Source organism: Ascaphus truei, unplaced genomic scaffold (genome assembly GCF_040206685.1).
Source record: "Ascaphus truei isolate aAscTru1 unplaced genomic scaffold, aAscTru1.hap1 HAP1_SCAFFOLD_456, whole genome shotgun sequence".
Lineage (NCBI taxonomy): Eukaryota > Metazoa > Chordata > Amphibia > Anura > Ascaphidae > Ascaphus > Ascaphus truei.
The window spans coordinates 69,280-141,368 of record NW_027456787.1 but is presented as its reverse complement, the minus strand read 5'-3'; the positions used below and the strand labels follow the sequence as shown (position 1 = coordinate 141,368).

General features: G+C 53.8%; 1 protein-coding gene across 1 annotated transcript; it reads left to right on the top strand.

The window, feature by feature from the left end:
* Nucleotides 1-32,341: 32,341 nt before the first annotated feature.
* LOC142484889 (profilin-2-like) lies at nt 32,342-49,317 on the top strand. The gene is made up of 4 exons (XM_075584132.1): nt 32,342-32,621; nt 32,652-32,780; nt 46,653-46,842; nt 48,925-49,317. The coding sequence occupies exons 2-4, from the start codon at nt 32,652-32,654 to the stop codon at nt 49,020-49,022; spliced, it is 417 nt and encodes a 138-aa protein (XP_075440247.1). The 5' UTR covers nt 32,342-32,621; the 3' UTR covers nt 49,023-49,317.
* Nucleotides 49,318-72,089: the final 22,772 nt, after the last annotated feature.

Here is a 72,089-nt window from a genome sequence, read left to right as displayed (position 1 = left end):
ATAACATGTTACAGGCAGTAATACAGTGAGAGTTACCTCTCGTTCTCACGCGTGTCCTGGGCACAGAGTTATAACATGTGTTACAGGCAGTAATACAGTGAGAGTTACCTCTCGTTCTCACGCATGTCCTGGGCACAGAGTTATAACATGTGTTACAGGCAGTAATACAGTGAGAGTTACCTCTCGTTCTCACGCATGTCCTGGGCACAGAGATATAACGTGTGTTACAGGCAGTAATACAGTGAGAGTTACCTCTCGTTCTCACGCATGTCCTGGGCACAGAGTTATAACGTGTGTTACAGGAAGTAATACAGTGGGAGTTACCTCTCGTTCTCACGCATGTCCTGGGCACAGAGTTATAACGTGTGTTACAGGCAGTAATACAGTGAGAGTTACCGCTCGTTCTCACGCATGTCCTGGGCACAGAGTTATAACGTGTTACAGGCAGTAATACAGTGAGAGTTACCGCTCGTTCTCACACATGTCCTGGGCACAGAGTTATAACGTGTTACAGGCAGTAATACAGTAAGAGTTACCTCTCGTTCTCACGCATGTCCTGGGCACAGAGTTATAACGTGTGTTACAGGCAGTAATACAGTGAGAGTTACCTCTCGTTCTCACGCATGTCCTGGGCACAGAGTTATAACGTGTTACAGGCAGTAATACAGTGAGAGTTACCGCTCGTTCTCACACATGTCCTGGGCACAGAGTTATAACGTGTGTTACAGGCAGTAATACAGTAAGAGTTACCTCTCGTTCTCACGCATGTCCTGGGCACAGAGTTATAACGTGTGTTACAGGCAGTAATACAGTAAGAGTTACCTCTCGTTCTCACGCATGTCCTGGGCACAGAGTTATAACGCGTGTTACAGGCAGTAATACAGTGAGAGTTACCTCTCGCTCTCACGCATGTCCTGGGCACAGAGTTATAACGTGTGTTACAGGAAGTAATACAGTGAGAGTTACCTCTCGTTCTCACGCATGTCCTGGGCACAGAGTTATAACGTGTGTTACAGGCAGTAATACAGTGAGAGTTACCTCTCGTTCTCTCACATGTCCTGGGCACAGAGTTATAACGTGTGTTACAGGCAGTAATACAGTGAGAGTTACCTCTCTTTCTCTCGCATGTCCTGGGCACAGAGTTATAACATGTGTTACAGGCAGTAATACAGTGAGAGTTACCGCTCGTTCTCACGCATGTCCTGGGCACAGAGTTATAACGTGTTACAGGCATTAATACAGTGAGAGTTACCTCTCGTTCTCACGCACGTCCTGGGCACAGAGTTATAACATGTGTTACAGGCAGTAATACAGTGAGAGTTACCTCTCGTTCTCACGCATGTCCTGGGCACAGAGTTATAACGTGTTACAGGCAGTAATACCGTGAGAGTTACCTCTCGTTCTCACGCACGTCCTGGGAACAGAGTTATAACGTGTTACAGGCAGTAATACAGTGAGAGTTACCTCTCGTTCCCACGCATGTCCTGGGCACAGAGTTATAACGTGTGTTACAGGAAGTAATACAGTGAGAGTTACCTCTCGTTCTCACGCATGTCCTGGGCACAGAGTTATAACGTGTTACAGGCAGTAATACAGTGAGAGTTACCTCTCGTTCTCACGCATGTCCTGGGCACAGAGTTATAACGTGTTACAGGCAGTAATACAGTGAGAGTTACCTCTCGTTCTCACGCATGTCCTGGGCACAGAGTTATAACGTGTTACAGGCAGTAATACAGTGAGAGTTACCTCTCGTTCTCACGCATGTCCTGGGCACAGAGTTATAACATGTGTTACAGGCAGTAATACAGTTAGAGTTACCTCTCGTTCTCACGCATGTCCTGGGCACAGAGTTATAACATGTGTTACAGGCAGTAATACAGTGAGAGTTACCTCTCGTTCTCACGCATGTCCTGGGCACAGAGTTATAACGTGTTACAGGCAGTAATACAGTGAGAGTTACCTCTCGTTCTCACGCATGTCCTGGGCACAGAGTTATAACATGTGTTACAGGCAGTAATACAGTGAGAGTTACCTCTCGTTCTCACGCATGTCCTGGGCACAGAGTTATAACGTGTTACAGGCAGTAATACAGTGAGAGTTACCTCTCGTTCTCACGCATGTCCTGGGCACAGAGTTATAACATGTTACAGGCAGTAATACAGTGAGAGTTACCTCTCGTTCTCACGCATGTCCTGGGCACAGAGTTATAACGTGTTACAGGCAGTAATACAGTGAGAGTTACCTCTCGTTCTCACGCATGTCCTGGGCACAGAGTTATAACGTGTTACAGGCAGTAATACAGTGAGAGTTACCTCTCGTTCTCACGCATGTCCTGGGCACAGAGTTATAACGTGTTACAGGCAGTAATACAGTGAGTGTTACCTCTCGTTCTCACGCGTGTCCTGGGCACAGAGTTATAACATGTGTTACAGGCAGTAATACAGTGAGAGTTACCTCTCGTTCTCACGCATGTCCTGGGCACAGAGTTATAACGTGTTACAGGCAGTAATACAGTGAGAGTTACCTCTCGTTCTCACGCATGTCCTGGGCACAGAGTTATAACGTGTTACAGGCAGTAATACAGTGAGAGTTACCTCTCGTTCTCACGCATGTCCTGGGCACAGAGTTATAACGTGTTACAGGCAGTAATACAGTGAGAGTTACCTCTCGTTCTCACGCATGTCCTGGGCACAGAGTTACAACGTGTGTTACAGGCAGTAATACAGTGAGAGTTACCTCTCGTTCTCACACATGTCCTGGGCACAGAGTTATAACGTGTTATAGACAGTAATACAGTGAGAGTTACCTCTCGTTCTCACGCATGTCCTGGGCACAGAGTTATAACGTGTTACAGGCAGTAATACAGTGGGAGTTACCTCTCGTTCTCACGCATGTCCTGGGCACAGAGTTATAACATGTTACAGGCAGTAATACAGTGAGAGTTACCTCTCGTTCTCACGCGTGTCCTGGGCACAGAGTTATAACACGTGTTACAGGAAGTAATACAGTGAGAGTTACCTCTCGTTCTCACGCATGTCCTGGGCACAGAGATATAACGTGTGTTACAGGCAGTAATACAGTGAGAGTTACCTCTTGCTCTCACACATGTCCTGGGCACAGAGTTATAACGTGTTACAGGAAGTAATACAGTGAGAGTTACCTCTCGTTCTCACGCATGTCCTGGGCACAGAGTTATAACATGTTACAGGAAGTAATACAGTGAGAGTTACCTCTCGTTCTCACACATGTCCTGGGCACAGAGTTATAACGTGTTACAGGCAGTAATACCGTGAGAGTTACCTCTCGTTCTCACGCACGTCCTGGGAACAGAGTTATAACGTGTTACAGGCAGTAATACAGTGAGAGTTACCTCTCGTTCCCACGCATGTCCTGGGCACAGAGTTATAACGTGTGTTACAGGAAGTAATACAGTGAGAGTTACCTCTCGTTCTCACGCATGTCCTGGGCACAGAGTTATAACGTGTTACAGGCAGTAATACAGTGAGAGTTACCTCTCGTTCTCACGCATGTCCTGGGCACAGAGTTATAACATGTGTTACAGGCAGTAATACAGTTAGAGTTACCTCTCGTTCTCACGCATGTCCTGGGCACAGAGTTATAACATGTATTACAGGCAGTAATACAGTGAGAGTTACCTCTCGTTCTCACGCATGTCCTGGGCACAGAGTTATAACGTGTTACAGGCAGTAATACAGTGAGAGTTACCTCTTGTTCTCACGCATGTCCTGGGCACAGAGTTATAACATGTGTTACAGGCAGTAATACAGTGAGAGTTACCTCTCGTTCTCACGCATGTCCTGGGCACAGAGTTATAACGTGTTACAGGCAGTAATACAGTGAGAGTTACCTCTCGTTCTCACGCATGTCCTGGGCACAGAGTTATAATATGTTACAGGCAGTAATACAGTGAGAGTTACCTCTCGTTCTCACGCATGTCCTGGGCACAGAGTTATAACGTGTTACAGGCAGTAATACAGTGAGAGTTACCTCTCGTTCTCACGCATGTCCTGGGCACAGAGTTATAACGTGTTACAGGCAGTAATACAGTGAGAGTTACCTCTCGTTCTCACGCATGTCCTGGGCACAGAGTTATAACGTGTTACAGGCAGTAATACAGTGAGTGTTACCTCTCGTTCTCACGCGTGTCCTGGGCACAGAGTTATAACATGTGTTACAGGCAGTAATACAGTGAGAGTTACCTCTCGTTCTCACGCATGTCCTGGGCACAGAGTTATAACGTGTTACAGGCAGTAATACAGTGAGAGTTACCTCTCGTTCTCACGCATGTCCTGGGCACAGAGTTATAACGTGTTACAGGCAGTAATACAGTGAGAGTTACCTCTCGTTCTCACGCATGTCCTGGGCACAGAGTTATAACATGTTACAGGCAGTAATACAGTGAGAGTTACCTCTCGTTCTCACGCATGTCCTGGGCACAGAGTTATAACGTGTGTTACAGGCAGTAATACAGTGAGAGTTACCTCTCGTTCTCATGCATGTCCTCGGCACAGAGTTATAACGTGTTACAGGCAGTAATACAGTGAGAGTTACCTCTCGTTCTCACGCATGTCCTGGGCACAGAGTTATAACGTGTTACAGGCAGTAATACAGTGAGAGTTACCTCTCGTTCTCACGCATGTCCTGGGCACAGAGTTACAACGTGTGTTACAGGCAGTAATACAGTGAGAGTTACCTCTCGTTCTCACACATGTCCTGGGCACAGAGTTATAACGTGTTATAGACAGTAATACAGTGAGAGTTACCTCTCGTTCTCACGCATGTCCTGGGCACAGAGTTATAACGTGTTACAGGCAGTAATACAGTGGGAGTTACCTCTCGTTCTCACGCATGTCCTGGGCACAGAGTTATAACATGTTACAGGCAGTAATACAGTGAGAGTTACCTCTCGTTCTCACGCGTGTCCTGGGCACAGAGTTATAACACGTGTTACAGGAAGTAATACAGTGAGAGTTACCTCTCGTTCTCACGCATGTCCTGGGCACAGAGATATAACGTGTGTTACAGGCAGTAATACAGTGAGAGTTACCTCTCGCTCTCACACATGTCCTGGGCACAGAGTTATAACGTGTTACAGGAAGTAATACAGTGAGAGTTACCTCTCGTTCTCACGCATGTCCTGGGCACAGAGTTATAACATGTTACAGGAAGTAATACAGTGAGAGTTACCTCTCGTTCTCACACATGTCCTGGGCACAGAGTTATAACATGTGTTACAGGCAGTAATACAGTGAGAGTTACCTCTCGTTCTCACGCATGTCCTGGGCACAGAGTTATAACGTGTTACAGGCAGTAATACAGTGAGAGTTACCTCTCGCTCTCACACATGTCCTGGGCACAGAGTTATAACGTGTTACAGGAAGTAATACAGTGAGAGTTACCTCTCGTTCTCACGCATGTCCTGGGCACAGAGTTATAACATGTTACAGGAAGTAATACAGTGAGAGTTACCCTTCGTTCTCACGCATGTCCTGGGCACAGAGTTATAACATGTGTTACAGGCAGTAATACAGTGAGAGTTACCTCTCGTTCTCACGCATGTCCTGGGCACAGAGTTATAACGTGTTACAGGCAGTAATACAGTGAGAGTTCCCTCTCGTTCTCACGCATGTCCTGGGCACAGAGTTATAACATGTTACAGGCAGTAATACAGTGAGAGTTACCTCTCGTTCTCACGCGTGTCCTGGGCACAGAGTTATAACATGTGTTACAGGCAGTAATACAGTGAGAGTTACCTCTCGTTCTCACGCATGTCCTGGGCACAGAGATATAACGTGTGTTACAGGCAGTAATACAGTGAGAGTTACCTCTCGTTCTCACGCATGTCCTGGGCACAGAGTTATAACGTGTGTTACAGGCAGTAATACAGTGAGAGTTACCTCTCGTTCTCACGCATGTCCTGGGCACAGAGTTATAACATGTTACAGGCAGTAATACAGTGAGAGTTACCTCTCGTTCTCACGCATGTCCTGGGCACAGAGTTATAACGTGTTACAGGAAGTAATACAGTGAGAGTTACCTCTCGTTCTCATGCATGTCCTGGGCACAGCGTTATAACGTGTTACAGGCAGTAATACAGTGAGAGTTACCTCTCGTTCTCACGCATGTCCTGGGCACAGAGTTATAACATGTGTTACAGGCAGTAATACAGTGAGAGTTACCTCTCGTTCTCACGCATGTCCTGGGCACAGAGTTATAACGTGTTACAGGCAGTAATACAGTGAGAGTTACCTCTCGTTCTCACGCATGTCCTGGGCACAGAGTTATAACGTGTGTTACAGGCAGTAATACAGTGAGAGTTACCTCTCGTTCTCACGCATGTCCTGGGCACAGAGTTATAACATGTGTTACAGGCAGTAATACAGTGAGAGTTACCTCTCGTTCTCACGCATGTCCTGGGCACAGAGTTATAACATGTTACAGGCAGTAATACAGTGAGAGTTACCGCTCGTTCTCACGCATGTCCTGGGCACAGAGTTATAACATGTTACAGGCAGTAATACAGTGAGAGTTACCTCTCGTTCTCACACATGTCCTGGGCACAGAGTTATAACGTGTTACAGGAAGTAATACAGTGAGAGTTACCTCTCGTTCTCACGCATGTCCTGGGCACAGAGTAATAACGTGTGTTACAGGCAGTAATACAGTGAGAGTTACCTCTCGTTCTCACGCATGTCCTGGGCACAGAGTTATAACATGTGTTACAGGCAGTAATACAGTGAGAGTTACCTCTCGTTCTCACGCATGTCCTGGGCACAGAATTATAATGTGTGTTACAGGCAGTAATACAGTGAGAGTTACCTCTCGCTCTCACGCATGTCCTGGGCACAGCGTTATAACGTGTTACAGGCAGTAATACAGTGAGAGTTACCTCTCGTTCTCACGCATGTCCTGGGCACAGAGTTATAACGTGTGTTACAGGCAGTAATACAGTGAGAGTTACCTCTCGTTCTCACGCATGTCCTGGGCACAGAGATATAACGTGTTACAGGCAGTAATACAGTGAGAGTTACCTCTCGTTCTCACGCATGTCCTGGGCACAGAGATATAACATGTGTTACAGGCAGTAATACAGTGAGAGTTACCTCTCGTTCTCACGTATGTCCTGGGCACAGAGTAATAACGTGTTACAGGCAGTAATACAGTGAGAGTTACCTCTCGTTCTCACGCATGTCCTGGGCACAGAGATATAACATGTGTTACAGGCAGTAATACAGTGAGAGTTACCTCTCGTTCTCACGTATGTCCTGGGCACAGAGTAATAACGTGTTACAGGCAGTAATACAGTGAGAGTTAGGTTGTTCTGGTAGGTTGTTCCAGTTTTGGGGAGCACGGTAAGAGAAAGAGGAGCGGCCGGATACTTTGCTGAAACGTGGGACCATGAACAGTCTTTTGGTGTCAGATCTCAGGTGATAAGTGCTGTATGTGGTAGGGTGGGTATCCCCTCAATACCCAAATAATTCTTTCCAAATGACCCCCTTCCCACACCCAAAGTGCAATACGCCCTTTTTTTAATATTTAGAATTCAATAGTCCCCCCCCCCACACAAATCAATTCACAGACAGAAGGGAGCTATGAGTCTGTCCCTCCCCCCGCAAGGTGACACAGTGACACAGACAGAAGGGAGCTATGAGTCTGTCCCTCCCCTGCAGGGTGACACAGACAGAAGGGAGCTATGAGTCTGTCCCTCCCCCCGCAGGGTCACACTGTGACACAGACAGAAGGGAGCTATGAGTCTGTCCCTCCCCCCGCAAGGTGACACAGTAACACAGACAGAAGGGAGCTATGAGACTGTCCCTCCCCCCGCAGGGTGACACAGTGAAACAGACAGAAGGGAGCTATGAGTCTGTCCCTCCCCCCGCAGGGTGACACAGTGAAACAGACAGAAGGGAGCTATGAGTCTGTCCCTCCCCCGCAGGGTGACACAGTGACACAAACAGAAGGGAGCTATGAGTCTGTCCCTCCCCCCGCAGGGTGACACTGTGACACAGACAGAAGGGAGCTATGAGTCTGTCCCTCCCCCCGCAGGGTGACACAGTGACACAGACAGAAGGGAGATATGAGCCTGTCCCTCCCCCGCAGGGTGACACAGTCAGAAGGAAGCTATGAGCCTGTCCCTCCCCCCGCAGGGTGACACAGTGACACAGACAGAAGGGAGCTATGAGCCTGTCCCTCCCCCCGCAGGGTGACACAGTGAAACAGACAGAAGGGAGCTATGAGTCTGTCCCTCCCCCGCAGGGTGACACAGTGACACAAACAGAAGGGAGCTATGAGTCTGTCCCTCCCCCCGCAGGGTGACACTGTGACACAGACAGAAGGGAGCTATGAGTCTGTCCCTCCCCCCGCAGGGTGACACAGTGACACAGACAGAAGGGAGCTATGAGCCTGTCCCTCCCCCGCAGGGTGACACAGACAGAAGGGAGCTATGAACCTGTCCCTCCCCCCGCAGGGTGACACAGTGACACAGACAGAAGGGAGCTATGAGCCTGTCCCTCCCCCCGCAGGGTGACACAGTGACACAGACTGAAGGGAGCTATGAGACTATCCCTCCTCCGCAGGGTCACACAGTGACACAGACAGAAGGGAGCTATGAGTCTGTCCCTCCCCCCACAGGGTGACACAGTAACACAGACAGAAGGGAGCTATGAGCCTGTCCCTCCCCCCGCAGGGTGACACAGTGACACAGACAGAAGGGAGCTATGAGTCTGTCTCTCCCCCCGCAGGGTGACACAGTGACACAGACAGAAGGGAGCTATGAGTCTGTCCCTCCCCCGCAGGGTGACACAGTGACACAGGCAGAAGGGAGCTATGAGCCTGTCCCTCCCCCCGCAGGGTGACACAGTGACAGACAGAAGGGAGCTATGAGCCTGTCCCTCCTCCCGCAGGGTGACACAGACAGAAGGGAGCTATGAGCCTGTCCCTCCCTCCGCAGGGTGACACAGACAGAAGGGATCTATGAGACTGTCCCTCCCCCGCAGGGTGACACAGTGACACAGACAGAAGGGAGCTATGAGTCTGTCCCTCCCCCCGCAGGGTGACACAGTGACACAGACAGAAGGGAGCTATGAGTCTGTCCCTCCCCCCGCAGGGTGACACAGACAGAAGGGAGCTATGAGTCTGTCCCTCCCCCCGCAGGGTGACACAGTGACACAGACAGAAGGGAGCTATGAGTCTGTCCCTCCCCCCGCAGGGTGACACAGTGACACAGACAGAAGGGAGCTATGAGCCTGTCCCTCCCCCCCGCAGGGTGACACAGTGACACAGACAGAAGGGAGCTATGAGTCTGTCTCTCCCCCCGCAGGGTGACACAGTGACACAGACAGAAGGGAGCTATGAGTCTGTCCCTCCCCCCGCAGGTTGACACAGTGACACAGACAGAAGGGAGCTATGAGCCTGTCCCTCCCCCCGCAGGGTGACACAGACAGAAGGGAGCTATGAGCCTGTCCCTCCCCCCGCAGGGTGACACAGTGACACAGACAGAAGGGAGCTATGAGTCTGTCCCTCCCCCCGCAGGTTGACACAGTGACACAGACAGAAGGGAGCTATGAGCCTGTCCCTCCCCCCGCAGGGTGACACAGACAGAAGGGAGCTATGAGCCTGTCCCTCCCCCCGCAGGGTGACACAGTGACACAGACAGAAGGGAGCTATGAGCCTGTCCCTCCCCCGCAGGGTGACACAGTGACACAGACAGAAGGGAGCTATGAGACTGTCCCTCCCCCCGCAGGGTGACACTGTGACACAGACAGAAGGGAGCTATGAGACTGTTCCTCCCCCCGCAGGGTGACACAGTGACACAGACAGAAGGGAGCTATGAGTCTGTCCCTCCCCCCGCAGGGTGACACAGTAACACAGACAGAAGGGAGCTATGAGTCTGTCCCTCCCCCGCAGGGTGACACAGTGACACAGGCAGAAGGGAGCTATGAGCCTGTCCCTCCCCCCCGCAGGGTGACACAGTGACACAGACAGAAGGGAGCTATGAATCTGTCCCTCCCCCCGCAGGGTGACACAGTGACACAGACAGAAGGGAGCTATGAGACTGTTCCTCCCCCCGCAGGGTGACACAGTGACACAGACAGAAGGGAGCTATGAGTCTGTCCCTCCCCCCGCAGGGTGACACAGTAACACAGACAGAAGGGAGCTATGAGTCTGTCCCTCCCCCGCAGGGTGACACAGTGACACAGGCAGAAGGGAGCTATGAGCCTGTCCCTCCCCCCCGCAGGGTGACACAGTGACACAGACAGAAGGGAGCTATGAGTCTGTCCCTCCCCCCGCAGGGTGACACAGTGACACAGACAAAAGGGAGCTATGAGTCTGTCCGTCCCCCCGCAGGGTGACACAGTGACACAGACAGAAGGGAGCTATGAGACTGTCCCTCCCCCCGCAGAGTGACACAGACAGAAGGGAGCTATGAGTCTGTCCCTCCCCCCGCAGAGTGACACAGTGACACAGACAGAAGGGAGCTCTGAGACTGTCTCTCCCCCGCAGGGTGACACAGTGACACAGACAGAAGGGAGCTATGAGACTGTCCCTCCCCCCGCAGGGTGACACAGTGACACAGACAAAAGGGAGCTATGAGTCTGTCCGTCCCCCCGCAGGGTGACACAGTGACACAGACAGAAGGGAGCTATGAGACTGTCTCTCCCCCGCAGGGTGACACAGTGACACAGGCAGAAGGGAGCTATGAGACTGTCCCTCCCCCCGCAGGGTGACACAGTGACACAGACAGAAGGGAGCTATGAGTCTGTCCCTCCCCCCGCAGGGTGACACAGTGACACAGACAGAAGGGAGCTATGAGCCTGTCCCTCCCCCCGCAGGGTGACACAGTGACACAGACAGAAGGGAGCTATGAGTCTGTCCCTCCCCCCGCAGGGTGACACAGTGACACAGACAGAAGGGAGCTATGAGTGTGTCCCTCCCCCCGCAGGGTGACACATACAGAAGGGAGCTATGAGCCTGTCCCTCCCCCCGCAGGGTGACACAGTGACACAGACAGAAGGGAGCTATGAGCCTGTCCCTCCCCCCGCAGGGTGACACAGTGACACAGACAGAAGGGAGCTATGAGTCTGTCCCTCCCCCCGCAGGGTGACACAGTGACACAGACAGAAGGGAGCTATGAGTGTGTCCCTCCCCCCGCAGGGTGACACATACAGAAGGGAGCTATGAGCCTGTCCCTCCCCCCGCAGGGTGACACAGTGACACAGACAGAAGGGAGCTATGAGTCTGTCCCTCCCCCCGCAGGGTGACACAGACAGAAGGGAGCTATGAGTCTGTCCCTCCCCCCGCAGGGTGACACAGTGACACAGACAGAAGGGAGCTATGAGTCTGTCCCTCCCCCCGCAGGGTGACACAGTGACACAGACAGAAGGGAGCTATGAGCCTGTCCCTCCCCCCCGCAGGGTGACACAGTGACACAGACAGAAGGGAGCTATGAGTCTGTCTCTCCCCCCGCAGGGTGACACAGTGACACAGACAGAAGGGAGCTATGAGACTGTCCCTCCCCCCGCAGGGTGACACAGTGACACAGACAGAAGGGAGCTATGAGTCTGTCCCTCCCCCCGCAGGTTGACACAGTGACACAGACAGAAGGGAGCTATGAGCCTGTCCCTCCCCCCGCAGGGTGACACAGACAGAAGGGAGCTATGAGCCTGTCCCTCCCCCCGCAGGGTGACACAGTGACACAGACAGAAGGGAGCTATGAGCCTGTCCCTCCCCCGCAGGGTGACACAGTGACACAGACAGAAGGGAGCTATGAGACTGTCCCTCCCCCCGCAGGGTGACACTGTGACACAGACAGAAGGGAGCTATGAGACTGTTCCTCCCCCCGCAGGGTGACACAGTGACACAGACAGAAGGGAGCTATGAGTCTGTCCCTCCCCCCGCAGGGTGACACAGTAACACAGACAGAAGGGAGCTATGAGTCTGTCCCTCCCCCGCAGGGTGACACAGTGACACAGGCAGAAGGGAGCTATGAGCCTGTCCCTCCCCCCCGCAGGGTGACACAGTGACACAGACAGAAGGGAGCTATGAATCTGTCCCTCCCCCCGCAGGGTGACACAGTGACACAGACAGAAGGGAGCTATGAGACTGTTCCTCCCCCCGCAGGGTGACATAGTGACACAGACAGAAGGGAGCTATGAGTCTGTCCCTCCCCCCGCAGGGTGACACAGTAACACAGACAGAAGGGAGCTATGAGTCTGTCCCTCCCCCGCAGGGTGACACAGTGACACAGGCAGAAGGGAGCTATGAGCCTGTCCCTCCCCCCCGCAGGGTGACACAGTGACACAGACAGAAGGGAGCTATGAGTCTGTCCCTCCCCCCGCAGGGTGACACAGTGACACAGACAAAAGGGAGCTATGAGTCTGTCCCTCCCCCGCAGGGTGACACAGTGACACAGGCAGAAGGGAGCTATGAGCCTGTCCCTCCCCCCCGCAGGGTGACACAGTGACACAGACAGAAGGGAGCTATGAGTCTGTCCCTCCCCCCGCAGGGTGACACAGTGACACAGACAAAAGGGAGCTATGAGTCTGTCCGTCCCCCCGCAGGGTGACACAGTGACACAGACAGAAGGGAGCTATGAGACTGTCCCTCCCCCCGCAGAGTGACACAGACAGAAGGGAGCTATGAGTCTGTCCCTCCCCCCGCAGAGTGACACAGTGACACAGACAGAAGGGAGCTCTGAGACTGTCTCTCCCCCGCAGGGTGACACAGTGACACAGACAGAAGGGAGCTATGAGACTGTCCCTCCCCCCGCAGGGTGACACAGTGACACAGACAAAAGGGAGCTATGAGTCTGTCCGTCCCCCCGCAGGGTGACACAGTGACACAGACAGAAGGGAGCTATGAGTCTGTCCCTCCCCCCGCAGGGTGACACAGTGACACAGACAGAAGGGAGCTATGAGCCTGTCCCTCCCCCCGCAGGGTGACACAGTGACACAGACAGAAGGGAGCTATGAGTCTGTCCCTCCCCCCGCAGGGTGACACAGTGACACAGACAGAAGGGAGCTATGAGTGTGTCCCTCCCCCCGCAGGGTGACACATACAGAAGGGAGCTATGAGCCTGTCCCTCCCCCCGCAGGGTGACACAGTGACACAGACAGAAGGGAGCTATGTGCCTGTCCCTCCCCCCGCAGGGTGACACAGTGACACAGACAGAAGGGAGCTATGAGTCTGTCCCTCCCCCCGCAGGGTGACACAGTGACACAGACAGAAGGGAGCTATGAGCCTGTCCCTCCCCCCGCAGGGTGACACAGTGACACAGACAGAAGGGAGCTATGAGTCTGTCCCTCCCCCCGCAGGGTGACACAGTGACACAGACAGAAGGGAGCTATGAGTGTGTCCCTCCCCCCGCAGGGTGACACAGACAGAAGGGAGCTATGAGTCTGTCCCTCCCCCCGCAGGGTGACACAGTGACACAGACAGAAGGGAGCTATGAGTCTGTCCCTCCCCCCGCAGGGTGACACAGTGACACAGACAGAAGGGAGCTATGAGCCTGTCCCTCCCCCCCGCAGGGTGACACAGTGACACAGACAGAAGGGAGCTATGAGTCTGTCTCTCCCCCCGCAGGGTGACACAGTGACACAGACAGAAGGGAGCTATGAGACTGTCCCTCCCCCCGCAGGGTGACACAGTGACACAGACAGAAGGGAGCTATGAGTCTGTCCCTCCCCCCGCAGGTTGACACAGTGACACAGACAGAAGGGAGCTATGAGCCTGTCCCTCCCCCCGCAGGGTGACACAGACAGAAGGGAGCTATGAGCCTGTCCCTCCCCCCGCAGGGTGACACAGTGACACAGACAGAAGGGAGCTATGAGCCTGTCCCTCCCCCGCAGGGTGACACAGTGACACAGACAGAAGGGAGCTATGAGACTGTCCCTCCCCCCGCAGGGTGACACTGTGACACAGACAGAAGGGAGCTATGAGACTGTTCCTCCCCCCGCAGGGTGACACAGTGACACAGACAGAAGGGAGCTATGAGTCTGTCCCTCCCCCCGCAGGGTGACACAGTAACACAGACAGAAGGGAGCTATGAGTCTGTCCCTCCCCCGCAGGGTGACACAGTGACACAGGCAGAAGGGAGCTATGAGCCTGTCCCTCCCCCCCGCAGGGTGACACAGTGACACAGACAGAAGGGAGCTATGAATCTGTCCCTCCCCCCGCAGGGTGACACAGTGACACAGACAGAAGGGAGCTATGAGACTGTTCCTCCCCCCGCAGGGTGACATAGTGACACAGACAGAAGGGAGCTATGAGTCTGTCCCTCCCCCCGCAGGGTGACACAGTAACACAGACAGAAGGGAGCTATGAGTCTGTCCCTCCCCCGCAGGGTGACACAGTGACACAGGCAGAAGGGAGCTATGAGCCTGTCCCTCCCCCCCGCAGGGTGACACAGTGACACAGACAGAAGGGAGCTATGAGTCTGTCCCTCCCCCCGCAGGGTGACACAGTGACACAGACAAAAGGGAGCTATGAGTCTGTCCCTCCCCCGCAGGGTGACACAGTGACACAGGCAGAAGGGAGCTATGAGCCTGTCCCTCCCCCCCGCAGGGTGACACAGTGACACAGACAGAAGGGAGCTATGAGTCTGTCCCTCCCCCCGCAGGGTGACACAGTGACACAGACAAAAGGGAGCTATGAGTCTGTCCGTCCCCCCGCAGGGTGACACAGTGACACAGACAGAAGTGAGCTATGAGACTGTCCCTCCCCCCGCAGAGTGACACAGACAGAAGGGAGCTATGAGTCTGTCCCTCCCCCCGCAGAGTGACACAGTGACACAGACAGAAGGGAGCTCTGAGACTGTCTCTCCCCCGCAGGGTGACACAGTGACACAGACAGAAGGGAGCTATGAGACTGTCCCTCCCCCCGCAGGGTGACACAGTGACACAGACAAAAGGGAGCTATGAGTCTGTCCGTCCCCCCGCAGGGTGACACAGTGACACAGACAGAAGGGAGCTATGAGTCTGTCCCTCCCCCCGCAGGGTGACACAGTGACACAGACAGAAGGGAGCTATGAGCCTGTCCCTCCCCCCGCAGGGTGACACAGTGACACAGACAGAAGGGAGCTATGAGTCTGTCCCTCCCCCCGCAGGGTGACACAGTGACACAGACAGAAGGGAGCTATGAGTCTGTCCCTCCCCCCGCAGGGTGACACATACAGAAGGGAGCTATGAGCCTGTCCCTCCCCCCGCAGGGTGACACAGTGACACAGACAGAAGGGAGCTATGTGCCTGTCCCTCCCCCCGCAGGGTGACACAGTGACACAGACAGAAGGGAGCTATGAGTCTGTCCCTCCCCCCGCAGGGTGACACAGTGACACAGACAGAAGGGAGCTATGAGCCTGTCCCTCCCCCCGCAGGGTGACACAGTGACACAGACAGAAGGGAGCTATGAGTCTGTCCCTCCCCCCGCAGGGTGACACAGTGACACAGACAGAAGGGAGCTATGAGTCTGTCCCTCCCCCCGCAGGGTGACACACTGACACAGACAGAAGGGAGCTATGAGACTATCCCTCCCCCGCAGGGTGACACAGTGACACAGACAGAAGGGAGCTATGAGCCTGTCCCTCCCCCCGCAGGGTGACACATACAGAAGGGAGCTATGAGCCTGTCCCTCCCCCGCAGGGTGACACAGTGATACAGACAGAAGGGAGCTATGAGACTGTCCCTCCCCCCGCAGGGTGACACAGTGACACAGACAGAAGGGAGCTATGAGACTGTCCCTCCCCCCGCAGGGTGACACAGTGACACAGACAGAAGGGAGCTATGAGCCTGTCCCTCCCCCCGCAGGGTGACACAGTGACACAGACAGAAGGGAGCTATGTGCCTGTCCCTCCCCCCGCAGGGTGACACAGTGACACAGACAGAAGGGAGCTATGAGTCTGTCCCTCCCCCCGCAGGGTGACACAGTGACACAGACAGAAGGGAGCTATGAGCCTGTCCCTCCCCCCGCAGGGTGACACAGTGACACAGACAGAAGGGAGCTATGAGCCTGTCCCTCCCCCCGCAGGGTGACACAGTGACACAGACAGAAGGGAGCTATGAGCCTGTCCCTCCCCCCGCAGGGTGACACAGTGACACAGACAGAAGGGAGCTATGTGCCTGTCCCTCCCCCCGCAGGGTGACACAGTGACACAGACAGAAGGGAGCTATGAGTCTGTCCCTCCCCCCGCAGGGTGACACAGTGACACAGACAGAAGGGAGCTATGAGCCTGTCCCTCCCCCCGCAGGGTGACACAGTGACACAGACAGAAGGGAGCTATGAGCCTGTCCCTCCCCCCGCAGGGTGACACAGTGACACAGACAGAAGGGAGCTATGAGTCTGTCCCTCCCCCCGCAGGGTGACACAGTGACACAGACAGAAGGGAGCTATGAGTCTGTCCCTCCCCCCGCAGGGTGACACACTGACACAGACAGAAGGGAGCTATGAGACTATCCCTCCCCCGCAGGGTGACACAGTGACACAGACAGAAGGGAGCTATGAGCCTGTCCCTCCCCCCGCAGGGTGACACATACAGAAGGGAGCTATGAGCCTGTCCCTCCCCCGCAGGGTGACACAGTGACACAGACAGAAGGGAGCTATGAGCCTGTCCCTCCCCCCGCAGGGTGACACATACAGAAGGGAGCTATGAGCCTGTCCCTCCCCCCGCAGGGTGACACAGTGACACAGACAGAAGGGAGCTATGAGCCTGTCCCTCCCCCCGCAGGGTGACACTTCATTTGTTACATTAATTAGGTATTTGAAGACATGACAGGACAAGGTAAGAGCTTCAGATATCCCTGGAATGTATACACAGAACGGGAATTACATACATGCCATAAAATCAATATATGTATATATGTGTGTGTAATAAGTACCAAAATCAGCTAAATAACTGTATAACGTGCACAAGGGCTGACGGTGCTGGGGACAATGTATAAATGTAAATGAAAAGATTATATATATACACACACACAAATAAAAGTATTTTGTTAGCCACAGAACGGTATCGTCTATTCATTTGTGATTATTGAAGCTCGGCTAACACGGTACTGATATACAGCGCGGCTCCCACAGCGCCATATTGTAACATCGAACGGAATAATGCAATAAAAGCAGATTACGGACACTCACCGAGGAAAATGAGTAACGCGCGTAGACTCCGCAGATATCGCCGGCAATCCCGCGCTGAAGCAGCATGTGTAGCCACAGTGTCACTTTTTGCCTCAAAAACCCAAATAATTCTTTCCAAATGACCCCCTTCCCACACCCAAAGTGCAATACGCCCCTTTTTTAATATTTAGAATTCAATAGTCCCCCCCCCCCCACACAAATCAATTCACAGACAGAAGGGAGCTATGAGTCTGTCCCTCCCCCCGCAAGGTGACACAGTGACACAGACAGAAGGGAGCTATGAGTCTGTCCCTCCCCCGCAGGGTGACATAGTGAAACAGACAGAAGGGAGCTATGAGTCTGTCCCTCCCCCCGCAGGGTCACACTGTGACACAGACAGAAGGGAGCTATGAGTCTGTCCCTCCCCCCGCAGGGTGACACAGTGACACAGACAGAAGGGAGCTATGAGTCTGTCCCTCCCCCCGCAAGGTGACACAGTGAAACAGACAGAAGGGAGCTATGAGCCTGTCCCTCCCCCCGCAGGGTGACACAGTGACACAGACAGAAGGGAGCTATGAGTCTGTCCCTCCCCCCGCAGGGTGACACAGTGACACAGACAGAAGGGAGCTATGAGTCTGTCCCTCCCCCCGCAGGGTCACACTGTGACACAGACAGAAGGGAGCTATGAGCCTGTCCCTCCCCCCGCAGGGTGACACAGTGACACAGACAGAAGGGAGCTATGAGTCTGTCCCTCCCCCCGCAGGGTGACACAGTGACACAGACAGAAGGGAGCTATGAGCCTGTCCCTCCCCCCGCAGGGTGACACAGTGACACAGACAGAAGGGAGCTATGAGTCTGTCCCTCCCCCCGCAGGGTGACACAGTGACACAGACAGAAGGGAGCTATGAGTCTGTCCCTCCCCCCGCAGGGTCACACTGTGACACAGACAGAAGGGAGCTATGAGCCTGTCCCTCCCCCCGCAGGGTGACACAGTGACACAGACAGAAGGGAGCTATGAGTCTGTCCCTCCCCCCGCAAGGTGACACAGTGAAACAGACAGAAGGGACCTATGAGTCTGTCCCTCCCCCGCAGGGTGACACAGTGACACAGACAGAAGGGAGCTATGAGCCTGTCCCTCCCCCCCGCAGGGTGACACAGTGACACAGACAGAAGGGAGCTATGAGCCTGTCCCTCCCCCGCAGGGTGACACAGTGACACAGACAGAAGGGAGCTATGAGTCTGTCCCTCCCCCCGCAGGGTCACACTGTGACACAGACAGAAGGGAGCTATGAGTCTGTCCCTCCCCCCGCAAGGTGACACAGTGAAACAGACAGAAGGGACCTATGAGTCTGTCCCTCCCCCGCAGGGTGACACAGTGACACAGACAGAAGGGAGCTATGAGCCTGTCCCTCCCCCCCGCAGGGTGACACAGTGACACAGACAGAAGGGAGCTATGAGCCTGTCCCTCCCCCGCAGGGTGACACAGTGACACAGACAGAAGGGAGCTATGAGTCTGTCCCTCCCCCCGCAGGGTGACACTGTGACACAGACAGAAGAGAGCTATGAGTCTGTCCTTCCCCCCGCAGGGTGACACAGTGACACAGACAGAAGGGAGCTATGAGCCTGTCCCTCCCCCGCAGGGTGACACAGACAGAAGGGAGCTATGAGCCTGTCCCTCCCCCCGCAGGGTGACACAGTGACACAGACAGAAGGGAGCTATGAGCCTGTCCCCCCCCCCGCAGGGTGACACAGTGACACAGACTGAAGGGAGCTATGAGACTATCCCTCCCCCGCAGGGTCACACAGTGACACAGACAGAAGGGAGCTATGAGCCTGTCCCTCCCCCCGCAGGGTGACACAGTAACACAAACAGAAGGGAGCTATGAGCCTGTCCCTCCCCCCACAGGGTGACACAGTGACACAGACAGAAGGGAGCTATGAGTCTGTCTCTCCCCCCGCAGGGTGACACAGTGACACAGACAGAAGGGAGCTATGAGTCTGTCCCTCCCCCCGCAGGGTGACACAGTGACACAGGCAGAAGGGAGTTATGAGCCTGTCCCTCCCCCCGCAGGGTGACACAGTGACAAACAGAAGGGAGCTATGAGCCTGTCCCTCCCCCCGCAGGGTGACACAGACAGAAGGGAGCTATGAGCCTGTCCCTCCCTCCGCAGGGTGACACAGACAGAGGGGATCTATGAGACTGTCCCTCCCCCGCAGGGTGACACAGTGACACAGACAGAAGGGAGCTATGAGTCTGTCCCTCCCCCCGCAGGGTGACACAGTGACACAGACAGAAGGGAGCTATGAGTCTGTCCCTCCCCCCGCAGGGTGACAGTGACACAGACAGAAGGGAGCTATGAGCCTGTCCCTCCCCCCGCAGGGTGACACAGACAGAAGGGAGCTATGAGTCTGTCCCTCCCCCCGCAGGGTGACACAGTGACACAGACAGAAGGGAGCTATGAGACTCTACCTCCCCCCGCAGGGTGACACAGTGACACAGGCAGAAGGGAGCTATGAGCCTCTCCCTCCCCCCCGCAGGGTGACACATTGACACAGACAGAAGTGAGCTATGAGTCTGTCCCTCCCCCCGCAGGGTGACACAGTGACACAGACAGAAGGGAGCTATGAGCCTGTCCCTCCCCCCCGCAGGGTGACACAGTGACACAGACAGAAGGGAGCTATGAGTCTGTCTCTCCCCCCGCAGGGTGACACAGTGACACAGACAGAAGGGAGCTATGAGACTGTCCCTCCCCCCGCAGGGTGACACAGTGACACAGACAGAAGGGAGCTATGAGTCTGTCCCTCCCCCCGCAGGTTGACACAGTGACACAGACAGAAGGGAGCTATGAGCCTGTCCCTCCCCCCGCAGGGTGACACAGACAGAAGGGAGCTATGAGCCTGTCCCTCCCCCCGCAGGGTGACACAGTGACACAGACAGAAGGGAGCTATGAGCCTGTCCCTCCCCCGCAGGGTGACACAGTGACACAGACAGAAGGGAGCTATGAGACTGTCCCTCCCCCCGCAGGGTGACACTGTGACACAGACAGAAGGGAGCTAAGAGACTGTTCCTCCCCCCGCAGGGTGACACAGTGACACAGACAGAAGGGAGCTATGAGTCTGTCCCTCCCCCCGCAGGGTGACACAGTAACACAGACAGAAGGGAGCTATGAGTCTGTCCCTCCCCCGCAGGGTGACACAGTGACACAGGCAGAAGGGAGCTATGAGCCTGTCCCTCCCCCCCGCAGGGTGACACAGTGACACAGACAGAAGGGAGCTATGAGTCTGTCCCTCCCCCTGCAGGGTGACACAGTGACACAGACAGAAGGGAGCTATGAGACTGTCCCTCCCCCCGCAGGGTGACACAGTGACACAGACAAAAGGGAGCTATGAGTCTGTCCGTCCCCCCGCAGGGTGACACAGTGACACAGACAGAAGGGAGCTATGAGACTGTCTCTCCCCCGCAGGGTGACACAGTGACACAGGCAGAAGGGAGCTATGAGACTGTCCCTCCCCCCGCAGGGTGACACAGTGACACAGACAGAAGGGAGCTATGAGTCTGTCCCTCCCCCCGCAGGGTGACACAGTGACACAGACAGAAGGGAGCTATGAGCCTGTCCCTCCCCCCGCAGGGTGACACAGTGACACAGACAGAAGGGAGCTATGAGTCTGTCCCTCCCCCCGCAGGGTGACACAGTGACACAGACAGAAGGGAGCTATGAGTGTGTCCCTCCCCCCGCAGGGTGACACATACAGAAGGGAGCTATGAGCCTGTCCCTCCCCCCGCAGGGTGACACAGTGACACAGACAGAAGGGAGCTATGAGCCTGTCCCTCCCCCCGCAGGGTGACACAGTGACACAGACAGAAGGGAGCTATGAGCCTGTCCCTCCCCCGCAGGGTGACACAGTGACACAGACAGAAGGGAGCTATGAGCCTGTCCCTCCCCCCGCAGGGTGACACAGTGACACAGACAGAAGGGAGCTATGAGTCTGTCCCTCCCCCCGCAGGGTGACACAGTGACACAGACAGAAGGGAGCTATGAGTGTGTCCCTCCCCCCGCAGGGTGACACATACAGAAGGGAGCTATGAGCCTGTCCCTCCCCCCGCAGGGTGACACAGTGACACAGACAGAAGGGAGCTATGAGCCTGTCCCTCCCCCCGCAGGGTGACACAGTGACACAGACAGAAGGGAGCTATGAGCCTGTCCCTCCCCCGCAGGGTGACACAGTGACACAGACAGAAGGGAGCTATGAGCCTGTCCCTCCCCCCGCAGATTGACACTTCATTTGTTACATTAATTAGGTATTTGAAGACATGACAGGACAAGGTAAGAGCTTCAGATATCCCTGGAATGTATACACAGAACGGGAATTACATACATGCCATAAAATCAATATATGTATATATGTGTGTGTAATAGGTACCAAAATCAGCTAAATAACTGTATAACGTGCACAAGGGCTGACGGTGCTGGGGACAATGTATAAATGTAAATGAAAAGATTATATATATACACACACACAAATAAAAGTATTTTGTTAGCCACAGAACGGTATCGTCTATTCATTTGTGATTATTGAAGCTCGGCTAACACGGTACTGATATACAGCGCGGCTCCCACAGCGCCATATTGTAACATCGAACGGAATAATGCAATAAAAGCAGATTACGGCCACTCACCGAGGAAAATGAGTAACGCGCGTAGACTCCGCAGATATCGCCGGCAATCCCGCGCTGAAGCAGCATGTGTAGCCACAGTGTCACTTTTTGCCTCAAAAACCATTTTTAACATGGTTCCCTATAGGCTTAAGCTTGCTGCATGGTCACAGCTTTGAGCACAGCCAGGGTTAAGGTGCATACCCAGAAAACCACCCACAGACAGCTGTTTCGACCTTGATGGGTCTCATCAGTGTGGGGTTGATTTTACTGGGAATGCAAGAGAGGCTATGGGATAGGCTATACCATAATACTGAGTTAAGTTATGGTGAGTAAAAAAAGTGACAAAAACCCTCCACAGGAAAGCAAATATGCAAATACAACTGTATGCTCATCTGCATGTCTTAGGCAGGTCTGCAACCCCACCTTTCCCCATCATCACCCAGCATACAGCACTTCCACTGCAGCTATATATATTTGCATGATGAAGCCAATGTACAAATTCATGGGTGAAGGGTGGGTATCGGGCCATTGTGGCGTAACCCCTTAATTACCTTTGCGGTTATTATCCGATAAGGTGTTTAAGGGGTTAATTGATATCTGAATGTAATTGCAATGTATTGGCTTTGTTTTGGCTATGTATTTTGTGGGCAAGACAAGGATGTTGCTGACGACGGAGACTTCTTATTGATGAGGTCAGTAGTACTTTATTTATTTGAATATGCTAGTTAATGTTTTTAATAATGGTCAAATAATCTATTATCCATATCTGGATAATAGTTATTTTGCACATTATTGTACTGTAGATGTTGGGGGGGAGGGTGTATGTATTGAATGTATAGGCCAGGTTTATTTTTTTTACATTCAGGGTTTGTTCCGTGGTTCTGCGTGGGACCCCTGGAGACCACCTGTGGGTCTCCTCGGGTATCCCACGGGTATCAGGCTGGTGGTTCCACGGGTGACACATGCGGGGATGAAGCGGTGGCCTCACATCTGTGGGGGCACTGCAGACCCGTAGTCTGCGGGGATGAAGATGTGTGGTCCCACTTCTGTGGGGGCACCGCGGACCCGTAGTGAGCACCCGTGAGTTCCCCAGACCCCCGTGGGAACCACCCGAGGCCCCGCAGACACCTGTGGGTTTGACCCGGGGCTCCCAGACATCCTTGGGCCTACCGTGGGGACCCAATTGTGGCCCATGGTGACCCAAGGAGACCACCTGGGGGCCATGGTGCTGGCGGGACCCACCAGCAGGCCTCCAGAACCTGTTTGAAAAGGGCTGCTGGTAAACTGTAGGTCTGTCCAGGTGCCCCGCCAGCCCACCGGGGACTCGCGTGGGGCTGCGTTATGAACCCTGTATGTAAAAGGATAAATCTTGTATTTATGGGGGGGCACAGGGGGTGGGTAATGTATTTATTAAATATAATGATGTTTATTATGTATCACTGTATTGTTTTTATTGTGGGTACTGGGGGGGGGGGGTTCCCCAACGGTATGTGGGTAGGCCTCCCTTGTGGGTATTGGGTGAGGGTGGTTAGGCCTCACGGGGTGGGGGGTTAGTGTGGGAGGGTATGTAGGCGTCCCGAGTGGTGGGTGAGGGTGGGTTAACCCCTTAATGACTGTAGCGGTTAATAACTGCTATGGTGATTAAGGGGTTAGGGGACATTACATTGGATGTTTTCATTATTGTGTCTGTTTTGCAGCAGCGGAGGGGGCATGAGCAGGATGAAGAAGAGGATGGCCTTCATCGTGGCAGCCGGACATGGGTGGTGAGTACTATATGTATTTAATGTATTTATTGTTGTTTATGTATTTAACATTGGCACATTCACTATTATCCCTTTGTGGATAATAGTAATTGTGGCCATTACTATACTGTATGTGTTAAGGGGGGGGGGGGTATTTCTTTATAAGTATGTATGTGTTTAGACATTAATTTGGGGGGGGGCACATAATTGGTACTGCAGGCCTGCGGGTAACACCCGAGAGCCCCCGCCGGCCTATAGTATCATTGATGTGCATATATGTGTATGTTAGGGGTTGTTGGGGTTATATATATATATTTATTTATTTATATAGAGATATTTATTTATTTATATTTATTTATTTATTTATTGTGGGACTGGTGTGTGTGATTATTTTTTATTGTGGGTAGTGGGGGTGGGTGAAGGGGGTATTAGCCCCAACGGTGGTTGTTTAGGGCTTGCGGGGGGGGTAGCGGGAGGGCTTAACCCCTTCATGACCGTAGCGGTATTAACTGCTACGGTCGTGAAGGGGTTAAGTGCACCCGCAACCCACCCGCAAGCCCTAAACTCACACCCAGGGCCAAATACCCCCTTCACCCACCCCCGCTACCCCCGCTACCCACAATAAAGCTGGCACGGTGGGTTAACCCCTTCATTGCCTTAGCGGTTAGCCGCTAAGGTAATGAAGTGGGCTGCACATGCCTTTTTCCTGCCTCGGACGCATGCCAGGGGGCTCCGGTGCGGGTATCAGCTCCGGAGACCTCCGGCATCAATCACAGGCAGGAGAAAGGGCTGATTTTTTCTAAGTGTCGCCCTTGCCGAGACTTCTCCTCCACCAAGTTGCCAACTTTAGTTGGCGGGAGGAATTCCCGATAAACTCTCCATTCCGGAGTGCCGATCAGCGCCGAAGAGCTGATCGGGGCTTACTGAATTCAGCCGGGTTCAAAAAGTGCCGATAAGTGGCTTATCGGCAGCCGGATCCCGATAATTTGTTATCGGGATGAAAAGTTGCCGATAATTCCCACTTATCGGCGCTTACTGAATCCGGAGGGCAAAAAATGTCGAAAAAATGGCGAAAAAGCCTTATCGGCGCTTACTGCATGAGGCCCATAGTCACAGTTACACGCCTGTTTTACCTTTATCTGATGTACGCAGAACCTTGAATTACTTTTTAATATAAATTGTTCATTCTTACTTCACTATGAGCGTTGTGCGCTGTGTTGTGTTTTGTCTAGATTCAGGGTCTTGGACCACCCTATCACAGCAGCAGACGCTCCTTATTGGTAACCTGGCTACTTATACTCACTTGGGTATTAAGTGGTTAATGCACTTTATTTCAATTCACTCGGTTTATTCATTATAGTTGCGCACTTATATATACTGTGGCTGCAGGGTGGGAGAAAGGACAGGCATTATTACATAGATAATAAGGTAAAATGCCCCGCGTATTAGGGCTAGGGTTAGGGATTAGGGTTAGGGATTAGGGTTAGGGTTATATATACTGTGGCTGCAGGTGGGAGAAAGGACAGGCATTATTACATAGATAATAAGGTAAAATGCCCCGCGTATTAGGGCTAGGGTTAGGGATTAGGGTTAGGGATTAGGGTTAGGGTTATATATACTGTGGCTGCAGGTGGGAGAAAGGACAGGCATTATTACATAGATAATAAGGTAAAATGCCCCGCGTATTAGGGCTAGGGTTAGGGATTAGGGTTAGGGATTAGGGTTAAGGTTATGTTAGGGTTAGGGATTAGGGTTAGGGATTAGGGTTAGGTATTAGGGTTAGGGGTTAGGGTTAGGGATTAGGGTTAGGGATTAGGGTTAGGGATTAGGATTAGGGTTAGGGTTATATATACTGTGGCTGCAGGTGGGAGAAAGGACAGGCATTATTACATAGATAATAAGGTAAAATGCCCCGCGTATTAGGGCTAGGGTTAGGGATTAGGGTTAGGGATTAGGGTTAAGTTTATGTTAGGGTTAGGGTTATATATACTGTGGCTGCAGGTGGGAGAAAGGACAGGCATTATTACATAGATAATAAAGTAAAATGCCCCGCGTATTAGGGTTAGGGATTAGGGTTAGGTATTAGGGTTAGGGATTAAGGATTAGGGTTAGGGATTAGGGTTAGGGATTAGGGTTAGGGTTATATATACTGTGGCTGCAGGGTGGGAGAAAGGACAGGCATTATTACATAGATAATAAGGTAAAATGCCCCACGTATTAGGGTTAGGGATTAGGGTTAGGTATTAGGATTAGGGTTAGGTATTAGGGTTAGGGATTAGGGTTAGGGGTTAGGGATTAGGGTTAGGGATTAGGGTTAGGGTTATATATACTGTGGCTGCAGGTGGGAGAAAGGACAGGCATTATTACATAGATAATAAGGTAAAATGCCCCGCGTATTAGGGTTAGGATTAGGGTTAGGGATTAGGGATTAGGGTTAGGGATTAGGATTAGGGTTAGGGTTATATATACTGTGGCTGCAGGTGGGAGAAAGGACAGGCATTATTACATAGATAATAAGGTAAAATGCCACGCGTATTAGGGTTAGGGTTAGGGATTAGGGTTAGGGATTAGGATTAGGGTTAGGGTTATATATACTGTGGCTGCAGGGTGGGAGAAAGGACAGGCATTATTACATAGATAATAAGGTAAAATGCCCCGCGTATTAGGGTTAGGGTTAGGGGTTAGGGTTAGGGATTAGGGTTAGGTATTAGGGTTAAGGTTATATTAGGGTTAGGGTTATATATACTGTGGCTGCAGGGTAGGAGAAAGGACAGGCATTATTACATAGATAATAAGGTAAAATGCCCTGCGTATTAGGGTTAGGGATTAGGGTTAGGTATTAGGGTTAGGGATTAAGGATTAGGGTTAGGGATTAGGGATTAGGGTTAGGGTTATATATACTGTGGCTGCAGGGTGGGAGAAAGGACAGGCATTATTACATAGATAATAAGGTAAAATGCCCCGCGTATTAGGGTTAGGGATTAGGGTTAGGTATTAGGGTTAGGGATTAGGGTTAGGGATTAGGGTTAGGGATTAGGGTTAGGGATTAGGGTTAGGGATTAGGGTTAGGGATTAGGATTAGGGTTAGGGTTATATATACTGTGGCTGGAGGGTGGGAGAAAGGACAGGCATTATTACATAGATAATAAGGTAAAATGCCCCGCGTATTAGGGTTAGGATTAGGGTTAGGGATTAGGGTTAGGGATTAGGATTAGGGTTAGGGTTATATATACTGTGGCTGCAGGTGGGAGAAAGGACAGGCATTATTACATAGATAATAAGGTAGAATGCCCCGCGTATTAGGGTTAGGGTTAGGGATTAGGGTTAGGGATTAGGGTTAGGGATTAGAGTTAGGGTTAGGGTTATATATACTGTGGCTGCAGGGTGGGAGAAAGGACAGGCATTATTACATAGATAATAAGGTAAAATGCCCCGCGTATTAGGGTTAGGGATTAGGGTTAGGTATTAGGGTTAAGGTTATATTAGGGTTAGGGTTATATATACTGTGGCTGCAGGTGGGAGAAAGGACAGGCATTATTACATAGATAATAAGGTAAAATGCCCCGCGTATTAGGGTTAGGGATTAGGGTTAGGTATTAGGGTTAAGGTTATATTAGGGTTAGGGTTATATATACTGTGGCTGCAGGTGGGAGAAAGGACAGGCATTATTACATAGATAATAAGGTAAAATGCCCCGCGTATTAGGGTTAGGGATTAGGGTTAGGTATTAGGGTTAAGGTTATATTAGGGTTAGGGTTATATATACTGTGGCTGCAGGTGGGAGAAAGGACAGGCATTATTACATAGATAATAAGGTAAAATGCCCCGCGTATTAGGGTTAGGGATTAGGGTTAGGTATTAGGGTTAGGGGTTAGGGTTAGGGATTCGGGTTAGGGATTCGGGTTAGGGTTAGGGTTAGGTATTAGGGTTAGGGATTCGGGTTAGGGATTCGGGTTAGGGATTAGGGTTAGGGGTTAGGGATTAGGGTTAGGGATTAGGGTTAGGGTTATATATACTGTGGCTGCAGGGTGGGAGAAAGGACAGGCATTATTACATAGATAATAAGGTAAAATGCCCCGCATATTAGGGTTAGGGATTAGGGATTAGGGTTAGGGATTAGGGTTAGGGTTAGGGATTAGAGTTAGGGTTAGGGTTATATATACTGTGGCTGCAGGGTGGGAGAAAGGACAGGCATTATTACATAGATAATAAGGTAAAATGCCCCGCGTATTAGGGTTAGGGATTAGGGTTAGGTATTAGGGTTAGGGATTAGGGTTAAGGTTATATTAGGGTTAGGGTTATATATACTGTGGCTGCAGGGTGGGAGAAAGGACAGGCATTATTACATAGATAATAAGGTAAAATGCCCCGCGTATTAGGGTTAGGGATTAGGGATTAGGGTTAGGGATTAGGGTTAGGGTTAGGGTTAGGGATTAGAGTTAGGGTTATATATACTGTGGCTGCAGGGTAGGAGAAAGGACAGGCATTATTACATAGATAATAAGGTAAAATGCCCCGCGTATTAGGGTTAGGATTAGGGTTAGGGATTAGGGTTAGGTATTAGGGTTAAGGTTATATTAGGGTTAGGGTTATATATACTGTGGCTGCAGGTGGGAGAAAGGACAGGCATTATTACATAGATAATATGGTAAGATACCACCCCTGTTTTCAGTGTAAATGAGAAGAAAAAAACGATCGGAAAGTTTAAAAAAAGAAAACCTTATTATTTCCGGGACCGCAGTGACACAGCCATATAAGGTTTGAGTTTTGTCACAAACCCACAAACCCCTTTAAGGGAAGGAAGTTACAGAGCTAAAAAAATAAAGAAGTTTTTTTTATTTCAAATGCCACTTTTTTTTGCACCCTATGGTTAAAACCCGAAATATATACACGAGAAACTTCCCCCGCTATTTCCAACCCCGAAATCTGCAGGTACACGGTGTATCCTCAAACCCACCTTAGCAAACTTGACACCCTCTACAATTCAATTTGCCGTTTTGTTCTCCAATGCAACTACAGCACACATCACTGCGAAATGCTCAAAGAACTAGGTTGGTCATCACTCGAGTCTAGGGGCAAAGTTCACCTTTCCTGTCTCACCCTCAAATACTTTCTGGGCAAGCTCCCCAGCTACCTGAACAAGCTCCTCACCCCTACCACATGCAGCACCTATCACCTGAGATCAGACTCCAAAAGACTGTTCATGGTCCCAAGGTTCAACAAAGTATCCGGACGTTCCTCCTTCTCCTTCCGTGCACCCCAAAACTGGAACAGTCTCCCGGAGACTCTCACATCCACCAGTTTAAGTTCTTTCAAATCTAAGGCTGTCTCACACTTTAATCTGGTCTGTAACTGTTTCATACGCTCATAATATATATTATCTCTTACTGTGCACGCAATGTCTTGTATATAATGTATACCCTGTTCATTTATGTAACTGTATTTGTAACCATGTATTATTTGTTTTACTCTGTGCCCAGGACATACGTGAAAACGAGAGGTAACTCTCAATGTATTACTTCCTGGTAAAATATTTTATAAATAAATAAATAAAGTATCATCGCCCTAAATACATCTACATACTGTACATGCGGTGTGCACACTGTATCTCACCCGGAATACGTAGTATACAGGGAGTGACTCCAGATTATAGGGACAGGCGCAGGCAGTGCTGGTATTATACAGGGAGTGACTCCAGATTATAGGGACAGGCGCAGGCAGTGCTGGTATTATACAGGGAGTGACTCCAGATTATAGGGACAGTCGCAGGCAGTGCTGGTATTATACAGGGAGTGACTCCAGATTATAGGGACAGGCTCAGGCAGTGCTGGTATTATACAGGGAGTGACTCCAGATTATAGGGACAGTCGCAGGCAGTGCTGGTATTATACAGGGAGTGACTCCAGATTGTAGGTACAGGCGCAGGCAGTGCTGGTCTTATACAGGGAGTGACTCCAGATTGTAGGGACAGGCTCAGGCAGTCCTGGTATTATATAAGGAGTGACTCCAGATTATAGGGACAGGCGCAGGCAGTGCTGGTATTATACAGGGAGTGACTCCAGATTATAGGGACAGGCGCAGGCAGTGCTGGTATTATACAGGGAGTGACTCCAGATTATAGGGACAGTCGCAGGCAGTGCTGGTATTATACAGGGAGTGACTCCAGATTATAGGGACAGGCTCAGGCAGTGCTGGTATTATACAGGGAGTGACTCCAGATTATAGGGACAGTCGCAGGCAGTGCTGGTATTATACAGGGAGTGACTCCAGATTGTAGGTACAGGCGCAGGCAGTGCTGGTCTTATACAGGGAGTGACTCCAGATTGTAGGGACAGGCTCAGGCAGTCCTGGTATTATATAAGGAGTGACTCCAGATTATAGGGACAGGCTCAGGCAGTGCTGGTATTATTTAGGGAGTGACTACAGATTATAGGGACAAGCTCAGGCAATGCTGGTATTATACAGGGAGTGACTCCAGATTATAGGGACAGGCTCAGGCAGTCCTGGTATTATATAGGGAGTGACTCCAGATTATAGGGACAGGGTCAGGCAGTGCTGGTATTATACAGGGAGTGACACCCGATTATAGGGACAGGCTCAGGCAGTCCTGGTATTATATAGGGAGTGACTCCAGATTATAGGGACAGGCTCAGGCAGTGCTGGTATTATACAGGGAGTGACTCCAGATTATAGGGACAGGCTCAGGCAGTGCTGGTATTATACAGGGAGTGACACCCGATTATAGGGACAGGGTCAGGCAGTCCTGGTATTATATAGGGAGTGACTCCAGATTATAGGGACAGGCTCAGGCAGTGCTGGTATTATACAGGGAGTGACTCCAGATTATAGGGACAGGCTCAGGCAGTGCTGGTATTATACAGGGAGTGACTCCAGATTATAGGGACAGGCTCAGGCAGTGCTGGTATTATATAGGGAGTGACTCCAGATTATAGGGACAGGCTCAGGAAGTGCTGGTATTATTTAGGGAGTGACTACAGATTATAGGGACAGGCCCAGGCAGTCCTGGTATTATATAGGGAGTGACTCCAGATTATAGGGACAGGCTCAGGCAGTCCTGGTATTATATAGGGAGTGACTCCAGATTATAGGGACAGGCTCAGGCAGTGCTGGTATTATATAGGGAGTGACTCCAGATTATAGGGACAGGCTCAGGAAGTGCTGGTATTATACAGGGAGTGACACCCGATTATAGGGACAGGCTCAGGCAGTCCTGGTATTATATAGGGAGTGACTCCAGATTATAGGGACAGGCTCAGGCAGTGCTGGTATTATACAGGGAGTGACTCCAGATTATAGGGACAGGCCCAGGCAGTCCTGGTATTATATAGGGAGTGACTCCAGATTATAGGGACAGGCTCAGGCAGTGCTGGTATTATACAGGGAGTGACTCCAGATTATAGGGACAGGCCCAGGCAGTCCTGGTATTATATAGGGAGTGACTCCAGATTATAGGGACAGGCTCAGACAGTCCTGGTATTATATATACGGTGTGACTCCAGATTATAGGGACAGGCTCAGGCAGTCCTGGTATTATATAGTGACTTTAGATTATAGGGACAGGCTCAGGCAGTCCTGGTATTATATAGTGACTTTAGATTATAGGGACAGGCTCAGACAGTCCTAGTATTATATAGTGACTTTAGATTATAGGGACAGGCTCAGGCAGTCCTGGTATTATATAGTGACTCTAGATTATAGGGACAGGCTGAGACAGTCCTGGTATTATACAGGGAGTGACTCCAGATTATTACAAACATACGTGCAAATATTAGGTATATAGGTAATTTACATACATACACTGACTATATACAGCACCTTACATAGCATTTTTGCCGTTCTGCGCATGTGCGACCTATGCTCTGCACGCGCAAACTGCGGTCTGCGCATGCGCGTCGGGTCGCACCCGCCCATTCTGCGCATGCGCGACTTAAAATCCAACATGGCGGCCCCCTTCTCGGTGCCGCCGTATCAGCGGATCGCCGAAAAGCGAGGACCGAAACGTTGGCTGCCGTGTGTTCTTAATACGCTTTCTTTTCTACATCTGCGGTGTGCGGTCTCAACGTGTTATCAGGATCCCCCTGGTTTCTACACGCGTGTATATATATATGAATTATACATGAATATATACATATATATATGAATTATACATGAATATATACATATATATATGAATATATATATGCAAATATAGCTGTATGCTCATCTGCATGTCTTAGACAGGTCTGCAACCCCCGCCTTTCCCCATTATCACCCAGCATACAGCGCTCCCACTGCAGCAAGGGATTCTGGGAAATGACATGCAAATGAGCACACAGTGCCACATTTTGCCTCAAAAACCATTTTTAACATGGTTCCCTATAGGCTTAAGCTTGCTGCATGGTCACAGCTTTGAGCACAGCCAGGGTTAAGGTGCATACCCAGAAAACCACCCACAGACAGCTGTTTCGACCTTAATGGGTCTCATCAGTGTGGGGTATATGAATATATATATATATATATAGTGCAGCTGCTGTGTGGGAGGGACTATTTCCCAGCTGCTGGCGGAGGGATCACACTCAGCCCTGTATCTGATGCGCATGCGCGCGACCTCGCCCTTCAACTGGGCGGAGTGATCAGCCGTATTCCCCCCCTGCAGGCAGCCAACTCACCGCTCACACGCATGCGCGGTGACAGTGAAAATGGAGTGGGGAGGCGTGCGCGTGCTCCCCCCCCCTTCCCTCGCGCATGCGCTGCCCCCTCCCACTGCGCTCCGCGCATGCGCCGCCTCTCCTTTATAACTCCCGCCTTCGGGCGCGAGGGGAGTACTGCACTGTGTGGAGCGCTGAGCCGGGGGGAGAAGCTGCACGCGCGCACTGTGTCTCGCGCTGTATCTGTGAAGGGCGGGGCCGGAAGTGGAAGCTGCGCGCGCTGAGCACGAGGCGCCTTCTCTCTCTCTCACTGCACCGTGCGCGCCGCCTGTCTCGCGCTCCCCCGGTCTCACTGCACCGCGCGCCGCCCCTCCCCGGTATCCCGCGCCGCCGCCGCCGGTCCCCGGAGCCTCCCGGTCTCGCACCGCCGCCGCCCTCCTCCTCGCCGCCGCCCTCCTCGCCGCCGCCCTCCTCGCCGCCATGTCTTGGGATGACTACGTGAAGAACCTGGTGGATAAGAATTGCCAGGACGCCGCGATCGTGGGGTACGGCCGCTCCGCCTGCTCCGTGTGGGCCTGCCACCCGGGCGGGGTGCTGGGCAGGATCACCGTGAGTATACTCACTACCACTATATACATGTACACCCCCCCCCCCATACTGTGCCACCCGGGCGGGGTGCTGGGCAGGATCACCGTGAGTATACTCACTACCACTCTATACATGTACCCCCCCCCCATACTGTGCCACCCGGGCGGGGTGCTGGGCAGGATCACCGTGAGTATACTCACTACCACTATATACATGTACCCCCCCCCCCCATACTGTGCCACCCGGGCGGGGTGCTGGGCAGGATCACCGTGAGTATACTCACTACCACTCTATACATGTACCCCCCCCCCATACTGTGCCACCCGGGCGGGGTGCTGGGCAGGATCACCGTGAGTATACTCACTACCACTATATACATGTACCCCCCCCCCCCCCATACTGTGCCACCCGGGCGGGGTGCTGGGCAGGATCACCGTGAGTATACTCACTACCACTCTATACATGTACCCCCCCCCCCCCCCCCCATACTGTGCCACCCGGGCGGGGTGCTGGGCAGGATCACCGTGAGTATACTCACTACCACTATATACATGTACACCCCCCCCCCCATACTGTGCCACCCGGGCGGGGTGCTGGGCAGGATCACCGTGAGTATACTCACTACCACTCTATACATGTACCCCCCCCCCATACTGTGCCACCCGGGCGGGGTGCTGGGCAGGATCACCGTGAGTATACTCACTACCACTATATACATGTACCCCCCCCCCCCCATACTGTGCCACCCGGGCGGGGTGCTGGGCAGGATCACCGTGAGTATACTCACTACCACTATATACATGTACCCCCCCCCCCCCATACTGTGCCACCCGGGCGGGGTGCTGGGCAGGATCACCGTGAGTATACTCACTACCACTCTATACATGTACCCCCCCCCCCCCCATACTGTGCCACCCGGGCGGGGTGCTGGGCAGGATCACCGTGAGTATACTCACTACCACTCTATATACATGTACCCCCCCCCCCCCCCCATACTGTGCCACCCGGGCGGGGTGCTGGGCAGGATCACCGTGAGTATACTCACTACCACTATATACATGTACCCCCCCCCCCCCATACTGTGCCACCCGGGCGGGGCGCTGGGCAGGATCACCGTGAGTATACTCACTACCACTATATACATGTACCCCCCCCCCCCCATACTGTGCCACCCGGGCGGGGTGCTGGGCAGGATCACCGTGAGTATACTCACTACCACTCTATACATGTACCCCACCCCATACTGTGCCACCCGGGCGGGGCGCTGGGCAGGATCACCGTGAGTATACTCACTACCACTCTATACATGTACCCCCCCCCCCCCCCCCCATACTGTGCCACCCGGGCGGGGTGCTGGGCAGGATCACCGTGAGTATACTCACTACCACTATATACATGTACCCCCCCCCCCCATACTGTGCCACCCGGGCGGGGTGCTGGGCAGGATCACCGTGAGTATACTCACTACCACTCTATATACATGTACCCCCCCCCCCCCCCATACTGTGCCACCCGGGCGGGGTGCTGGGCAGGATCACCGTGAGTATACTCACTACCACTCTATACATGTACCCCACCCCATACTGTGCCACCCGGGCGGGGCGCTGGGCAGGATCACCGTGAGTATACTCACTACCACTATATACATGTACCCCCCCCCATACTGTGCCACCCGGGCGGGGCGCTGGGCAGGATCACCGTGAGTATACTCACTACCACTCTATACATGTACCCCACCCCATACTGTGCCACCCGGGCGGGGCGCTGGGCAGGATCACCGTGAGTATACTCACTACCACTCTATACATGTACCCCCCCCCCCCCCCCATACTGTGCCACCCGGGCGGGGTGCTGGGCAGGATCACCGTGAGTATACTCACTACCACTATATACATGTACCCCCCCCCCCCCATACTGTGCCACCCGGGCGGGGTGCTGGGCAGGATCACCGTGAGTATACTCACTACCACTCTATACATGTACCCCCCCCCCATACTGTGCCACCCGGGCGGGGTGCTGGGCAGGATCACCGTGAGTATACTCACTACCACTCTATACATGTACCCCACCCCCCCCCCATACTGTGCCACCCGGGCGGGGTGCTGGGCAGGATCACCGTGAGTATACTCACTACCACTATATACATGTACCCCCCCCCCCCCCATACTGTGCCACCCGGGCGGGGTGCTGGGCAGGATCACCGTGAGTATACTCACTACCACTCTATACATGTACCCCCCCCCCATACTGTGCCACCCGGGCGGGGTGCTGGGCAGGATCACCGTGAGTATACTCACTACCACTCTATACATGTACACCCCCCCCCCCCCATACTGTGCCACCCGGGCGGGGCGCTGGGCAGGATCACCGTGAGTATACTCACTACCACTCTATACATGTACCCCCCCCCCCCCCCCCCATACTGTGCCACCCGGGCGGGGTGCTGGGCAGGATCACCGTGAGTATACTCACTACCACTCTATACATGTACCCCCCCCCCCCCCCCCCATACTGTGCCACCCGGGCGGGGTGCTGGGCAGGATCACCGTGAGTATACTCACTACCACTATATACATGTACACCCCCCCCCCCCCCCATACTGTGCCACCCGGGCGGGGTGCTGGGCAGGATCACCGTGAGTATACTCACTACCACTATATACATGTACCCCCCCCCCCCCCCCCCCCATACTGTGCCACCCGGGCGGGGCGCTGGGCAGGATCACCGTGAGTATACTCACTACCACTATATACATGTACCCCCCCCCCCCCCCCCCATACTGTGCCACCCGGGCGGGGTGCTGGGCAGGATCACCGTGAGTATACTCACTACCACTATATACATGTACCCCCCCCCCCCCCATACTGTGCCACCCGGGCGGGGTGCTGGGCAGGATCACCGTGAGTATACTCACTACCACTATATACATGTACCCCCCCCCCCCCCCCCCATACTGTGCCACCCGGGCGGGGTGCTGGGCAGGATCACCGTGAGTATACTCACTACCACTCTATACATGTACCCCCCCCCCCATACTGTGCCACCCGGGCGGGGTGCTGGGCAGGATCACCGTGAGTATACTCACTACCACTCTATATATATCTATCCCGCTATACTGTGTGTACCCGGGCGGGGCGCTGGGCAGGATCATTGTGACTATACTCACTACTACTATAACCCCCCCTATACTGTCACCGGGCGGGGCGCTGGGCCAGATTACCGTGAGTATACTCACTACTACTCTATATCTCACCCCCCCCCCCCCCCCATACTGTCACCGGGCGGGGTGCTGGGCAGGATCATTGTGACTATACTCACTACTACTATAACCCCCCTCCCTATACTGTCACCGGGCGGGGTGCTGGGCACTGTGCCAGATTACCGCGAGTATGCTCACTACTACTCTACCCTCTCCCCCCCCCCCCCATACTGTCACCCGGGCGGGGTGCTGTGCAGGATCACCGCGAGTATACTCACTACCACTATATACATGTACACCCCCCCCCCATACTGTGCCACCCGGGCGGGGTGCTGGGCAGGATCACCGTGAGTATACTCACTACCACTATATATATCTATACCCTCCTGTGTATATATCTCCCTGGACGGGATGCTGGGCCAGATCACTGTGTGTATATATATATATCTATATCTATATCTATACGCGGCGGTGCCGGGTCAGTGTCCCCTATCTGTGGATAGATATCTATCTCCCTCCCACTGTGTATATATACCCAGCACTGTGTATATATCTATCCCTGGGCGGGGTGCAGGATCACCGCGAGTATACTCACTACCACTATATATATCTATACCCTCCTGTGTATATATATATATCCCTGGGTGGGTGCTGTGCTGGGTCACTGAGTATATATCTATATTTCCCCCTCCCTTATATAGATGAATCTATCCTTGTCTGAATACATACTGTGTATAACATGCTGTGTAAGAGGAGTGTGAATATATATGTATATATACATACATACACCCCCGGGGTGCAATGCTGTGCAGTGAGTATATACATACATTATAGAATAAACTGGGTGGGGTGTGCTAGGGTGGATATATCCCCTACTGCGCCTATATGCACCCTGCGCCTATATGCACCCTGCGCCTATATGCACCCTGCGCCTATATGCACCCTGCGCCTATATGCACCCTGCGCCTATATGCACCCTGCGCCTATATGCACCCTGCGCCTATATGCACATCACACTTGTACACACTGGGTGGGGTGACTGTATAGATATATCTATATTTGGGTCAGGCTACTTCATGCTGGGGAACTAGTGGTTTAATTAACTGGTGTAATTGGTTACATGGGTGAAGCGCGGGTTTAGTGGGTGCCCTGTGACGGGTGTTTTATTCACTTAAGATCATGGGAACTTGTGATATTAAATGTTAAACACGGCTAATAAAGTGAATAAGAGCAGTCGTTTTATCACGTTAAACGGTGAAATTATTATTAAACGGTTCCTGTTATCTGCTCATTAAATGTTTAAAGAAACGCCGTCGCTTAAATTGCAGACGGGGCTACTCTCTAACGCGCAAATGGTGATTCATTTAGACAATTACTGACATAAAGGGTTAATTTTAAGGAAGCACAGCTTAAAAGTTAAATGTGTAATTGGCATTAAAATGGTGAAAGGAGTTTGGAGATTTGAAATGAACGCCTTATTTTTTAAAAGAGGAAATGCAGATTTTACGTCGGACGAAACATTAAAATGGTGGCATTATATGAAACCTGACTTGTCCTGTAAATGGGTAAAATGGTCGCTGTATATTGCCCTTTTTACAATCTGTAAATGGTGACAAAAGTGTGAGTTGTAGTGCAATTTAACTGAATCGGGGAAATGCTACGGTTCGGCAAGTACAGGGTTAGTATATTGAGGTGGTAAGTGTTCAGGAAAGGGTTACTGTTACTTGGAAGTATGTCCATGCATTTCTTTACATCAAATGGTAAACTTTATTTATTACCCATAAACTGGAATATCAGACTGCTAAACTGCTAACCCCCTGGAACTGGCACCGCAGGATTACTTTAAGCACGTTCTTGTATAGCGCTGCTAGTTTACGTAGCGCGTTACAGACATTTTGCAGGCACAGGTCACTGCCCCGTGGAGCTTACAATCTGTTTTTTGTGCCTGAGGCACAGGGAGATAAAGTGACTTTTCCAAAGTCACAAGGAGCCGACACCCCCAGGTACCCCCAGGTACCCCTGCTTCACACTCAGTGTCTTTACTCGCTGAGCCGCTCCTTCCCCGGCTGCCCTGTAGTGCTCACCCCAAATCCTGCTGGGCGTGAGATCTCCCCCTCGGGCCTGGAGTACGGGGTGTCGCCTGGCCGTCGTCACACTATATAAAGTATATGATGGGTAATTTCTGCGGCAGGTAACCACGTTCCCGGCTGCCTGAGACACACAATAAATGGTTTAGTGCGGAAGGGCTATTAAAATGGTGGCGTCCTGTTCCTTTAAAGTCCTGTTCATCTTGTTACAAGTCGCGGGCCTGCAATGCATGGAGTGAAACCTCGCCTGCCGTGTGGCGTAAGGAAATATCTTAACAAAAGGGTTTTTTACCCAAAACGTTGCCTTTTAAAGGCAATCTTTGAGGTCCGTTTAAGATGGGACTTTATAGTGGCGGGAGGGGTGGGCGCTGTTTGAATATAATAAAGTGAGGTACAAGGTGGTGGCTGCACTCGCTGCTGCTTTCAAAGGGCGCTCTTTCCTAAAGATGGAGCAATAGCCTGAAATAACGTGTCCGGGGAGGGCGTGCGTTGTCAGGCCTTGTAAAAAGCCAGTGAAGTGGCGACATCCTAACGCCAATATTGTGCGCTGTTACTGGGTAATTGTAACGGGCCCCCTGAAATAACGTGTCCGGGGAGGGCGTGCGTTGTCAGGCCTTGTAAAAAGCCAGTGAAGTGGCGACATCCTAACGCCAATATTGTGCGCTGTTACTGGGTAATTGTAACGGGCCCCCTGAAATAACGTGTCCGGGGAGGGCGTGCGTTGTCAGGCCTTGTAAAAAGCCAGTGAAGTGGCGACATCCTAACGCCAATATTGTGCGCTGTTACTGGGTAATTGTAACGGGCCCCCTGAAATAACGTGTCCGGGGAGGGCGTGCGTTGTCAGGCCTTGTAAAAAGCCAGTGAAGTGGCCACATCCTAACGCCAATATTGTGCGCTGTTACTGGGTAATTGTAACGGGCCCGCTGAAATGAACACCCAAAACGCTGTGTTCTCGCCCCAATCTCCCTGCAGCTGTAATTAAAAAGCCTTCAAAGCTTTTCAACCAAATTTAGTAGCCAAATGACAAGTAGAAAAGTTGCCGTTTGTAACCCAATAATTCTTCAAGTGCACATTAGTCAGATGTATGTGTTGGTGAATGGTGTGTCACTGCAGTCTTCGCCTTCCTCTGGATCTGTGTACTGTAAGCTTGGATGTAGATAGTGTCACATTTAGCACACGTTGGACTGGATGTCTTGGTTACATACCTAGATGTACATGGGTGTCTTGGTTACATACCTAGATGTACATGGGTGTCTTGGTTACATACCTAGATGTACATGGGTGTCTTGGTTACATACCTAGATGTACATGGGTGTCTTGGTTACATACCTAGATGTACATGGGTGTCTTGGTTACATACCTAGATGTACATGGGTGTCTTGGTTACATACCTAGATGTACATGGGTGTCTTGGTTACATACCTAGATGTACATGGGTGTCTTGGTTACATACCTAGATGTACATGGGTGTCTTGGTTACATACCTAGATGTACATGGGTGTCTTGGTTACATACCTAGATGTACATGGGTGTCTTGGTTACATACCTAGATGTACATGGGTGTCTTGGTTACATACCTAGATGTACATGGGTGTCTTGGTTACATACCTAGATGTACATGGGTGTCTTGGTTACATACCTAGATGTACATGGGTGTCTTGGTTACATACCTAGATGTACATGGGTGTCTTGGTTACATACCTAGATGTACATGGGTGTCTTGGTTACATACCTAGATGTACATGGGTGTCTTGGTTACATACCTAGATGTACATGGGTGTCTTGGTTACATACCTAGATGTACATGGGTGTCTTGGTTACATACCTAGATGTACATGGGTGTCTTGGTTACATACCTAGATGTACATGGGTGTCTTGGTTACATACCTAGATGTACATGGGTGTCTTGGTTACATACCTAGATGTACATGGGTGTCTTGGTTACATACCTAGATGTACATGGGTGTCTTGGTTACATACCTAGATGTACATGGGTGTCTTGGTTACATACCTAGATGTACATGGGTGTCTTGGTTACATACCTAGATGTACATGGGTGTCTTGGTTACATACCTAGATGTACATGGGTGTCTTGGTTACATACCTAGATGTACATGGGTGTCTTGGTTACATACCTAGATGTACATGGGTGTCTTGGTTACATACCTAGATGTACATGGGTGTCTTGGTTACATACCTAGATGTACATGGGTGTCTTGGTTACATACCTAGATGTACATGGGTGTCTTGGTTACATACCTAGATGTACATGGGTGTCTTGGTTACATACCTAGATGTACATGGGTGTCTTGGTTACATACCTAGATGTACATGGGTGTCTTGGTTACATACCTAGATGTACATGGGTGTCTTGGTTACATACCTAGATGTACATGGGTGTCTTGGTTACATACCTAGATGTACATGGGTGTCTTGGTTACATACCTAGATGTACATGGGTGTCTTGGTTACATACCTAGATGTACATGGGTGTCTTGGTTACATACCTAGATGTACATGGGTGTCTTGGTTACATACCTAGATGTACATGGGTGTCTTGGTTACATACCTAGATGTACATGGGTGTCTTGGTTACATACCTAGATGTACATGGGTGTCTTGGTTACATACCTAGATGTACATGGGTGTCTTGGTTACATACCTAGATGTACATGGGTGTCTTGGTTACATACCTAGATGTACATGGGTGTCTTGGTTACATACCTAGATGTACATGGGTGTCTTGGTTACATACCTAGATGTACATGGGTGTCTTGGTTACATACCTAGATGTACATGGGTGTCTTGGTTACATACCTAGATGTACATGGGTGTCTTGGTTACATACCTAGATGTACATGGGTGTCTTGGTTACATACCTAGATGTACATGGGTGTCTTGGTTACATACCTAGATGTACATGGGTGTCTTGGTTACATACCTAGATGTACATGGGTGTCTTGGTTACATACCTAGATGTACATGGGTGTCTTGGTTACATACCTAGATGTACATGGGTGTCTTGGTTACATACCTAGATGTACATGGGTGTCTTGGTTACATACCTAGATGTACATGGGTGTCTTGGTTACATACCTAGATGTACATGGGTGTCTTGGTTACATACCTAGATGTACATGGGTGTCTTGGTTACATACCTAGATGTACATGGGTGTCTTGGTTACATACCTAGATGTACATGGGTGTCTTGGTTACATACCTAGATGTACATGGGTGTCTTGGTTACATACCTAGATGTACATGGGTGTCTTGGTTACATACCTAGATGTACATGGGTGTCTTGGTTACATACCTAGATGTACATGGGTGTCTTGGTTACATACCTAGATGTACATGGGTGTCTTGGTTACATACCTAGATGTACATGGGTGTCTTGGTTACATACCTAGATGTACATGGGTGTCTTGTTTTTTATTTATTTATTTCCCCAACCTCTATGTAACGATGTAATGTTACATTTTGTTTCATTAAACCGATTCTATGAAATTAAATGTGGTTTGAGCCAGAGAATGCCACATCGCCTGTAATTATTGTAAGATTCAGGTGGCATTTTTATTTCTTTAAAATTCACTTTGTAGCTCAACTTGCGTAAACTTGGGTGAAAATGCATTAAAATTATAAATAAAAAAAAAACTCTTATCCTGAAACATTTTAACACATTAAACCTTTTATTTTCCATAATTTAATTATGCAAATAAAGATATGGCAAGTACTTCTAAAGAGCTATTTAGCCTCCTAATTTTTAATTCTTCCGTATACATCTGTAAATGATACAATGTGATCTAATAAATGCTAGTCTGCACTGTGTACATGAAATTATATCACTTGCACATATATACTGTTTACATTATTACATTTTGTATTAAATCAAACCAAATAGACCTTACAGGAATATCTGACGGGTATTTTATATAAGCATTTCATGTTCGTGACTATAATGTGCATAGCAGCATTTTTACATGGTTAATGTATTCTGTACATAAATGCTACACGGCACAAACCTTCATGTGCTGTGTCCCCGTTACCCCCAGTAATCACACCGCAGTGAGGGATTCTGGGCAATAACCTGAGCATGTGATGCGGTGCTTCAGTGTGTGCAGGATATCATTATATATTCACAGACTACATGTACGAAATGCCACGAGGTTTAATATAAAACAATCATGCTGGTTTTTGTCTTGTAAATGCCATGTAAAACTAATTTAGTTTTACATTTCCAGGGTACTTAACCTGGTGAGTGGCAGCCATTTTTTTAACCCTTGACACACCTGCAGAGATGGCTTCACCCCTTCTGACACACGGGGTTAACATTTCATACAACACCAACCCCAACAATATAAATTTACTGATTTTTTTTTTTATATCTATATTGTCCGTCTTGCATCTCTAGTCTATAGAGCTGGCTAGTGTCCTCGCTTGTGTATATAGATGTATATCTCCTATCCTGCATCTATTGGTGTGAGGCGGTACCTGAATACCGCCCCGCGCCATTTTGTTGCATGGCAGGAAGTCTGTGTTGCTTTAGCTGCTTGGGAAGTGATTCTGCGCCTGCAATCCCAGCAGCTAAGTCCTTGCCTCGGCCCCCTGCACTGTCTGTCCCAGCGGCGGCCTTCCTATACAGATCTATAACCTGTTAATGCTGCATACATACACCCAGGGGTATACACGCGTGTAACAGATGTATACTTATCTGTGTGTGACATACCTTTAAACGTGCCTCTCTGCACAAGGCGTGTGTGTATTCCAGCTCCCCCTTCCTATACAGATCTATAACCTGTGTTAATGCTGCATACATACACCCAGGGTTATACACGCGTGTAACAGATGTATACTAATCTGTGTGTGACATACTGTGTGTATTCCAGCTCCCCCTTCCTATACAGATCTATAACCTGTGTTAATGCTGCATACATACACCCAGGGTTATACACGCGTGTAACAGATGTATACTAATCTGTGTGTGACATACTGTGTGTATTCCAGCTCCCCCTTCCTATACAGATCTATAACCTGTGTTAATGCTGCATACATACACCCAGGGCTATATACGCGTGTAACAGATGTATACTAATCTGTGTGTGACATACTGTGTGTATTCCAGCTCCCCCTTCCTATACAGATCTATAACCTGTGTTAATGCTGCATACATACACCCAGGGTTATATACGCGTGTAACAGATGTATACTTATCTGTGTGACATACTGTGTGTATTCCAGCTCCCCCTTCCTATACTTGCATACGATGGGTGTTTGATCTCTGGGGGAGGGGGGTTACCACGCCTCCTGTGGAAATGCTGCCCAGGGGCAGTACAGCTGCTTTCTGTGTGCAGATAAACACCCGTACTGCTGTAACAGCTTTACAAATACCCAGCTGGTGCATTGAAACTCTCCAACCCTGGAAAAGCCCCAACACCCCCCAATCCCAGGCGTGGCCTCTTCCCACACAATACAGAGTCTGATATACTCCTAGCTGCAGATAATGGCACGGTGTATACATAATCTATATACTGGGGCGGGGGCGGGTATTTATAGATGCTGCATCGCCGTGTATAATCTATTTCTATATTCTGGGACAGTGTGTGGATTAACCCCGCGAGGGGGCCGTGTCATTATTTTCTGCAGTTTGGGAACACTTAGAAACATAAAGGTAAATAAATAATCCTGTCATTGAGCATTGACTTGGAAAACCTATAAGGGTAATATGCCAGACAGGCCCCAAATCCAGCACACGCTGCACTTCAGGGAGCAGGCCCTAAACCTCATCCCATATACTGTGTTATCGTGGGGATTATTAGAGGGTGGGTAACCTACACCCCGTATGGAAGAGGCCTTGCGGGGGTGTCGTGATGTGGGATATTTATTTGGGGTTAGGGGGAGCAAGGGATTTCTAAAGTAAGTGTTTGTAATGGGGTGAATGACTTTTATTTTAGGGGTGTGGTAATGCCTGAGTCATTAGAAGGGTTTGGTGCAGTGACAAATTGGTGTGTGTGTGTGTGCGTGTGTGTGTGTGTGTGTATATAGTTATAGGGTTTGATTATGGGTGGGGTAAAAGTTACCAGGTTTAAAGTATAAATTACTAGCCCCATAATCTGTATTAAAGGGTAACCTGTTATCGGCACATACGCACTACCATTATACAGTGCAGCATCTTCTGTACACGGGGAGATGACCAAAAATGGACATCTTCACACATTGCCCAATACAGCATGTTTTTACCCAAATGCTGAGGAAGCAGAAACTGTTCCACATTCCTCCACACTTCCTCATCGCAAAGCCTCGCCCCAAGCCGGCATTATACAGCAGTGCTGGGTATGACCAAGAACTCTGGCTTACTGAACTCCTAAATATACATCTAATGGTGCAGAGTATCTCTGCACTAACATTATGCATGCTCGTCAGTGTAGCACAGGCCTCAATTCTGGTAACTGGGGGACTACAAGCCTTGTCTGTATATGCAGGGAGTCCTCCCCAGGGTGTCTGTATATGCAGGGAGTCCTCCCCAGGGTGTGTATATATATATATATATATATATATATATATATATATATTTATATGCAGGGAGTCCTCCCCAGGGTGTGTGTATATTTATATGCAGGGAGTCCTCCCCAGGGTGTGTGTATATTTATATGCAGGGAGTCCTCCCCAGGGTGTGTGTATATATGCAGGGAGTCCTCCCCAGGGTGTGTGTATATTTATTTGCAGGGAGTCCTCCCAGGGTGTGTGTATATTTATATGCAGGGAGTCCTCCCAGGGTGTGTGTATATTTATATGCAGGGAGTCCTCCCCAGGGTGTGTGTATATCTATATGCAGGGAGTCCTCCCCAGGGTGTGTGTATATTTATATGCAGGGAGTCCTCCCCAGGGTGTGTATATATATTTATATGCAGGGAGTCCTCTCCAGGGTGTGTATTTATATGCAGGGAGTCCTCCCCAGGGTGTGTATCTATATGCAGGGAGTCCTCCCCAGGGTGTGTATCTATATGCAGGGAGTCCTCCCCAGGGTGTGTGTATATTTATATGCAGGGAGTCCTGTGTGTGTGTGTGTGTCCGTGTGTGTGTGTCCGTGTCCGTGTGTGTGTGTCCGTCCTCCAGGCATTTATACATGTACATAAGGACCACTCCTATCACTAGAGCTGCATACTGTATCTCTACTGATAATGATCACGCCGCGCTGTATAATGATGCAGAGTATCTCTATACGGTGAATTATTGGCCATCATTATCAGCGAAGGTACTCTGTATTATTATACAGTGCCACATGATCATACAAACTGCAGAGCCAGTAACCTACTCAGACTGAGGCCGTCTATTCTGGCTAAAATGGTGACAAGTAAGAAGTAACCAACCCTTCACCCACGGCAAATAAAAATCCCAGGTCTAGATACTCTGTATCACTATACAGCGCAGCGGTGCCTGGCAGGCGCTGCAGTGACTCAGGTGAATGTTTGCAGTGACTCACGGCTCTTCCCCTGTAACCCTCCCGCGCCTCTCCCAGTGTAAGGAGCTGCACATCCATGTCCTGACTGGGACTGGCGGCCATTCAAGTAACGGGGGGGGGGGGTAGATATTGGGTAGGAGGCGGCTCCCCTTAGTATGGGAAAGGGAGCTGTGTAGGAGACCTGCGGGGGGGATAGATATTGGGTAGGAGGCGGCTCCCCTTAGTATGGGAAAGGGAGCTGTGTAGGAGACCTGCGGGGGGGGTAGATATTGGGTAGGAGGCGGCTCCCCTTAGTATGGGATAGGGAGCTGTGTAGGAAACCTGCGGGGGGGGGGGGGGGGGGGCGGCTCGTGCAGCTTTATTTCATCCCCTCTGGTTACATTCCTCCCCTGCACAGCAGGAGAACTTTATCTGTCTTATCTGGTAGGAAACCCCACAGGGTCCCAACATGACACATTCCTAAGGCAAGAGCAGGCAGGACCAGACCTACCCAAATCCTGCTTCTTACCTCGCTCTGCCCCACACTGCCTTAATGTGTCTCCCGCAGCCTCAGCACCGCACACTTTGTAATCTGTTAGGCGCACAATGGCGTCTGCGCCACTGCGTGTATCTGTCCGCGGAGGAGGACATTCTCCTGGAGATTTAGCAACGCTGTCAGCAGGAAGTCTGAGCCCCGATCTCTCTGGCCCTTTAATGGCACGCCCAGCCCGTTCTCTCCTGTCCTCCCCTCCGGTGAGGGCAAAGGGTTCTGGGTAACAGGACTTCCTTTAGGTCCATGGTATATATTTAGCAAGCCGGGAGCTGGCTCTATGGTTCTGATGACAGGGTGGAGATATGGTGCCCCCTATGGCATTACAAAAGTACTGAACACTGACAGTAACTTTACTAAAAGTAAATCTAGGTAAGAAACCTTTATTTCTCTCCCCGACCCCTTAAACCTGTCCCTGGACCTCACTCTGGACCTTATCTTTTGCTGGGTTAGAACTTCCTATCCCCTCTGGGCATTTATTTGTGTAAATGTGTGCACATGCATCTATATACAAATGTGTGCACATGCATCTATATACAAATGTGTGCCTGATCTATATAATGTCTCTGTATGCGCATATGACCTGTGTAATTACACTAATGCACCTCTCTCCTCGCAGCCGGCAGAGGTGAGCGTTCTCATTGGGGACGATAGAACCTGCTTCTTTATCAACGGCCTGACGATAGGAGGCGTGAAGTGTTCGGTCATCCGAGACCAATTTACTGCGCCGGACATTATGGTCATGGATTTAAAGACCAAGAACCCAGATGGCCCGTCCTTAAGCGTAGCTGTTGGAAAAGCAAAAACAGGTACCCCTGCACTGTAACATAGAAGGGATCTATGAGCCTGTCCCTCCCCCCGCAGGGTGACACGGTGACACAGACAGAAGGGAGCTATGAGACTGTCCCTCCCCCCCGCAGGGTGACACAGTGACACAGACAGAAGGGAGCTATGAGCCTGTCCCTCCCCCCGCAGGGTGACACAGTGACACAGACAGAAGGGAGCTATGAGTCTGTCCCTCCCCCCGCAGGGTGACACAGTGACACAGACAGAAGGGAGCTATGAGTCTGTCCCTCCCCCCGCAGGGTGACACAGTGACACAGACAGAAGGGAGCTATGAGTCTGTCCCTCCCCCCGCAGGGTGACACAGTGACACAGACAGAAGGGAGCTATGAGCCTGTCCCTCCCCCCGCAGGGTGACACAGTGACACAGACAGAAGGGAGCTATGAGCCTGTCCCTCCCCCCGCAGGCTGACACAGTGACACAGACAGAAGGGAGCTATGAGCCTGTCCCTCCCCCCGCAGGGTGACACAGTGACACAGACAGAAGGGAGCTATGAGCCTGTCCCTCCCCCCGCAGGCTGACACAGTGATACAGACAGAAGGGAGCTATGAGTCTGTCCCTCCCCCGCAGGGTGACAGTGACACAGACAGAAGGGAGCTATGAGACTGTCCCTCCCCCCGCAGGGTGACACAGTGACACAGACAGAAGGGAGCTATGAGACTGTCCCTCCCCCCGCAGGGTGACACGGTGACACAGACAGAAGGGAGCTATGAGTCTGTCCCTCCCCCGCAGGGTGACAGTGACACAGACAGAAGGGAGCTATGAGACTGTCCCTCCCCCCGCAGGGTGACACAGTGACACAGACAGAAGGGAGCTATGAGACTGTCCCTCCCGCCGCAGGGTGACAGTGACACAGACAGAAGGGAGCTATGAGCCTGTCCCTCCCCCGCAGGGTGACAGTGACATAGACAGAAGGGAGCTTTGAGACTGTCCCTCCCCCGCAGGGTGACACAGTGACACAGACAGAAGGGAGCTATGAGCCTGTCCCTCCCGCCGCAGGGTGACAGTGACACAGACAGAAGGGAGCTATGAGTCTGTCCCTCCCCCCGCAGGGTGACAGTGACACAGACAGAAGGGAGCTATGAGCCTGTCCCTCCCCCCGCAGGGTGACACAGACAGAAGGGAGCTATGAGCCTGTCCCTCCCCCCGCAGGGTGACAGTGACACAGACAGAAGGGAGCTATGAGCCTGTCCCTCCCCCGCAGGGTGACACAGACAGAAGGGAGCTATGAGACTGTCCCTCCCCCCGCAGGGTGACACAGTGACACAGACAGAAGGGAGCTATGAGTCTGTCCCTCCCCCCGCAGGGTGACACAGTGACACAGAAGGGAGCTATGAGCCTGTCCCTCCCCCCGCAGGGTGACACAGTGACACAGTGACACAAACAGAAGGGAGCTATGAGACTGTCCCTCCCCCCGCAGGGTGACACAGTGACAGACAGAAGGGAGCTATGAGACTGTCCCTCCCCCGCAGGGTGACACAGTGACTCAGACAGAAGGGAGCTATGAGACTGTCCCTCCCCCGCTGGGTGACACAGACAGAAGGGAGCTATGAGTCTGTCCCTCCCCCCGCAGGGTGACACAGACAGAAGGGAGCTATGAGTCTGTCCCTCCCCCCGCAGGGTGACAGTGACACAGACAGAAGGGAGCTATGAGTCTGTCCCTCCCCCCGCAGGGTGACACAGTGACACAGACAGAAGGGAGCTATGAGTCTGTCCCTCCCCCCGCAGGGTGACACAGTGACACAGACAGAAGGGAGCTATGAGCCTCCCCCTCCCCCCGCAGGGTGACACAGACAGAAGGGAGCTATGAGCCTGTCCCTCCCCCCGCAGGGTGACACAGTGACACAGACAGAAGGGAGCTATGAGCCTCCCCCTCCCCCCGCAGGGTGACACAGACAGAAGGGAGCTATGAGCCTGTCCCTCCCCCCGCAGGGTGACACAGTGACACAGACAGAAGGGAGCTATGAGCCTGTCCCTCCCCCTGCAGGGTGACACAGACAGGCACTGTGTGGGATGGCTGTATGTAACCCGTCTCTCCTCTCTCCAGCGCTGGTCTTTGTGATGGGTGCAGAAGGGGTTCATGGTGGAGCTCTCCATACTAAAGCAAATGAAATGTCCAAGTACCTGAGAGATTTAAACTTCTGATCCCCCTCCCTCGTTACTACTGATTTGTTCACGTGTTCCAGCCGCCATCGGACCAACCCACTCATCTTTCTTTAATATCTGTATTTTATTTTTTCTACTCCCCTTTATATATTTCTTTTCTCCCCCCCCCCCCCCCCCCCCTCTGCTTTGTCTGTTTTTTTGTTTTTGTTTTTTTTTATCACTTGTCATGTTTTCGCTGCCCTGGTCATCAGAGAATAAAGATACAGAAATTTTTTCAGGGAAAAAAAAACAAATTTATATCTGATTTAAGAATAAAAAAACAAAGTATGCTGTATATATATCGTCTTGTCGTCCTTCCTGTGCTGTGTAAATTGTGTCTTTACATAGCGCTTCACAGCAGTAACACACACGACAGTCATAGGTAACACACATAATATACATAACACACAGGGGAGACGCGCTTCAGACTGAACAGTAACATTTTTGGGAAGGGAGTCCCTGCTCCGAAGAGCTTACAGTCTAATTGGTTGGTAGGTGGGCTGGGTAGACAGTAGGTGGGCTGGGTAGACAGTAGGTGGGCTGGGTAGACAGGAGGTGGGCTGGGTAGACAGGAGGTGGGCTGGGTAGACAGGAGGTGGGCTGGGTAGACAGGAGGTGGGCTGGGTAGACAGGAGGTGGGATTTCTGGTAAGTGCGTCTGCAGGGGGCCACGGTTTCTGAATAGTGTTAAAACTATTGTAAAATAAAACTAAATACACAAGATGTAGATGTATACTAGTGACGTACCGGGTGTTACCCGGCAGCTGGAAAGTGGACCCGGCACCGGGTGTCCGGGTAATGTCCGGGCAGTTAAAGTATCTCTTACTCGCCTGCTGGAAGCCCGCTGCGACATCTGAGCGGGGCAGCATCGGACGCCGTTCTGCGCTGGGACCATGTGACCGGAGCAGGAGAAGCGTTCCTATTGGACAGCCGGCTGTCCCAGCTCACAGTGCAGTATGGAGTCTGGCCGCTCCCGCGCGGGCCCCACGCTGACCCCCCCCGCACCTCTGCTTACCTGTTCAGGTGTCGCCGCGGGCTTCCTCCACCCCCAGGTAAGTGAGAAACCGGGTATTCGGGTACCCAGCCGGGTACAAGGTGCCAAATCCTCCGGGTACCTGTTACCCGGTTTAAATGTTTTTTTTTTAGGTCCAACACTAATGTATACACAACTTATAGTGTGTAGCTGTATCCCTGGTCACACCTCTCTCCCCAGCGCTCACCTCTCCCTCCCCGGCGCTCCAACTCACCTCCCTCCCCGGCGGGTGGGCAGGCAGGCTGCAGCTGCCTCGCGGCGCCTAAGATAGCGGTGCCCGGAAGGACCCCCTTCCTCGCGGCGCCGAGTGCTAAGATGGCAGCGCCCGGAAGTAGAGGTAGGTGTCGCGTGTGTGTCGCTCTCCCCCACCCCCTCTCTACGGCTCAACTTCCTTGAGGAGCAGGAGGAGGGCCGGCAGGGAGTTAATACCGGCTTTGTGCCACCGGGAGTCGGCGGAGGCCACGCGGGGGGAGAGAACTAGTGGCAGCCCGAGGAGCGCGGCATGCTGGCAGGTACGGAAATGCAGGGGAGGAATCCATGCCTTTGACGCCCGCCCCCGGCCTTTGATGGCCACACCCCCCCCCTGGCCTTTGACGACCCCCCCCCCCCCGGCCTTTGACGCCAACCCCCCCTGGCCTTTGACCCCCCCCCTGCCTTTCACGCCCCCCCCTCCCTGCCTCCGGGCAACGCCGGGTATATCAGCTAGTGTTATCTAATTTAGGAAAGCTTCACAAAACAGTCAGTCTCTGCATAACCTGGAATACGGTTACAATGCACGTGCTCGGCACAACTTGTGACGGTGATTTTTAATTTTTTTTAATTCAAGACCCCATCAGTGACACAACGCAGTGACTTAGAACATACATGCTCAGCACACACGTGTTTATTTGCACTTCTGTAGTTATACTGTCTCTGCGTGTCTCTGCTGCGCATGAGCAGCACGCCCGCGCGCTAGTGTGACTGGGGGATGATATTGGGCTCTGCATGTGTGCTGCAGCCCACAACCTCTTCTGCGTATAGTGTAACGGCCGGGGGCGGTGGCTTTTTTGTGCGTGCCCATTAGCAGTGACATTTGTGTTGTGATTTTTTCCCCCATAAACACTAGGGGCCAAAAACATCAAAAGCCCAACTATTCCATGAAGGTACAATGCCAGAGCCCGCCAGGGGGAGGTACAATGCCAGAGCCGCCTGGGGGGAGGTACAATGCCAGAGCCCGCCAGGGGGAGGTACAATGCCAGAGCCGCCTGGGGGAAGGTACAATGCCAGAGCCCGCCTGGGGGGAGGTACAATGCCAGAGCCGCCTGGGGAAGGTACAATGCCAGAGCCCGCCTGGGGAAGGTACAATGCCAGAGCCCGCCTGGGGGAAGGTTCAATGCCAGAGCCCACCTGGGGAAGGTACAATGGCAGAGCCCACCTGGGGAAGGTACAATGCCAGTGCCGCCTGGGGAAGGTACAATGCCAGAGCCCACCTGGGGGAAGGTACAATGCCAGAGCCACCTGTGGAAGGTACAATGCCAGTGCCCCGCCTGGGGGAAGGTTCAATGCCAGAGCCCACCTGGGGAAGGTACAATGGCAGAGCCCACCTGGGGAAGGTACAATGCCAGTGCCGCCTGGGGAAGGTACAATGCCAGAGCCCACCTGGGGGAAGGTACAATGCCAGAGCCCACCTGGGGGAAGGTACAATGCCAGAGCCCACCTGGGGAAGGTACAATGCCAGAGCCCGCCTGGGGAAGGTACAATGCCAGAGCCCCATCTGGGGGAAGGTTCAATGCCAGAGCCCACCTGGGGAAGGTACAATGCCAGAGCCCGCCTGGGGGAAGGTACAATGCCAGAGCCACCTGGGGGAAGGTACAATGCCAGAACCCCACCTGGGGGAAGGTACAATGTAAGAGCCCGCCTGGGGAAGGTACAATGCCAGAGGCCGCCTGGGGAAGGTACAATGCCAGAGCCCGCCTGGGGAAGGTACAATGCCAGAGCCCGCCTAGGGGAAGGTACAATGCCAGAGCCCGCCTGGGGAAGGTACAATGGCAGAGCCCACCTGGGGAAGGTACAATGCCAGAGCCCGCCTGGGGGAGGTACAATGCCAGAGCCCGCCTGGGGGAGGTACAATGCCAGAGCCCGCCTGGGGGAGGTACAATGCCAGAGCCCCACCTGGGGGAGGTACAATGCCAGAGCCCCGCCTGGGGGAAGGTACAATGCCAGAGCCCCGCCTGGGGGAAGGTACAATGCCAGAGCCCCGCCTGGGGGAAGGTACAATGCCAGAGCCCACCTGGGGGAAGGTACAATGCCAGAGCCCACCTGGTGAAGGTACAATGCCAGAGCCCACCTGGGGAAGGTACAATGCCAGAGCCCACCTGGGGAAGGTACAATGCCAGAGCCCACCTGGGGAAGGTACAATGCCAGAGCCACCTGGGGAAGGTACAATGCCAGAGCCCGCCTGGGGAAGGTACAATGCCAGAGCCCGCCTGGGGAAGGTACAATGCCAGAGCCGCCTGGGGGAAGGTACAATGCCAGAGCCCACCTGGGGAAGGTACAATGCCAGAGCCCACCTGGGGAAGGTACAATGCCAGAGCCACCTGGGGAAGGTATAATGCCAGAGCCACCTGGGGAAGGTACAATGCCAGAGCCCGCCTGGGGAAGGTACAATGCCAGAGCCCGCCTTGGGAAGGTACAATGCCAGAGCCGCCTGGGGGAAGGTACAATGCCAGAGCCCCCCTGGGGGAAGGTACAATGCCAGAGCCACCTGGGGGAGGTACAATGCCAGAGCCCGCCTGGAGAAGGTACAATGCCAGAGCCGCCTGGGGGAAGGTACAATGCCAGAGCCACCTGGGGGAGGTACAATGCCAGAGCACCCCTGGGGAAGGTACAATGCCAGAGTCGCCTGGGGAAGGTACAATACCAGAGTCGCCTGGGGAAGGTACAATGCCAGAGCTGCCTGGGGAAGGTACAATGCCAGAGCCCGCCTGGGGGAGGTACAATGCCAGAGCCCACCTGGGGGAAGGTACAATGCCAGAGCCCGCCTGGGGAAGGTACAATGCCAGAGCCCCGCCTGGGGAAGGTACAATGCCAGAGCCCCGCCTGGGGGAAGGTACAATGCCAGAGCCCCGCCTGGGGGAAGGTACAATGCCAGAGCCACCTGGGGAAGGTACAATGCTAGAGCCAAAAAGAAAAGAGGTTGGGGCGCTCCCTATTTGTATAGGCTTGTGATGTTGCCTGTGTGGTAGTGTGTAACCAAAGAAAGGGTAGTGTATACTTGCCCTTGTTGTTTTCTGCAGCTGGACCAGTAGAGAAGATAAAGCCCGGAATCTTCTTGTAGTTGCAGTGGAGGTGGAGGGTTGGTCAGCGCACGGGATTTTGCTCAAACGTAGAGATAAGAGGATAGGAAGATATGGAACACGGTATTAGTGTTTTAGTAATCGAACGGTACAATACAGCCAAAAGAACTTTGGAATTAAAAATGTATGAAAAATATATTTTTAAAATAGCTTAAAACTCTTTGGAATTAAAGAACCTTGGTAATTAAAAGTAAATATATGAAAAAATATATTCTAAAATAGCTTAAAAATCCTTAAATAAAATCCTTAAATAAAATTTAAATGGAATTGTGTGGTTTTTTTGTGAACAGAAGCAGAATACGTGCTATATGTGGATGACTAACAGGGTGTGTTTATATAGCCTGTTGTTGGTCTGAGGTAAAAAGGGGATAATGGGGCTGGTTAGCAGAGTTTAATGTGCAGTCTTTCCTTCACGGAATGCTGCTAAAAACAATAACTTTCTCACCCTCCTGGTGGGGGCAGTACGTGAGTTGCTTCTCTCCCGGGGGCCCAAATAGGAAGAAAAGGGCCGAACTCGGTGAGTGAGCAAAATAGAATTTATTAGGTACAGAAAACAAAGTCAAAATAACACTCACGGTACAGCTTTAAAACAGCCCAGCATCAGCCTGATCGTCCGGTGATATTCCTCTCACCAGTACAGCTCCCGTGGTCGCGTCCGACGGCGGGACAGGAAGAGGAGGTCTTACCGGATGTCAGCAGGCTGGCTGGGTCCTTCAATCAATGGGCTCCGGCAGGGAACAACTAGTTTCGCAATAATGCTTCGTCAGGTTCCTGCCAGATGCCCTGTGTCTTCCCTCTTTATAGGCAAATACCTAATTGATGATTGGATTGGTCATCAATTGGTATTGGTACAATTAAATAATAAAATGTAAAAACGACCTTTATTGAGTGTTGGGTGTTGGACTAATGCCCAATAATATGAAAGACCAATAATGCTAAACTCTAAATACATACATAAATATGTTACAAGTAGTGACAATGTTATACACAGTAGATAATCATGCACACATGATCTCTATCAGTTCTATGAGACCTTCCCTCGCTCGAGGTGTAGGCAATTAGTAATTTGTGCAATCTACAGACATCTTTAAACAAATCTCTTAAAATTGGTAGCAGGTGCAGCACAATAACTTGTGAAGTAAACCTCTAAGTAATTCCTTCAGCAAATTAATTTCATACCTAAAGTGGCCCTTGCCCTTAGAACTTCTGTGATGTGTGACATTTAAACTAAATGCAAAAAAGCTTATGCTCAGATGGATGGATTTTGAGTGATATATAAAAAATATAAAATAATAAAATAAGAATATAAAAATGTATTGTAAATAAAAATATTGTATAGATGAATATATGTGTAGTTGGGGCTACCATATGGTATCGCTTATATGTTTAGACTATTTGTCCTGAAAAATATATATATATATATGGTGTATTACCCAGGTTTAGGTGATATATGTTAAAAAGTATCCCTGTGTGTGTCGTGACTCCCCCTTTAGTTTGGAGAATGTCAATGGTGACTGGAATAGAATTGGAAAAGAATTATTCCTACAAATGTGATAGTTCAGTAATTCAAACATAATGATCAGTAATTTAAAGATGTATAGAACTTGGATATATTTTCAATATGATTCATTGGGGATTTGACCCCACGATCATATTAGGCCTTAACTTAAAAGCAGAGTGATAGGTTGGCTGTGCTATACAGAGGCAGATGGACTTCATGTACTTGTTTGCACATATGCGAACAGAGAGAGTACAGAATTCTGCAATGAGAATAACAAATGTGGGTAAAGAGTATTGTTGTGTTACCCAGGCTTAGGTGAAATGTTAAAAAGTATTAAAAAGTATCCTTGTATATGTCTTGCCTCCCCCTTGTTGGTAGTTTTAGGGAATGTTGGTGGTGTCTGGAATTGGATTTGGGATAAAAGATATAAAAAAAAAAAAAAAAAAATCTTTTTATAATGTTAGTTCTAAATAATAGTATAATAGTAATAGTAATTAAAAATGATGCTCAATAATTGAGAAATGTGGGGTACTTGAATTCTTAGTGTGTGTTTCTAGTATTTCATTGGGGATTTGACCCCACGATCATATTGGCCCTTACTCAAAAGCAGTGTGATAAGTTAACTGTGCTACGCAGAGGCAGATAGATTTCATATACTCGTTGGTGCATATGTGAACATAGAGAACGTAAACATAGAGATAATGTAATTGTGTACGGTTAAGCGAATGTAAGTGAATCATCCAATTGCGAAGTTACTGGTTCCAAATTCGGGAGGGGGAATGGGAGAAAGAAGAGAAGAAGGGAGAGAAGAAGAGAAACGTGATTAGTGTGTTAAATATACATGTTTCATTCTAGAAAAGCCCCAATGTCGATGTCAATGTTAAGTCCTTGGGGTGCTAGCGTCTTTAGTTTATAAATCCATAGTGTCTCCTTTCTTGCTAGTTTTGTAAGTCTATCTCCCCCTCTCCAAAGGGGGGGAATCTGTTCTATGGCTCTATATGTCAAGCCCGAGGGGTCCCCCTGATGCTGTAGTGAAAAATGTTTTGATACGCTGTGGGTCAATGCTAGAGCCGCCTGGGGAAGGTACAATGTCAGAGCCGCCTGGGGAAGGTACAATGCCAGAGCCGCCTGGGGAAGGTACAATGCCAGAGCCCACCTGGGGAAGGTACAATGCCAGAGCCCACCTGGGGGAGGTACAATGCCAGAGCCCACCTGGGGGAAGGTACAATGCCAGAGCCACCTGGGGGAAGGTACAATGCCAGAGCCCACCTGGAGAAGGTACAATGCCAGAGCCACCTGGGGAAGGTACAATGCTAGAGCCGCCTGGGGAAGGTACAATGTCAGAGCCGCCTGGGGAAGGTACAATGCCAGAGCCGCCTGGGGAAGGTACAATGCCAGTGCCGCCTGGGGAAGGTACAATGCCAGAGCCCACCTGGGGAAGGTACAATGCCAGAGCCCACCTGGGGGAGGTACAATGCCAGAGCCCACCTGGGGGAAGGTACAATGCCAGAGCCCACCTGGGGGAAGGTACAATGCCAGAGCAAGCCTGGGGAAGGTACAATGCCAGAGCCCCGCCTGGGGGAAGGTTCAATGCCGGAGCCACGCCTGGGGGAAGGTACAATGCCAGAGCCCACCTGGGGGAAGGTACAATGCCAGAGCCCGCCTGGGGAAGGTACAATGCCAGAGCCGCCTGGGGGAAGGTACAATGCCAGAGCCCCCCTGGGGAAGGTACAATGCCAGAGCCGCCTGGGGAAGGTACAATGCCAGAGCCGCATGGGGAAGGTACAATGCCAGAGCCGCCTGGGGAAGGTACAATGCCAGAGCCCACCTGGGGAAGGTACAATGCCAGAGCCCACCTGGGGAAGGTACAATGCCAGAGCCCACTTGGGGGAGGTACAATGCCAGAGCCCACCTGGGGGAAGGTACAATGCCAGAGCCCCCCTGGGGGAAGGTACAATGCCAGAGCCCGCCTGGGGAAGGTACAATGCCAGAGCCCCGCCTGGGGGAAGGTTCAATGCCAGAGCACCGCCTGGGGGAAGGTTCAATGCCAGAGCCCACCTGGGGGAAGGTACAATGCCAGAGCCACCTGGGGGAAGGTACAATGCCAGAGCCCCGCCTGGGGGAAGGTACAATGTAAGAGCCCGCCTGGGGAAGGTACAATGCCAGAGCCCGCCTGGGGAAGGTACAATGCCAGAGCCACCTGGGGAAGGTACAATGCCAGAGCCCGCCTGGGGAAGGTACAATGCCAGAGCCCGCCTAGGGGAAGGTACAATGCCAGAGCCCGCCTGGGGAAGGTACAATGCCAGAGCCCGCCTGGGGGAAGGTACAATGCCAGAGCCCGCCTAGGGGAAGGTACAATGCCAGAGCCCGCCTGGGGGAAGGTACAATGCCAGAGCCGCCTGGGGGAAGGTACAATGCCAGAGCCACCTAGGGAAGGTACAATGCCAGTGCCCGCCTGGGGAAGGTACAATGCCAGAGCCCCCCTGGGGAAGGTACAATGCCAGAGCCCCCCTGGGGAAGGTACAATGCCAGAGCCCCGCCTGGGGAAGGTACAATGCCAGAGTCGCCTGGGGAAGGTACAATGCCAGAGCCGCCTGGGGAAGGTACAATGCCAGAGCCCGCCTGGGGGAGGTACAATGCCAGAGCCCACCTGGGGGAAGGTACAATGCCAGAGCCAGCCTGGGGAAGGTACAATGCCAGAGCCCCGCCTGGGGGAAGGTTCAATGCCAGAGCCACGCCTGGGGGAAGGTACAATGCCAGAGCCCACCTGGGGGAAGGTACAATGCCAGAGCCCGCCTGGGGAAGGTACAATGCCAGAGCCGCCTGGGGAAGGTACAATGCCAGAGCCACCTGGGGGAGGTACAATGCCAGAGCCGACCTGGGGAAGGTACAATGCCAGAGCCCGCCTGGAGGAGGTACAATGCCAGAGCCACCTGGGGAAGGTACAATGCCAGAGCCGCCTGGGGAAGGTACAATGCCAGAGCCCGCCTGGGGAAGGTACAATGCCAGAGCCGCCTGGGGAAGGTACAATGCCAGAGCCGCATGGGGAAGGTACAATGCCAGAGCCGCATGGGGAAGGTACAATGCCAGAGCCGCCTGGGGAAGGTACAATGCCAGAGCCCACCTGGGGAAGGTACAATGCCAGAGCCCACCTGGGGAAGGTACAATGCCAGAGCCCACCTGGGGGAGGTACAATGCCAGAGCCCACCTGGGGGAGGTACAATGCCAGAGCCCACCTGGGGGAAGGTACAATGCCAGAGCCCACCTGGGGGAAGGTACAATGCCAGAGCCCGCCTGGGGAAGGTACAATGCCAGAGCCCCGCCTGGGGGAAGGTTCAATGCCAGAGCCCCGCCTGGGGGAAGGTTCAATGCCAGAGCCCACCTGGGGGAAGGTACAATGCCAGAGCCACCTGGGGGAAGGTACAATGCCAGAGCCCCGCCTGGGGGAAGGTACAATGTAAGAGCCCGCCTGGGGAAGGTACAATGCCAGAGCCCGCCTGGGGAAGGTACAATGCCAGAGCCACCTGGGGAAGGTACAATGCCAGAGCCCGCCTGGGGAAGGTACAATGCCAGAGCCCGCCTGGGGAAGGTACAATGCCAGAGCCCGCCTAGAGGAAGGTACAATGCCAGAGCCCGCCTGGGGAAGGTACAATGCCAGAGCTGCCTGGGGAAGGTACAATGCCAGAGCCCGCCTGGGGGAGGTACAATGCCAGAGCCCACCTGGGGGAAGGTACAATGCCAGAGCCCGCCTGGGGAAGGTACAATGCCAGAGCCCCGCCTGGGGAAGGTACAATGCCAGAGCCCCGCCTGGGGGAAGGTACAATGCCAGAGCCCCGCCTGGGGGAAGGTACAATGCCAGAGCCCACCTGGGGGAAGGTACAATGCCAGAGCCACCTGGGGGAAGGTACAATGCCAGAGCCCACCTGGAGAAGGTACAATGCCAGAGCCACCTGGGGAAGGTACAATGCTAGAGCCGCCTGGGGAAGGTACAATGTCAGAGCCGCCTGGGGAAGGTACAATGCCAGAGCCGCCTGGGGAAGGTACAATGCCAGTGCCGCCTGGGGAAGGTACAATGCCAGAGCCCACCTGGGGAAGGTACAATGCCAGAGCCCACCTGGGGGAGGTACAATGCCAGAGCCCACCTGGGGGAAGGTACAATGCCAGAGCCCACCTGGGGGAAGGTACAATGCCAGAGCCAGCCTGGGGAAGGTACAATGCCAGAGCCCCGCCTGGGGGAAGGTTCAATGCCGGAGCCACGCCTGGGGGAAGGTACAATGCCAGAGCCCACCTGGGGGAAGGTACAATGCCAGAGCCCGCCTGGGGAAGGTACAATGCCAGAGCCGCCTGGGGGAAGGTACAATGCCAGAGCCCCCCTGGGGAAGGTACAATGCCAGAGCCACCTGGGGGAGGTACAATGTCAGAGCCGACCTGGGGAAGGTACAATGCCAGAGCCCGCCTGGAGGAGGTACAATGCCAGAGGCCACCTGGGGAAGGTACAATGCCAGAGCCGCCTGGGGAAGGTACAATGCCAGAGCCCGCCTGGGGAATGTACAATGCCAGAGCCGCCTGGGGAAGGTACAATGCCAGAGCCGCATGGGGAAGGTACAATGCCAGAGCCGCATGGGGAAGGTACAATGCCAGAGCCCACCTGGGGAAGGTACAATGCCAGAGCCCACCTGGGGAAGGTACAATGCCAGAGCCCACTTGGGGGAGGTACAATGCCAGAGCCCACCTGGGGGAAGGTACAATGCCAGAGCCCCCCTGGGGGAAGGTACAATGCCAGAGCCCGCCTGGGGAAGGTACAATGCCAGAGCCCCGCCTGGGGGAAGGTTCAATGCCAGAGCACCGCCTGGGGGAAGGTTCAATGCCAGAGCCCACCTGGGGGAAGGTACAATGCCAGAGCCACCTGGGGGAAGGTACAATGCCAGAGCCCCGCCTGGGGGAAGGTACAATGTAAGAGCCCGCCTGGGGAAGGTACAATGCCAGAGCCCGCCTGGGGAAGGTACAATGCCAGAGCCACCTGGGGAAGGTACAATGCCAGAGCCCGCCTGGGGAAGGTACAATGCCAGAGCCCGCCTGGGGGAAGGTACAATGCCAGAGCCCGCCTAGGGGAAGGTACAATGCCAGAGCCCACCTGGGGGAAGGTACAATGCCAGAGCCGCCTGGGGGAAGGTACAATGCCAGAGCCACCTGGGGAAGGTACAATGCCAGAGCCCGCCTGGGGAAGGTACAATGCCAGAGCCCCCCTGGGGAAGGTACAATGCCAGAGCCCCCCTGGGGAAGGTACAATGCCAGAGCCCCGCCTGGGGAAGGTACAATGCCAGAGTCGCCTGGGGAAGGTACAATGCCAGAGCCGCCTGGGGAAGGTACAATGCCAGAGCCCGCCTGGGGGAGGTACAATGCCAGAGCCCACCTGGGGGAAGGTACAATGCCAGAGCCAGCCTGGGGAAGGTACAATGCCAGAGCCCCGCCTGGGGGAAGGTTCAATGCCAGAGCCACGCCTGGGGGAAGGTACAATGCCAGAGCCCACCTGGGGGAAGGTACAATGCCAGAGCCCGCCTGGGGAAGGTACAATGCCAGAGCCGCCTGGGGAAGGTACAATGCCAGAGCCACCTGGGGGAGGTACAATGCCAGAGCCGACCTGGGGAAGGTACAATGCCAGAGCCCGCCTGGAGGAGGTACAATGCCAGAGCCACCTGGGGAAGGTACAATGCCAGAGCCGCCTGGGGAAGGTACAATGCCAGAGCCCGCCTGGGGAAGGTACAATGCCAGAGCCGCCTGGGGAAGGTACAATGCCAGAGCCGCATGGGGAAGGTACAATGCCAGAGCCCCCCTGGGGAAGGTACAATGCCAGAGCCACCTGGGGGAAGGTACAATGCCAGAGCCCGCCTGGGGAAGGTACAATGCCAGAGCCGCCTGGGGAAGGTACAATGCCAGAGCCCACCTGGGGAAGGTACAATGCCAGAGCCCACCTGGGGAAGGTACAATGCCAGAGCCCACCTGGGGGAGGTACAATGCCAGAGCCCACCTGGGGGAGGTACAATGCCAGAGCCCACCTGGGGGAAGGTACAATGCCAGAGCCCACCTGGGGGAAGGTACAATGCCAGAGCCCGCCTGGGGAAGGTACAATGCCAGAGCCCCGCCTGGGGGAAGGTTCAATGCCAGAGCCCCGCCTGGGGGAAGGTTCAATGCCAGAGCCCACCTGGGGGAAGGTACAATGCCAGAGCCACCTGGGGGAAGGTACAATGCCAGAGCCCCGCCTGGGGGAAGGTACAATGTAAGAGCCCGCCTGGGGAAGGTACAATGCCAGAGCCCGCCTGGGGAAGGTACAATGCCAGAGCCACCTGGGGAAGGTACAATGCCAGAGCCGCCTGGGGAAGGTACAATGCCAGAGCCACCTGGGGAAGGTACAATGCCAGAGCCCGCCTGGGGAAGGTACAATGCCAGAGCCCGCCTGGGGAAGGTACAATGCCAGAGCCCGCCTAGAGGAAGGTACAATGCCAGAGCCCGCCTGGGGAAGGTACAATGCCAGAGCCCGCCTGGGGGAAGGTACAATGCCAGAGCCCGCCTAGGGGAAGGTACAATGCCAGAGCCCGCCTGGGGGAAGGCACAATGCCAGAGCCGCCTGGGGGAAGGTACAATGCCAGAGCCACCTGGGGAAGGTACAATGCCAGAGCCCGCCTGGGGAAGGTACAATGCCAGAGCCCCCCTGGGGAAGGTACAATGCCAGAGTCGCCTGGGGAAGGTACAATGCCAGAGCCGCCTGGGGAAGGTACAATGCCAGAGCCCGCCTGGGGGAGGTACAATGCCAGAGCTCACCTGGGGAAGGTACAATGCCAGAGCCCGCCTGGGGAAGGTACAATGCCAGAGCCCCCCTGGGGAAGGTACAATGCCAGAGCCCGCCTGGAGAAGGTACAATGCCAGAGCCCGCCTGGGGGAGGTACAATGCCAGAGCCACCTGGGGAAGGTACAATGCCAGAGCCGCCTGGGGAAGGTACAATGCCAGAGCCGCCTGGGGAAGGTACAATGCCAGAGCCGCCTGGGGAAGGTACAATGCCAGAGCCCACCTGGGGGAGGTACAATGCCAGAGCCCACCTGGGGGAAGGTACAATGCCAGAGCCCGCCTGGGGAAGGTACAATGCCAGAGCCCCGCCTGGGGGAAGGTTCAATGCCAGAGCCCCGCCTGGGGGAAGGTTCAATGCCAGAGCCCGCCTGGGGAAGGTACAATGCCAGAGCCGCCTGGGGAAGGTACAATGCCAGAGCCGCCTGGGGAAGGTACAATGCCAGAGCCGCCTAGGGAAGGTACAATGCCAGAGCCCACCTGGGGAAGGTACAATGCCAGAGCCCACCTGGGGAAGGTACAATGCCAGAGCCCACCTGGGGGAGGTACAATGCCAGAGCCCACCTGGGGGAAGGTACAATGCCAGAGCCCACCTGGGGGAAGGTACAATGCCAGAGCTGCCTGGGGAAGGTACAATGCCACAGCCGCCTAGGGAAGGTACAATGCCAGAGCCCACCTGGGGAAGGTACAATGCCAGAGCCCACCTGGGGAAGGTACAATGCCAGAGCCCACCTGGGGGAGGTACAATGCCAGAGCCCACCTGGGGGAAGGTACAATGCCAGAGCCCACCTGGGGGAAGGTACAATGCCAGAGCCCGCCTGGGGAAGGTACAATGCCAGAGCCACCTGGGGGAAGGTACAATGCCAGAGCCCCGCCTGGGGGAAGGTTCAATGCCAGAGCCCACCTGGGGGAAGGTACAATGCCAGAGCCACCTGGGGGAAGGTACAATGCCAGAGCCCCGCCTGGGGGAAGGTACAATGCCAGAGCCCGCCTGGGGGAGGTACAATGCCAGAGCCCACCTGGGGGAAGGTACAATGCCAGAGCCCGCCTGGGGAAGGTACAATGCCAGAGCCCGCCTGGGGAAGGTACAATGCCAGAGCCCGCCTGGAGAAGGTACAATGCCAGAGCCACCTGGGGGAAGGTACAATGCCAGAGCCACCTGGTGGAAGGTACAATGCCAGAGCCACCTGGGGGAAGGTACAATGCCAGAGCCACCTGGGGGAAGGTACAATGCCAGAGCCGCCTGGGGAAGGTACAATGCCAGAGCCGCCTGGGGGAGGTACAATGCCAGAGCCCGCCTGGGGAAGGTACAATGCCAGAGCCGCCTGGGGAAGGTACAATGCCAGAGCCGCCTGGGGGAGGTACAATGCCAGAGCCACCTGGGGAAGGTACAATGCCAGAGCCGCCTGGGGAATGTACAATGCCAGAGCCGCCTGGGGAAGGTACAATGCCAGAGCCGCCTGGGGAAGGTACAATGCCAGAGCCACCTGGGGAAGGTACAATGGCAGAGCCCACCTGGCGGAGGTACAATGCCAGAGCCCACCTGGGGAAGGTACAATGCCAGAGCCCACCTGGGGGAAGGTACAATGCCAGAGCACACCTGGGGGAAGGTACAATGCCAGAGCCCGCCTGGGGAAGGTACAATGCCAGAGCCCGCCTGGGGAAGGTACAATGCCAGAACCCGCCTGGCGAAGGTACAATGCCAGAGCCCGCCTGGGGAAGGTACAATGCCAGAGCCCGCCTGGGGAAGGTACAATGCCAGAGCCCGCCTGGGGAAGGTACAATGCCAGAGCCGCCTGGGGGAAGGTACAATGCCAGAGCCCACCTGGGAAGGTACAATGCCAGAGCCACCTGGGGGAGGTACAATGCCAGAGCCCGCCTGGAGAAAGTACAATGCCAGAGCCGCCTGGGGGAAGGTACAATGCCAGAGCCACCTGGGGAAGGTATAATGCCAGAGCCCCCCTGGGGAAGGTACAATGCCAGAGTCGCCTGGGGAAGGTACAATGCCAGAGCCGCCTGGGGAAGGTACAATGCCAGAGCCCGCCTGGGGGAGGTACAATGCCAGAGCCCACCTGGGGGAAGGTACAATGCCAGAGCCCGCCTGGGGAAGGTACAATGCCAGAGCCGCCTGGGGAAGGTACAATGCCAGAGCCGCCTGGGGAAGGTACAATGCCAGAGCCCACCTGGGGAAGGTACAATGCCAGAGCCGCCTGGGGAAGGTACAATGCCAGAGCCCGCCTGGGGAAGGTACAATGCCAGAGCCCCCCTGGGGAAGGTACAATGCCAGAGCCCCCCTGGGGAAGGTACAATGCCAGAGCCCCGCCTGGGGAAGGTACAATGCCAGAGTCGCCTGGGGAAGGTACAATGCCAGAGCCGCCTGGGGAAGGTACAATGCCAGAGCCCGCCTGGGGGAGGTACAATGCCAGAGCCCACCTGGGGGAAGGTACAATGCCAGAGCCAGCCTGGGGAAGGTACAATGCCAGAGCCCCGCCTGGGGGAAGGTTCAATGCCAGAGCCACGCCTGGGGGAAGGTACAATGCCAGAGCCCGCCTGGGGAAGGTACAATGCCAGAGCCACCTGGGGAAGGTACAATGCCAGAGCCCGCCTGGGGAAGGTACAATGCCAGAGCCCGCCTGGGGAAGGTACAATGCCAGAGTCCGCCTAGAGGAAGGTACAATGCCAGAGCCCGCCTGGGGAAGGTACAATGCCAGAGCCCGCCTGGGGGAAGGTACAATGCCAGAGCCCGCCTAGGGGAAGGTACAATGCCAGAGCCCGCCTGGGGGAAGGCACAATGCCAGAGCCGCCTGGGGGAAGGTACAATGCCAGAGCCACCTGGGGAAGGTACAATGCCAGAGCCCGCCTGGGGAAGGTACAATGCCAGAGCCCCCCTGGGGAAGGTACAATGCCAGAGTCGCCTGGGGAAGGTACAATGCCAGAGCCGCCTGGGGAAGGTACAATGCCAGAGCCCGCCTGGGGGAGGTACAATGCCAGAGCTCACCTGGGGAAGGTACAATGCCAGAGCCCGCCTGGGGAAGGTACAATGCCAGAGCCCGCCTGGGGAAGGTACAATGCCAGAGCCCGCCTGGAGAAGGTACAATGCCAGAGCCCGCCTTGGGGAGGTACAATGCCAGAGCCGCCTGGGGAAGGTACAATGCCAGAGCCGCCTGGGGAAGGTACAATGCCAGAGCCGCCTGGGGAAGGTACAATGCCAGAGCCACCTGGGGAAGGTACAATGCCAGAGCCCACCTGGGGGAGGTACAATGCCAGAGCCCACCTGGGGGAAGGTACAATGCCAGAGCCCGCCTGGGGAAGGTACAATGCCAGAGCCCCGCCTGGGGGAAGGTTCAATGCCAGAGCCCCGCCTGGGGGAAGGTTCAATGCCAGAGCCCGCCTGGGGAAGGTACAATGCCAGAGCCGCCTGGGGAAGGTACAATGCCAGAGCCGCCTGGGGAAGGTACAATGCCAGAGCCGCCTAGGGAAGGTACAATGCCAGAGCCCACCTGGGGAAGGTACAATGCCAGAGCCCACCTGGGGAAGGTACAATGCCAGAGCCCACCTGGGGGAGGTACAATGCCAGAGCCCACCTGGGGGAAGGTACAATGCCAGAGCCCACCTGGGGGAAGGTACAATGCCAGAGCTGCCTGGGGAAGGTACAATGCCAGAGCCGCCTAGGGAAGGTACAATGCCAGAGCCCACCTGGGGAAGGTACAATGCCAGAGCCCACCTGGGGAAGGTACAATGCCAGAGCCCACCTGGGGGAGGTACAATGCCAGAGCCCACCTGGGGGAAGGTACAATGCCAGAGCCCACCTGGGGGAAGGTACAATGCCAGAGCCCGCTTGGGGAAGGTACAATGCCAGAGCCACCTGGGGGAAGGTACAATGCCAGAGCCCCGCCTGGGGGAAGGTTCAATGCCAGAGCCCACCTGGGGGAAGGTACAATGCCAGAGCCACCTGGGGGAAGGTACAATGCCAGAGCCCCGCCTGGGGGAAGGTACAATGCCAGAGCCCGCCTGGGAGAGGTACAATGCCAGAGCCCACCTGGGGGAAGGTACAATGCCAGAGCCCGCCTGGGGAAGGTACAATGCCAGAGCCCGCCTGGGGAAGGTACAATGCCAGAGCCCGCCTGGAGAAGGTACAATGCCAGAGCCACCTGGGGGAAGGTACAATGCCAGAGCCACCTGGTGGAAGGTACAATGCCAGAGCCACCTGGGGGAAGGTACAATGCCAGAGCCACCTGGGGGAAGGTACAATGCCAGAGCCGCCTGGGGAAGGTACAATGCCAGAGCCGCCTGGGGGAGGTACAATGCCAGAGCCCGCCTGGGGAAGGTACAATGCCAGAGCCGCCTGGGGAAGGTACAATGCCAGAGCCGCCTGGGGGAGGTACAATGCCAGAGCCACCTGGGGAAGGTACAATGCCAGAGCCGCCTGGGGAATGTACAATGCCAGAGCCGCCTGGGGAAGGTACAATGCCAGAGCCGCCTGGGGAAGGTACAATGCCAGAGCCACCTGGGGAAGGTACAATGGCAGAGCCCACCTGGGGAAGGTACAATGCCAGAGCCCACCTGGCGGAGGTACAATGCCAGAGCCCACCTGGGGAAGGTACAATGCCAGAGCCCACCTGGGGGAAGGTACAATGCCAGAGCACACCTGGGGGAAGGTACAATGCCAGAGCCCGCCTGGGGAAGGTACAATGCCAGAGCCCGCCTGGGGAAGGTACAATGCCAGAACCCGCCTGGCGAAGGTACAATGCCAGAGCCCGCCTGGGGAAGGTACAATGCCAGAGCCCGCCTGGGGAAGGTACAATGACAGAGCCCGCCTGGGGAAGGTACAATGCCAGAGCCGCCTGGGGGAAGGTACAATGCCAGAGCCCACCTGGGAAGGTACAATGCCAGAGCCACCTGGGGGAGGTACAATGCCAGAGCCCGCCTGGAGAAAGTACAATGCCAGAGCCGCCTGGGGGAAGGTACAATGCCAGAGCCACCTGGGGAAGGTATAATGCCAGAGCCCCCCTGGGGAAGGTACAATGCCAGAGTCGCCTGGGGAAGGTACAATGCCAGAGCCGCCTGGGGAAGGTACAATGCCAGAGCCCGCCTGGGGGAGGTACAATGCCAGAGCCCACCTGGGGGAAGGTACAATGACAGAGCCCGCCTGGGGAAGGTACAATGCCAGAGCCGCCTGGGGAAGGTACAATGCCAGAGCCGCCTGGGGAAGGTACAATGCCAGAGCCCACCTGGGGAAGGTACAATGCCAGAGCCGCCTGGGGAAGGTACAATGCCAGAGCCGCCTGGGGAAGGTACAATGCCAGAGCCCACCTGGGGAAGGTACAATGCCAGAGCCCACCTGGGGAAGGTACAATGCCAGAGCCCACCTGGGGGATGGTACAATGCCAGAGCCCGCCTGGGGAAGGTACAATGCCAGAGCCCCGCCTGGGGGAAGGTTCAATGCCAGAGCCCCGCCTGGGGGAAGGTTCAATGCCAGAGCCCACCTGGGGGAAGGTACAATGCCAGAGCCACCTGGGGGAAGGTACAATGCCAGAGCCCCGCCTGGGGGAAGGTACAACGTAAGAGCCCGCCTGGGGAAGGTACAATGCCAGAGCCCGCCTGGGGAAGGTACAATGCCAGAGCCCGCCTGGGGAAGGTACAATGCCAGAGCCCCATCTGGGGGAAGGTTCAATGCCAGAGCCCCGCCTGGGGGAAGGTTCAATGCCAGAGCCCACCTGGTGGAAGGTACAATGCCAGAGCCCCGCCTGGGGGAAGGTACAATGTAAGAGCCCGCCTGGGGAAGGTACAATGCCAGAGGCCGCCTGGGGAAGGTACAATGCCAGAGCCGCCTGGGGGAAGGTACAATGCCAGAGCCCGCCTGGGGAAGGTACAATGCCAGAGCCCGCCTAGGGGAAGGTACAATGCCAGAGCCACCTGGAAGAAGGTACAATGCCAGAGCCGCCTGGAAGAAGGTACAATGCCAGAGCCGCCTGGAAGAAGGTACAATGCCAGAGCCACCTGGGGGAGGTACAATGCCAGAGCCCACCTGGGGGAAGGTACAATGCCAGAGCCCACCTGGGGGAAGGTACAATGCCAGAGCCCACCTGGGGAAGGTACAATGCCAGAGCCCACCTGGGGAAGGTACAATGCCAGAGCCCACCTGGGGAAGGTACAATGCCAGAGCCCACCTGGGGAAGGTACAATGCCAGAGCCCTCCTGGGGAAGGTACAATGCCAGAGCCCACCTGGGGAAGGTACAATGCCAGAGCCACCTGGGGAAGGTACAATGCCAGAGCCACCTGGGGAAGGTACAATGCCAGAGCCCGCCTGGGGGAAGGTACAATGCCAGAGCCCGCCTGGGGAAGGTACAATGCCAGAGCCGCCTGGGGAAGGTACAATGCCAGAGCCCACCTGGGGAAGGTACAATGCCAGAGCCCACCTGGGGAAGGTACAATGCCAGAGCCACCTGGGGAAGGTACAATGCCAGAGCCACCTGGGGAAGGTACAATTCCAGAGCCCGCCTGGGGAAGGTACAATGCCAGAGCCCGCCTGGGGAAGGTACAATGCCAGAGCCACCTGGGGGAAGGTACAATGCCAGAGCCCCCCTGGGGAAGGTACAATGCCAGAGCCACCTGGGGGAGGTACAATGCCAGAGCCCGCCTGGAGAAAGTACAATGCCAGAGCCGCCTGGGGGAAGGTACAATGCCAGAGCCACCTGGGGGAGGTACAATGCCAGAGCCCCCCTGGGGAAGGTACAATGCCAGAGTCGCATGGGGAAGGTACAATGCCAGAGCCGCCTGGGGAAGGTACAATGCCAGAGCCGCCTGGGGAAGGTACAATGCCAGAGCCCACCTGGGGAAGGTACAATGCCAGAGCCCACCTGGGGGAAGGTACAATGCCAGAGCCCGCCTGGGGAAGGTACAATGCCAGAGCCCCGCCTGGGGAAGGTACAATGCCAGAGCCCCGCCTGGGGGAAGGTACAATGCCAGAGCCCACCTGGGGGAAGGTACAATGCCAGAGCCCACCTGGGGGAAGGTACAATGCCAGAGGCCACCTGGGGAAGGTACAATGCCAGAGCCACCTGGGGGAAGGTATAATGCCAGAGCCCGCCTGGGGAAGGTACAATGCCAGAGCCCGCTGGGGGAGGTACAATGCCAGAGCCCACCTGGGGAAGGTACAATGCCAGAGCCCACCTGGGGAAGGTACAATGCCAGAGCCCACCTGGGGAAGGTACAATGCCATAGCCCACCTGGGGAAGGTACAATGCCAGAGCCGCCTGGGGGAAGGTACAATGCCAGAGCCCGCCTGGGGAAGGTACAATGCCAGAGCCGCCTGGGGGAAGGTACAATGACAGAGCCCCCCTGGGGAAGGTACAATGCCAGAGCCACCTGGGGGAGGTACAATGCCAGAGCCCACCTGGGGAAGGTACAATGCCAGAGCCCGCCTGGAGGAGGTACAATGCCAGAGCCACCTGGGGAAGGTACAATGCCAGAGCCCACCTGGGGCAGGTACAATGCCAGAGCCCACCTGGGGAAGGTACAATGCCAGAGCCCACCTGGGGAAGGTACAATGCCAGAGCCCACCTGGGGAAGGTACAATGCCAGAGCCGCCTGGGGGAAGGTACAATGCCAGAGCCCACCTGGAGAAGGTACAATGCCAGAGCCACCTGGGGGAAGGTACAATGCCAGAGCCACCTGGGGGAAGGTACAATGCCAGAGCCCGCCTGGAGAAGGTACAATGCCAGAGCCACCTGGGGGAAGGTACAATGCCAGAGCCACCTGGGGAAGGTACAATGCCAGAGCCGCCTGGGGAAGGTACAATGCCAGAGCCGCCTGGGGAAGGTACAATGCCAGTGCCGCCTGGGGAAGGTACAATGCCAGAGCCCAGCCTGGGGGAAGGTTCAATGCAAGAGCCACGCCTGGGAGAAGGTTCAATGCCAGAGCCCACCTGGGGGAAGGTACAATGCCAGAGCCCGCCTGGGGAAGGTACAATGCCAGAGCCGCCTGGGGGAAGGTACAATGCCAGAGCCCCCCTGGGGAAGGTACAATGCCAGAGCCACCTGGGGGAGGTACAATGCCAGAGCCCACCTGGGGAAGGTACAATGCCAGAGCCCGCCTGGAGGAGGTACAATGCCAGAGCCACCTGGGGAAGGTACAATGCCAGAGCCGCCTGGGGAAGGTACAATGCCAGAGCCCGCCTGGGGAAGGTACAATGCCAGAGCCGCCTGGGGAAGGTACAATGCCAGAGCCGCCTGGGGAAGGTACAATGCCAGAGCCGCCTGGGGAAGGTACAATGCCAGAGCCCACCTGGGGAAGGTACAATGCCAGAGCCCACCTGGGGAAGGTACAATGCCAGAGCCCACCTGGGGGAGGTACAATGCCAGAGCCCACCTGGGGGAAGGTACAATGCCAGAGCCCACCTGGGGGAAGGTACAATGCCAGAGCCCACCTGGGGAAGGTACAATGCCAGAGCCCCGCCTGGGGGAAGGTTCAATGCCAGAGCCCCGCCTGGGGGAAGGTACAATGCCAGAGCCACCTGGGGGAAGGTACAATGCAAGAGCCCCGCCTGGGGGAAGGTACAATGTAATAGCCCGCCTGGGGAAGGTACAATGCCAGTCCCGCCTGGGGAAGGTACAATGCCAGAGCCCGCCTGGGGGAAGGTACAATGCCAGAGCCCGCCTGGGGAAGGTACAATGCCAGAGCCCGCCTGGGGGAGGTACAATGCCAGAGCCCGCCTGGGGGAAGGTACAATGCCAGAGCCGCCTGGGGGAAGGTACAATGCCAGAGCCACCTGGGGAAGGTACAATGCCAGAGCCCGCCTGGGGAAGGTACAATGCCAGAGCCCCCCTGGGGAAGGTACAATGCCAGAGTCGCCTGGGGAAGGTACAATGCCAGAGCCGCCTGGGGAAGATACAATGCCAGAGCCCGCCTGGGGGAGGTACAATGCCAGAGCCCGCCTGGGGAAGGTACAATGCCAGAGCCCGCCTGGGGAAGGTACAATGCCAGAGCCCGCCTGGAGAAGGTACAATGCCAGAGCCGCCTGGGGAAGGTACAATGCCAGAGCCCACCTGGGGAAGGTACAATGCCAGAGCCCACCTGGGGAAGGTACAATGCCAGAGCCCACCTGGGGGAAGGTACAATGCCAGAGCCCGCCTGGGGAAGGTAGAATGACAGAGCCCCGCCTGGGGGAAGGTTCAATGCCAGAGCCCCGCCTGGGGGAATGTTCAATTCCAGAGCCCACCTGGGGGAAGGTACAATGCCAGAGCCCACCTGGGGGAGGTACAATGCCAGAGCCCACCTGGGGGAAGGTACAATGCCAGAGCCCACCTGGGGGAAGGTACAATGCCAGAGCCCGCCTGGGGAAGGTACAATGCCAGAGCCCCGTCTGGGGAAAGGTTCAATGCCAGAGCCCCGCCTGGGGGAAGGTTCAATGCCAGAGCCAACCTGGGGGAAGGAACAATGCCAGAGCCCGCCTGGGGAAGGTACAATGCCAGAGCCCCCCTGGGGAAGGTACAATGCCAGAGCCACCTGGGGGAGGTACAATGCCAGAGCCCACCTGGGGAAGGTACAATGCCAGAGCCCGCCTGGAGGAGGTACAATGCCAGAGCCACCTGGGGAAGGTACAATGCCAGAGCCGCCTGGGGAAGGTACAATGCCAGAGCCGCCTGGGGAAGGTACAATGCCAGAGCCGCCTGGGGAAGGTACAATGCCAGTGCCGCCTGGGGAAGGTACAATGCCAGAGCCCAGCCTGGGGGAAGGTTCAATGCAAGAGCCACGCCTGGGAGAAGGTTCAATGCCAGAGCCCACCTGGGGGAAGGTACAATGCCAGAGCCCGCCTGGGGAAGGTACAATGCCAGAGCCGCCTGGGGGAAGGTACAATGCCAGAGCCCCCCTGGGGAAGGTACAATGCCAGAGCCACCTGGGGGAGGTACAATGCCAGAGCCCACCTGGGGAAGGTACAATGCCAGAGCCCGCCTGGAGGAGGTACAATGCCAGAGCCACCTGGGGAAGGTACAATGCCAGAGCCGCCTGGGGAAGGTACAATGCCAGAGCCCGCCTGGGGAAGGTACAATGCCAGAGCCGCCTGGGGAAGGTACAATGCCAGAGCCGCCTGGGGAAGGTACAATGCCAGAGCCGCCTGGGGAAGGTACAATGCCAGAGCCCACCTGGGGAAGGTACAATGCCAGAGCCCACCTGGGGAAGGTACAATGCCAGAGCCCACCTGGGGGAGGTACAATGCCAGAGCCCACCTGGGGGAAGGTACAATGCCAGAGCCCACCTGGGGGAAGGTACAATGCCAGAGCCCACCTGGGGAAGGTACAATGCCAGAGCCCCGCCTGGGGGAAGGTTCAATGCCAGAGCCCCGCCTGGGGGAAGG

Bases quoted from the DNA above. Each gene is read 5' to 3' on its own strand.
- LOC142484889 (XM_075584132.1), top strand. From the start codon at position 32,652: ATGTCTTGGGATGACTACGTGAAGAACCTGGTGGATAAGAATTGCCAG. The intron at 32,781-46,652 runs GTGAGTATACTC...CTCTCCTCGCAG, and splicing joins GGGTGCTGGGCAGGATCACC to CCGGCAGAGGTGAGCGTTCT. The intron at 46,843-48,924 runs GTACCCCTGCAC...TCCTCTCTCCAG, and splicing joins TGTTGGAAAAGCAAAAACAG to CGCTGGTCTTTGTGATGGGT.